Genomic DNA, 71,674 nt, shown 5'->3' with positions numbered 1-71,674 from the left:
AAACAGTGGTATAATCATTCAAAACAATGATGGATTTCCTCTGCTATTGACAACTGAAAAATGTTGGCGATTCCCAGCAGCCCTGTCTTTTATTCCGAGTACGCTCTTTTGTTACAAGGCCAAGCTCCTTTGTCCGATTTCGGGCACCCCAGCTTTGTGTATAAAGCCAACGTCTCTGGGCTTCGGGCACCCTGGCACGGAGTGGTTAATGAACAGTCCATGCAAGAAAAATGTTGACTCATAAATGTAGGCAGCTACAAATGAACCATGCTTTGAAGCTATTCAACTGCTTTGGACCTTTTGGCATGCACAGCCAGTAGAAAAGGCTGACTCCGCTGAATGCTCAAAGAACGAATGGGGTCCAACTTCAGTACAGTAACAAGAGACAGAAAGATCCAATGTGCTAACAGGTTTCACGTTGTGCCCAACGTCACCTGCAGATGCACCTAAGGGAATTTTACAGAGCTGCCAAGGACAGGAATTTGCTAAGCATGGAAAATTTGCTTAGCAGAAACAGGTTATTGGCCTAAGTGTTGTGCAAGGCATATCACCTGGGACCAGTTTTCTGCCCATGTATATTTATCACAAAAATCAACTGAGCAATGTTTTCTGCCTAGGAGCTTCATGTAATCGGGCCCTGTAGCCTCGACAGAGGCCACGTTAAGTGGACTGTGCTATATTACTGAATGGTCAGCAAACCTATTTACCAGTCTGCCTAACAGAGTTTAAAGCAAGGTAAAATATTCATTCTGGGAACCTGAGAGTGGAAATGAAGGCAATGAAATAAAATTTTAGCAGAAATGAACACTTGTGCAAGCTGATGAAATAATGAAAAATTTACAACTAAATGTTCTTAATGTTTTAAGCCACATTTATAACATAAGATAAGATAGATTCGGGGAACATGACTGAAAATGGTCGCCTGTGAATAAGGTATATTCCAGGAGGTGCAAACTTACAGGTGCATTATGGCTGTATGGAGGCACTGTGACCAAGATCATTTCAAACAATTTGGGCATTCTCAGTAGTAATCTTCCTGTCCTCTCTCCACCTCCAATGGTGGCAACTTGGTTACCGTGTCGACAAACTTCAGCAGGTCTTCCAGACGGTCCACCAGATCCTCCGCGTCCAACTTGTTGTTCTGCACATCGGTGAGGAGCGCCGTGGTCTTGGCCAGGCACTCTACTGGGATGCCGTTGCCCAGCATGGGGTCAAGGAAGTGGGTTCGGGCCTGCAGGAGGTTGGTCCTGGCGTTGGTACCTGGGCACTCCATGTTCTTGGCACATCTTATACCTGGATGGCAAAGTAGAGCAGCGAGGAGATCAGCTCCAATTCCTCTTGACTGATTGCAAAAGGGGTCAATTTTATAGAGCTAAGCTAGGCACCCAAGTCTGCTAAACAAAGAAAATATCTGCTCAGCAACAATGGGTTGCTACACAGCAATGCCACACATTTTCCAGCTTATCAGCTGTGTGAACTTTGGCCCTGGGGTTAGCACAGTAATAATAAAGAATCCTGGGCAATATACCTGGCTTCTGGCTTGAAGCATTTGAATTGTTGGTGAGTTTACATGGTAGGGTGACCTAATAGTATTAGTACAGGTGTAGGTCAACAATCTTAATATTCACTGGCTAAGGTTTTAATGAGCTAGTGAGATACTACAAAACATTCCCAAGGCATTCTTGCAAGGAACCTTTTTGAATCATTAACAAAATAGTCTTAGCATTGCCAGGAATTAATGTCATATTCTTTGTACTTCAGCATTTGAGGAGCATCCAGCCCTATGTACAGTAATGGTGGTGGGATCTACCTTTTCTCAATCCTACAAAATCCTCCAAAATCTCCTGGTGGATTTTGAAGGATTTGGGAGGGTTCGGTGTAGTGCTATGTGAGTTTCATTTTTGTGTGAGATAGTTTCAAGTTTGTTGAATTCGCTTTTTTCCAAATGTTTAACACAAAAATGTTCTGAGGTTAGTACTTTGTATCAAGGGAAACAATGAACTGGCGTATTTATATTGCAGCTAAATAAGCGGGACATTTGCAGGGAAGTGTGGAGATACACGCTGCAAAGCAAACATTTGTGTGGCAGTCAGGCAACATTAAATCCTAACAGTCAACCTTGTCAACTAGGTAACCAAAAGTTGGGGCTCACCAGGCATTCTGATCTTGATTTGCACTGGGGTTACATTTGAACGCAGCTTAGAGCAAGGCAAATAACCTATATACATTATACAAACATTCTGAGAATGTTTGCGAAAATTAACGTGAACTCTTCAGGGAAACGATGGCTCACTAAGATTAGGGCAGGGGTCAAAGGTCTGGGTAGGGTGGCGATTCAGTTTTTTGGCATGAGCATTAACCTGCCCTCTCTCCATCTCAATAAAAGAGAGTACAAATGGGTCAGTCAAACGTAACTCTCTGACCTGAACTTTCCTAGGCCCTTCAAATCCACAAGGGGTTTGGCATATTTTGCAGGAAGGTTAGTCCAGCCACCATTACTTCACATAAAGCTTCAGGATTCTTAAAATGCCCTGTGCAAAGAGTGTGCCACTCACGTTCTGATGATCAGGAGATTTGGGCATATTTGAAACGTGCCCTACACTAATACCCAGAGACGCGGTATTCTCTCACCATAAGGCATGTTGTTAATGAGGCACTTCATGTCTTTGTTGCAAGCTGGCTCTTTGCTGTTGAGTCCGTCCACATCGGCGATCTTCAGCTGGCCACCGACGAACACAAACTGTTCGTCCCTCCAGTCAGTGATGGCCACGCTGCCCATGGGAGAGTCAGCCAGGTACTGTAGGAGCCTGGCCAGGTCAAGACAGACCTGACAAGATGGCAGGAAGGGCGGTAAAAATGTTGCTTTATGGGCTACGTGCACCAGTAGAGGAGTACTCATACTCGTGGTAAACTAATTACACTCACGGTGACGTACCCCTACTCACAGTGAAGTACTCAAACTCACGGTGTAGAAGTTATACTGATGGGGAAATTCTCATACATATGGAAATTGCATGAACTACAACGCTGTGCAGTGATTGCTGAGGGCACTATATTCAGCTTACAGCCAATTGTGGACACTTGTAGGTTGTGATGAATTCCAAATGATTTATTCTAAATGCAACGCCCAAGTACAGCATACACAAAGATGACATAAGCATGTTTTTATCATTAGTAAGACGCATTTATTCTCCCTGTTGGTGGGACAGACGTTCCCTATACCGCGGTTTGGGTACTAGCGCGGTGACATTCATTCATTCATCCCTTCATTTCTTAAATCCATTATTTTTTACGTCAACTTGTACTGCCCCATTGATCATTTTTATGGAAACGGTGCATTATAAATTTTCCATTACTATTATTATTATCGTTTATGACGTATGCTCATTTACTGATTAGATTTTTGGCATATTGGCTTTGTTAACAATCGTTTTCAGAATACAGGCACAGATATGCAAATAACCGTACAAAATCCGTATTAAAGTTTGTGTTCTCAGTGGGTTGGTACACAAACACGGATGCACCCGGCAGGTTTCACTTTGAACGATTTGGCATTCTAGTCATTTCATATAGCGCTAGGGCTCTTACTTCTATCTTGGCTCTGAAGTCCATGTCAGTCAGATCGCGGAGGAATACCGGGGAGCCAAGCTCCTCGATGACAGTGACTCCTCTCTCATGAATGATGGGACTGCTGTTCTCGCTGCGCACACAGAGGCCGAGCAGTCTGACGATGTTTGGATGCTGTAGCTGCTTCAACATCATGGCTTCCTTCAGGACCTGTGGAATGAGGACTTAGTGTGGATTTATTGTGGAATGACAGAATGAAAACCACTACAAAATTTCTAACCCCCGCCCGGCAAGCATTTCCGCTTGATACCTTTCAGAATCGTCCAAAATTCACCACTTACAGGAACCAATGGCACATTCTTTGTATTCTGTTAAGGGATATTTAGCCCTATGCACAGTCACGGAGGCTGAATTCTAACCACCTTGATTCAGGAACAAAATTCACTGCAGATTTTGAGGGAACTTGCAGCACTAGAGTTAAACTCCACTGGCAATTTTCCAAGTAACCTTTTGTTTTTGTAATCTCCAAAAACCAATTTGGGATTAAAACTGAGATATCAAGGCTGAAAAATGACATATGCTCCACTCTCTTTTCCTTGTACATCTGAATAAAAATGAACAATATGACACGTAATGAGTATCAATGGATCAAATTTATAATTTCACTTGGGAACTGGATCTTTAAACCTGACAGGAGTGACTATCCAACTTTGCCTAGGCTGACATGAAACTACACCAGAGTGACTTGATGATTGACCAGAATGAATTGACAATTGACCAAGAGTGACATGAGACTTGGCCAGAGAGACATAAGACTTGACCAGAGAGACATGAGACTTGGCCAGAGTGACTTGAAAACTGACCAGGATGACTTGACACTTGACCAAGAGCAACAAGAAACTTGAGAAGAGTGACATGGGTCACATGAGACATGCCAGAGACTCCAGAGTGACTTGAGAATTGACCAGGACGACTTGACACTTGACCAACAGCAACAAGGAACTTGAGAGGAGTGACTTGACACTTGGCTGGAGTGATTTCAGACTTCACCAAAGTGACTTGAAACTTCACCAGAGTGACGTGAGAAGTAATGACGGTGACTTGAAAATTGACCTGAATGACATGACATCCAGACTTGATTAGAGTGACTTGAGACTTGACTATATAGACTTGTGGCCTACTAGAGGCAAATCGGACTTCCCCAGCAAGAGACTTCAGAGACTTTGAACCTAACTGGAGTGGCTTGACGACTATGACAGGGTGACTTGAGACTCGGCCAGAAAGACTTGAACCTTGACCAAGGTGACTTGAGATTTGACAAGAGTGGCTTCAGACTTGACAAGAGTGGCTTGGGACTTGACCATATTGGCTTGAGATCTGACTGCAAATACTTGAGACTTGAACACAGAGAGTAGAGATACAACTGAGGTTATTTGACTTGCAGAACCCCTATTATATGTAGATTCATGAACACATACCTGATAGGTCCCAAGGATGAAACAGTCTTCTTTTTTCTTGTATGTCCCACCCTGCACACAATCTTTCACAATCTTCACGTCGTAGCTGGTGCTCTTCACGGCATAGTGTTTGTCCCCTAGTTTGCCCTCCTGGACGACCTTGCTGTGACCTTGAGCGACCTGCTGTGTGATCTGGATCCTGTCGATGGCCTGACAGTCCAGGAACTTCTCCTCGGAGGGGCCGCCATTCGGGAGCGAGGCTCCGGTGGCCGGTGCCCGGCTCCGCTTGACGATGACCTTCTTGTACTTCTGTAGCGTCTCCATCAGGTCCTTCTCTAGGTCCTTTTCCTCGGCAAGCTGCTTCTGCAGCTCCACCACGGCCTCTTCCAGCTGCTGCACCCTGTCATTGGAAACTCTGTCTGCCGCTGCCTCCTCGTCGGGAGCAGAGACCGCCATCGACCGCAGAAGAAGGAAGAACGGTAGGAAGGCCAAAGCTCCCAGCACCAACCAGCGTAGGTTGGGGTTGAAATAAAATGTTCTCATGTCGGACCTTGTGGTACAGTACAGCCCCTTTCGCTTCCACTATTGGTATCACATTAACGCTGACAAATACAGCTGCCAATATTTGTTGACCAGAGGATGCATGATTCTGTTGGTAGAACAAATTGCAGAACAAAGATAAAACTGATCAATACTGCACTTCTGGGTTTTAAATGTAACAAGAGTCTTGTGGATATAGATTACTACAGCCTGTGGGTCAGGATTTCAAAAAGTTTAATTTTTTCAAATGTCATTGCCAAGCATCTTCATTCCATTTTGGAAAATCTTACTGCACATACCCTTTCATCAAACACCGCCTCAAGGATGGTCAGTCAGAGGCAGTGTACGTGTACGTGTTACGTTAAACAAAACAAGGTGGGGAAGACAGAATGAAAAATATGTTGACACAACTGAAATCCAAAAACATATGACAAGAAAATACTTTCTTTCCATCATCTGTTATAATAAAACAATGAATGACTCATGAAATGAGCGCGACTATACACTGAATAAAACTTAGACAATTTTTTTCTCAAGTAATATGTCAAAGTCAAACAGGACTATAAGTACTGAAGCTGCAGGTGGCTTGACCAGGCTACATTTCATGCCCCTATCCATCGGGCCCACAGATAAACCTTTTCTGACATTTTCATTGCATCATGGGACTCGATGTCAAGAAAGTCATGAATTTTATGCATGAATCTATGGGAAGTGAACCAGTCTAAAATCAATGCATTTTCGTCAGAATATTTCTTGAAGCACCTGCTCATCAAGAAGGAAACAGCCAGTGAGTAGCAAGATGGAGCAGGTGTCTACCACCTCTACAGGGCCATCCTACCAACACAACTTCACTGAATTTACACTCTAAATCCAGTACGTCCAAGATGTACAATTTCTATTTCTGGTAAGCTTCATTTTATTATGAACAAGTTTATATCAACTCTTTGATGCTACATGAAAAGAGGACAGCTTGATTTCAAGTACTTGACAAGGTGGTGATGATTTCTTTCTTTTTTTACAGGCAGGCCTAACATCTTTCTGCACAAGACCATAGAGTGCCTTATAGTTGCCAGGTTCCCTATGTGGCCACTTACTGTGAAAACCAATCAGACTTTACAACAGGTGATGAAATTAAGGACCTGGCGACTACGTGTATACGGTCACCAGTCACAGACGTTATACTTCTAACACAGCCTGGACTGGGAATTAAATACACTAAAACAAATTAGCTGTTCGTCATCCAATCCCATGATGCACTGCAACGGTCAAACATACTACAGACCCCCTGCAGCTGGTACAAAGGAATGGTACATTGAGAAAAATGTGAAGAACTAGGCCTATTCTTCAATTCCTAATCCACATGATCTCAATCCAGCATGGGTGCAGGCATGTCCGAATTCCACGGTCCAATAAAGGGGATTGTATATTTGGGAACCCCCAGTTTTTGTCATTTTTATCTTGTAAAACTGATCAGCCCCTAGAAAAACAAAGGCAATCTTCGTTTCTTGCACCGATCCTATATTTTGGAAATTTTTCTATGTAAATTGTGAGAAAATGTGACCTTACTGACAAACCAGCCGCGCAACTTTGAGTCCACCACGTGTCATGTGTTAAAACAGTTTCCCCTCATAATTTCCCTTGAAACTCAAAACCCTGCTCTCTTCTCACAACATCAAATTTAGTTACTGAGCACCACTCAGTTCTGAGTGATGCTCACTTAGAAGTTAGCGTTTTTCAGAGTATTTATCCAGATTGAACATGTCAATTGTTATCTACCAACGTGACCAAGGTGTATCCAAAAGTTAAAATGTAGGTCTCCTGTCTATTGTTGGAACGGGTTTTTTCAGTTTCCTTGCGCTAACGTTCTGCAAGGGCCACGTCATGTTTGTTCATGCTGTTCTTTGCTCTATCAATTATCATTTAGTAAGCATGACGAGCCATGCAAGCCCAGGCATTGCCAGGCCTGTCAAAGTGCCAATCTACGCACAAGCAAAACTGTAAAATACATGAAGAAGAACCAAATGTTATCTTACAGAACAATTCCACGTAACCTACTTTGAAATTTTGACAAAACCTTTACAAAGAGATGCAATTAGGACTGAAGAACCAGGTTTGTTGGAAAGTTTACACCAAAACAATTCTTGCTGACAGCGCGTTAAGGTACAATTAACGAACAACCTTGATATCAGGGTACGATGGCAGTCAGCGCAAGAGTTGATACATTGCTTACTCGGTAGGTACCTGAGAACGAGTTGACAAATTACAGACAGGCACCTCCACAATAATTGCAGTGCTCATGTGGCCAGTCTAGGTTCAAGACACACTCACCAAATTATTGGCCCATTTCTATTTGCGATGCCGTTTGTGAGTGCCTGTGGGTTATCCATGCATCTTTTACAATAATGAATGCGCCACCAACTTTCGAGTCTTTTATTCTCTACGAAGGTGATAAAAAGTAAGTAAATGCAACGTTAGTTCTTACCCTAATCACTTTTTCACCAAGATTTACACTAGTGCAAATCATTTTAATTTAAGTGGAATGGTGAACATGGTGAAGCGCTCCGGCATGTCCAGCTGTTCGCTCTGAGCGGAACAAAAGAGGGCGCGTGTCTTTTGTTTTGGTAGGCCTACCCCGTGTACTCTCGAATAGGTGCGCCATCATTGTTTTCCCATTCAAATCGAAAATGCTGTTGTTTACGAGCTCGAAGACGCCATCTTTCCTCAAATAGCGATTTGAGCTTCATATTGATGTGTTGACAACGTTACAGTTTCTCCCTTCCACGTGTTGACTGTTGCTCCATTCATGTGGTTCGTGTTTATCAGATTGTGCATGCGTCGAACCCACCAATGACCGCACTTGCTCCGCATCTTGGCTCGACTATTTTCGGTGGCAGGAGATGACATCTTGTGTTATATTTGTCCCAGCTATACACAGCGCAGTGCATGTCGTGCATCTGGCCCGATGTGTTTGTAGGTCACAGCATTGGCAAAAAATGAGGTTTTTTCTACCATCCTTCACATCCTTCAACGATCCGCACACATCTGCATTCTCTGTGGTGGTACGTCACGTGACAGAAACAGGCGCAGCGTATTCGCGTAACGAACGTTAATGATGCTTTGGATACCAGTCCCCATAATTCCAACTACTCCCGCTAAGATTATGTGAAATGTCTGGGAAATGGGTTTTGTCCTACCCCCTAGAGCTGTGAGGTCCAACGTCCACCCTGCTCCCAAGAACCCCACAGAAAACTAGCCTTTTTCGTCATAGGCTTTATCAGCTTTACAGTCACTTCACCCCATCCCCACTTCGCCCCATCTCCACTTCACCCTACATGTACTTCCTGAACAGTAAGGCACTACTTCGTAGGCCTTACTTTGTAGGCCTTACTCCATAGGCCTTACTGGGTCCATCTGTTTGATGGTTCTGTACGCTATGGCATTTTGAAAAGTGCCCTGCAATCATACCAGAGAAAACCTCCGTTTGCACTTTCTGAAGCAAATTTTCCCCTAAAGACCCTATAATAGCTAACCTATTTGGAACTACCGGGCACGAGTGTATTTTGTGGTATTTTAACCTATTGGCCAAAAATGAGGCTTTTTCTACCGTCCTCACCTTTTATCCCTTGACGATCCTTCTTGGTGAAGTTATATGCCAGATGGGGAGGTTTATTCACCACATATCCTCATTAAAATGATGAAATTTTTGAGCACTTTGCCCATCCACACGACAGAAAATCAGCAGCATGTACTCTCAATGGCTGTCAGCTGTGTGATAGCTTGACCAATCGCAACACAGCTCCTATCTGTTCCTTTTTTCCCCGTTACCCACAGAAAAAAGCCGCACTGTGATTGGTCCAGTTTGCTTCCATTCCAATGACCAATCATAGCTCAGTCAGCTTTCATTTGGATGGGGTCAGGAAAACAAAGCTTTCAATATATTTTCCAATGAAATTTATATCAAAAATTTGACATTCAAGTAAAAATATTAATAGATTTCAGTAATTTGACTTCCACTACATAAACAACAAAGACAAATTGCCTAGTTTATGAAATTGCAACTCAAGAGCCACACAGATTTACCTATCAATCATAATAAATCTTTGGGTATTAATCCCCTCTCCCAATCAATGACATTGAACTGTACTTAGAAAATCCTTGTGAGATTATGGTGTTTACAAGCCAACAGCAATGCAGGTTTCAGATCAGCAATTTTTAGTAACAAAAAGATCCCATGACTTCAACCTGTATGTTGGAGCAGAGAGCTGGAGAGGGACTCACAGCATCTTTGGCTCTGGAGTTTCACTGACATAAGATGTTACTCATAAAGCACCAAATATAAGCAGTTGAGCTATGTTTGAGATGAAATGTCGGTCCAAAAGGGACTCTAGCCATTTTGGCTGCCTTGAAGGAAAGAGGACAGGGTTGCGGAGTGTGCTGCGTGCCTTTTGGCTGGTCACTGTTTTCTGCTGTTTCTTCAGGAATGACAGTTCCGGCATCAGGTGTTTTTCCTTGCTGCATTGCAACATGTGAGTTGCAGCCAATCTCATTTTCAAATAATCAAATGAAACCAGCACTAAATGAATGAGACATTTATGCTAGGAAGCTAAACCAACTATAATGACCTGAGATATGTGACAAATGGACAAGGTATTTTGTTTTTGAAGTTAGATTTTTGCTCCTCTTAATTTTGACCAAGTGCATCTGTGAAGTACAGTTGCTTATGCTGGCACTGCAGTAAAGTGAACTCGTTTGTTGCAGAATCACCATTGAAAAGGACACCAAGGTTCCTAATGCAGCGATATTCCATGTGAACAAGGAGGACCACACTCTGGGCAACATGCTCCGGCAGTAAGTTTAACCTAGCTGAGCATCCATGTCCCAGAACCTTAGCAAAATTGATATCCCCTGCATTCTATGTACACACAGTTTGTTACGTTCTGCTCTGTTGAGAGCCTTTCTGTGCTGTGTGCCGCTGATTAAACAAAGATTAGGCTGATGAAACTGCTCGTCGTTGTATCACATGGAAACATGCAGAACGAATCACATTCACTCCTCCGCCCATGTTTGAAGCCAAGAATGGAAGAAGAAATACACCCAACGTGAAACTGAGCAGCTGTGAATGTGTTGTGAGTGGCACTTTGCAACTGCGCAATATTCCAATTTGTCCCACAGCATTCATAAAGTTCCTTGACCTCACACTGAATCCAGCACCCTTCTGTCCATGCAGGCAACTCTTGAAGGACCCCCAGGTTCTGTTTGCCGGTTACAAGGTGCCCCATCCCTTGGAGAACAAGTTTGTGCTGCGAGTGCAGACCACGCCCGACTACAGCCCGCAGGAGGCCTTCACAAACGCTATCACAGATCTAATCAGCGAGATCTCACTACTGGAGGAGAGATTCAAGGTAAACCACAAAAAGCCCCCAAAACATCAGTTTTGTTATTCTCTTAAAACAGTGTCTCTCACTCGGAGTTCGGTGCTTGACTATTTTTTGACTACTTTATTAGGTCACCCAGGGCCAGTTTCATGGAAATGCTAACTTATGGAGCATTGCCAAGTTTGCCAAGATGTATTTTTGCATTGGGGAGATGTTCTTGAAAATAGTTCGCGGTACCTGCTGCTTCACCTGACTCGGACCGGCCAGCTGACCCCGGCAAGCTCGGTGGTCGAGTGGTTAAGACGTCTGCACTAGTAAGCAGGAGGTCGTGGGTTTGAGTCCCACCCGAGTAAGCTTGTGACTTTTTACGCAAGCTCTCGGACATGCACTGAACATACAGTGTTTATTAATATATACGTTGGGTAAGGGCAAAACCCGTTATATAAATTAACATCTCCCCAACGCAAAAAAAATACATCTTGAAAATAGACTGATTGCGCCCGCTAAATCATGTATAGTGGGTATTAAAAATCAGCAAATGTGGTGTTTCTTAAGCAGAGTGTTTCATAAGTATCATTTACCATAAATAAAGCCAACGGTAGATACACTACTCAGACTACTGATGTGCTGAGTACTATACCGTAACTTTGCTGTATTGTTTGTAAACGACACTCAAAACACACTTTGCTATGGGGTTGATACCCACTATCCGCTCCGAGCAGAACAAAAGAGGGCATGTTTTTTTGGTACTCACTGCATTGGCATGCCATGAGGCGCGCAAGTACATGCGCGTTTGATGCGGAGCACGCTGAGTACATGTAAGTAATTTATTCCGGCATGTATGGTCTTTGTGAACATGCAGAAAGCATGCAAAAACCTGCTTGTAAACCACCTGCCTTTCTTTCGCTGATTGGGGTGCACTTCAGCTCGGGGCGGATAGGTCACGTGATTTACCAGACACTGTCAGTCCATTAGTTGAGCAAAAGCAAAAGCACCATCCTAAATGCTGCGTGGTAATGGTGTACTGGACCTGGTTACTTGATGCTTCTAAGTGACAGGATACTTAGCGTTTAGATTTGCCACAAAATATTTTCTGCTTAGAAGCTGCATTTAGTTGGGTCTTGTTGGCCTGCCAAACGTGTACAGGTCACGTGTAAAAGCCCCATTTGAATGACGGTGACAGTTTGAAGAAAGCGGCGAGTTTCTAAACACGCAATTGTGTTTTCGGCAGACATGCCACGTAAGAAGGGACCTTGCATCTCCTCAGACCCTCTGCTTATTGTGCAGGCCTGAAAGAGTCACTTTTTGTTTGTGTTGTTTGAGCTTCTGGTTAAGTGCCCTGCTCAGGAACATAATTACCTTTACTCAACCACATTCTGAATATCAAACTGAAGTTGATCAGTTTTCTTTGTTTTTGCAGGTTGCTGTCAGAGAAAAACAGGAAGACTGAGAGGACAGAAGAGTACTAATCTAAAACTTGTTTGTACATAACAACCAAAGATATCCTTACATTGACCTGTGTGAAGAAAAATTGACCCAAGACAAGTGCCAACAGACGACCATTTATGTATGTGGCAGCTGCATTTATGTTGGACAGACAGGTCTGTGAAGCTCAGAATGAGACTCAAGTCCAAAATGGAAGGATGCCCTGATGTGAAACACCTTTTTGCAGAAGTTTTGTGCGTGTTCATCGGGAAGCTAGACAAAGATGACCACACAGTAGATTGGCCCTGGGAATAAACTTGGGAACACTTTGAAGAGTGCTTTATACAAGAGAATGAAAACATTTGCTATAATTGAAAATGTTTGATTCTTCGATTCCCTAAAATGCCGGACTTCTGGTGAGTGTGTACACCATGGCCAATGGAGTACAACACCTTTTTAACAAAATTTCTTCAAAGATGAGAGTCAAGATAATGTTCTGCATATCATCTGAAGCCTTCAAACCTTAAAAAGAAACTTAACGATTTTTCTAATATTAGTGTGCATTGTGTATATCTCAGTAGTACACAATTCGTCAATAAACTGCTTTCTCTCCCACACTGTAAATAAGGACTTGCTGGAATGTGACATTTTCCTATTTACCCAAAACAAGTTCTCGTATTAAGTCATATCCTGACAACATAGTTTGAATCATAAGACGACTAGTCATTTTAAATTTGAATGAGAGTCAATTCAATCAGTTTGAATCCCAACTTTGTCCTTCTTGCATTCTGAATACTAGTTAAAGGGATGGCAAAGATGTGGGCTGGTAAGATCCTGAAGTGGAACACTGTAGCTGGAGAAATGACAGGAAGCTTTGGGGGCAAATTTTAATTGACTTATTTCCCCTGGCAGTTGTAATAAAAAAGTTCCAGAGAAACCGGGGAAACATTGCTTTATTCACTTCACATCGAGACTTGTTTCTAATGGTCATTCCAACTTATGTGATATCGTGTAATAAAAGAGTGTTTTGTTTATAGAACTAATTGCCATTGTCAACGGTGTATTCTTGGAAGTGTCCGTATTTCAGGAAGGCCCAGTTTGTATCGAGTACTTACTTAACTTCAACCACTTACAGACTCCAGAGGAAAGTGCATCATTTATGAAGTACCAAATTTCATGAATAGGTTTGGGCTTGTGCAGAATTGAAAAGCAAAATGTAAGTGGGATCTACTTTTTAATTGTTTTTCAGAGAATTGGTATCATAACTCTCCCCATTTTAATCGGGAGAATAAAAGCTGATGAATGAAGGCCAAATGAAAAATGACGTGACTTTATACCAGTTTTATTGCCAAGGCTACAGGTGACTCTTGAGTGTATTTGGAAAGGGATCGATATTTTAACTAGAAGCAGAATGAAACCTGGATCTTTTTCAGCAATGACAGATTCCACACCACCAGCAATCCAACTCATCATTAATGCGGACGACTTTGGGCATTGTTCAGGGAGGAACCGCGGCATCATAGAATGCTACCGCGCCGGTCTGATCAGCAGCGCTACACTGATGGTCAATGCAAGGGAAGTAGAAGCAGCCGTGAGTCACGCCAAGGAGTATAACATCCCACTTGGTATGAAGTCAAGACCAGTTCTTATATTCCAGTTTTTAAAAGCATTACACGTTCCTCATTTTCATGTAAAATAGGACTGTATGAAATCATTACAAAATCTAACATAAGATTTTCATTTTCAGAACTATGAAAGTTCCACAGCTGGACTTATCTTTAAGCTTCACAGTTGAGTAACTTTAATACCCAAACCAATGAGATACACATTTGAAATTAAAGGTAATCCTTCTGGGAAGAAGGTGGAAGGGAAGGTGGGGGTAAGTTGTTCTACTTGGGACATGTTGCCTAATTATTTTGTGGTGGGAATCTAAAGCACCAGCACTTAAGAAATGGTACTAGGACCTTGCTTTGGAGGGGAGGGTTTTTATTTTTATGGATGAAAAAACATTGACATTTGTTTCAGAACAGAAACAAAACAATTTGCCCCCAATCAGAACCTGGGCGTCACTAGAGGGGGATGTCACCCCGGTTAGTTTTGTCGGCAAAATCATGGTCTGTCGGCAAAATAAAAAAAAAATAAAGAACAGAAATGAAGATGAAAGGAAGAGGGATACAGGACACTCATTTTCCGTGACGGTCCGCCGGCAAATTTCATGTGGCACCCCCCCCATGATCGAGCAACACCCATGCCTGAACATGACACTATTTGAAGCAACCCTTAAGCTCCGAACCCTACCCGACTCATGAAACCATTTTTAAGTACGGGAGAGAATTAATTCCACACTTGGAATAACAATTCAACAACTTCTTGTACCTCTTTTCCTCAACAAGGCCTCCATCTGAATCTCACTGAAGGGCATGTGACCAACAGAGGGCGCTGTTGTAGTTTAGTGGCCAGTACCTCAGGAGTTCTCCGAGGAAAGTTTGGCTTTCGGAAGGCTCTTGCATCTGGAAGTATTAAAGGAGACGAGGTAGATATGAAGATAAAAGGAAATTTAGGATTTGATAATTTTTCGAAAGTTATGAAATATGTGAATAACTCACTGATCTTGATGAACTGTAGAAACAGTTTCCAGGAAATTTTCAGAAGCTGATAAAAACTGTCCATTTTTGTTGATGGAACTTGTCTTGACTGTTTTGGCTGAAAACCTGTATGTTCCGATGTGTTCCTCGACCTAACCCTTAGCTAGTCTAGAATGTAGTTACTGATTCACCAGGTGAGGATTTTCTTCGCTTGTTTTTTATCAGCTCAGAGAAGAGATCCGTGCACAGTTTCATCGCTTTCAAGAGCTAACGGGTCACTCGCCAACACATGTGGATGGTCACCAGCATGTGCATGTCCTACCAGGTGACAAGTCAGTGGTTGAAAATGCGCGAAGAATGGCATTTAGAGAGTACATGTACATCAAAGTGTGTCATTTCAAACATTCAGTTAAATGAGAATGTCACTGGCCAAACCTTGTGCTGCTGTGAACCTGCTAACTTTCTCTCCCCCCAAATCGGTTTGACTGCAATTTGCAAATGCAGCCTGGATTTCTTCAGTCATTCTTTTCAGTGTTGACATAACATTTGAGTGGAATAGGCTGTCAGTACTGTCTTGATTATGTAGGTTTTCTTCAGGAATTCTTCGATTTTTTTGCGTTCCATACAAAAAAGACACTTCTTTTCCTTTTTTCCTCCAAATGATTCTTGGCTGCGTTGCTGGATATTGAAATGAAGTTAACTCTCGATGTGCCTTGGTTTCTTATAGTAAAATTGTCCCTGCCTGTCCATCATAAGCCATCTGGTCTTAAGCCAATCACAAGTACTGCCAACTAATAAACCTCTGCATTGAAGATACCATGGTGTCAAGGCCTATGTGAGTGCTTGCCTTTGGTGCTCGGTGGACTGTACGCCCCCCCTCGGCTCCATGGGAAAGTGCACGTGTAAATGAAGTGTAACTTTTCAGTACAGAGGCTTATTGTGACAGACACATTCCTTTGTCATTGCTCGCCCTGAAACGTGTGACTGGACTTGTGATGGACTATGATTATGGCCTTGCCATGGAGAAGAAATCACATACTACACACAGTTGATAGATAGCCCGCAACAAATGCCTCTCTCAACAGGCGTTCGTGAGATACTCGCCAACACTGCCAAGGAGTATGGCATCCTTGCTGTCCGGATACCCATCCAACATGGCTTGGAGGAATGCCACTGGCTACCATCGGCTAGCCTGGAGTTCTTTCGTGATGTCATTCAGGAATCTGCAATAGCCAAGGATTTGTTCCTCAAGACTGGCTTGAGGTGCGGTCAGTCTCTTACTGGTTCTGGGCTCCAGTTTACAGCAAAGAGGAGTTAAGGAATCGGATCCAAGGTGTACTAACTGGGATTCCTGCAGTCTTGGTTCAAGGAGCATTTTTGTTTGGAAACTGTTCAATTTCTTTCATGAGACTGCATTTACAAGTCTTTTTTCCAGTCAGTTACTACTTATGTTTAAATTAAAGAATGGACTCCTTACTAATTTTGTCTTTTTGAGTGATTGCACCATACTTGAATCCTTGAAATGTTAACTGGTAACAACTTGGACAAACATCTTGGACAGAGACTAGCACTTCAGATTTACACCTAACTCTTACAATGATTTTTCCATAAACTTTGATTTTGTAATGGGGTAACTTGGAGGTCGCAGTGCTTCTTAACCTGCTGCTCAAACTCCCAAACCCTTGGACATGCAAGGCCAAAAAATCCCCTCCTCAGAGCCTCATATCTTAAGCCTTAGTAACTTGAAAGTTGGTAGAAATTGCATGTTGCATTTGCTCTCTGTGTTCTCTTAAAGAACCACCGAAGGATTCTTTGGCTTGAGCACCATGGGCTCCAACATGACCTTGCCCACCTTGAAATCGGCCCTAGACACAGCCCTCCGTCACAGCCCCACCAAGAGTTCCAGGGCTGACCCTGCCTCACCCCTGACCTATGAACTGATGGTGCACCCTGGCTACCCCTGCCAACCGGGCTGTGGTGTGGAAGGGGAGGATTTCTACTGCTTCGAGGACAGGGCCCACGAGATGAGGCTCCTGGCAGAGGGGGAATGGAAGAAGACAATGTCAGAAGCTGGGATGAAACTTTGTTCCTTCCAGAACATCATCTAGAGACTGGAGTGAAGTCTTCTATTATCAAAAGCAATCATTTTGCAGAAACACATTGCAGTTCCTATTTATGCATAAATTACTTTCAATCTCTGCATTTGCTTTCTGTGTGGAGGCCATCTCGTGGAGAACATTTGGAGTTGGTTGGTTCAGACACACAGCTCCCCTCATCTTCCTTAAAACATACTGAAGGTTAAAACTTAAATTCTGGAAGGCATGATTTTTGATTTGCATAAGAATAAAATATTCAATTGAGCCCCAATTATTCTCTGGAAATATCACTGAGGTTTTTGTTGGTAGTTATTTTGGTTCAGCTAAACAACCTGATAGACAGTTTTACGAAAATCAGACGAAATGCAACCTTAAGCGACAGTGACAGATATACTTTGGCCTTTTTTTAGAACCTTCACCTGAAAGCCTTATTATGAAGTGGCTGTTATAAACGTTGCCAAATTGGATATCCATCATCAACAGATCTGATTAAATTGCATATCCAGCAAGAGTTTCCAAAAATCTTGTACTGAAGAAACTATTAAAAAACTTTATTACGTTTTGAGTTCTCTGTACAAACAGTAGTCTTTTTTCCTCATAACGAAAACATGATGAAAAACAAGTTGTTGCATTATGTGTTCTCTGACAGATTTAAAATACGATTCCATTAAAGCGATGGCAGTTGATAATGTAACTATCTCTAAAGAAACTCACGACTCTGTTGCGAAATTATTTTCAAATTCCATTGATCTTTTGCATTCCGTAACTGTTTAAAATGCTCCGTTTATAAGCAACTAAAGTGATACCAGGGGAGTCATTTTTGGCGTTGGCAATCCGTCTTTAAAAATCAGCGGCGTGAAGCTGGAGCCAAGGCGGTCAGACGACACGGAGCGCACATCAAAAAGGCCGAATCGCGTCGGATCACTTTGGGTGTTAACCGCGGCGTGCGAGACACCTGCTGTCTGTTTAGAAAGTTCCGAGGACCCAGGAACTAGCGGACTAAACGGCAGTTGTGTGTAGGGGACGCAGACACAAAATGCCGGCGGTGTTGGTGGGATTTCTTTTTGGTTGAGACTTTCTGCCTTGCGTGGCAGGGGGAAAAGTTCCCCCCAGGGTCATTGGTGGATTGTTTGCTCAGATAATAACGACTGGGAGGGCCAAGGTAGTGTGGTTTGAGGACATGCAACATGTTAATACCGGCACGAAGAGGAATACGCAAAAGAAGTACATGGAAATTCCAGGACATGACATGGGAGTTGTGGCAGAAAAAATGACGGGAATGAGACAGGGAAAGGGTAATCATTTTTATGGGGATGATGGAACACAAGGACGACACGAGACAGGGAGTCAAAAAGATAAGGATGAGGCTTAGAAAAGAAGAGGTTGGGTAGGGACGAGTGAGGCAATGGAAAGGTTGCACAAGGAAGAGACTGAGGTATATATTTACGACAGGCATTGTGCATGATTGCAAAAAGAGAAAATCGAGATCAGAAAGGGGTGAAGATATTTGGCTCAGGTAGGAAGGGGTGAGGAAGGAAGGCAAAAATTTTTAAAGTAAGAAATATGAAAACAGAGAAGAAGGTACCGTAAGGTGGGGAAAGGGGGATGTCTGGAGGTGTAGGTTAGAAGGGGTAGCTTAAGACAATGTAACTCACAGGGCAAAGATACCTGTGGAATTTTGCGTATGTCTGATGTGAGTTTAATAAATATAATTGTTTATGCTTGTGGTTACCTTTCATGGGCAGTATTTATACAAGCACTGAGTCTGCAGTGTAATCTGAAAGTTTATAGCAAAGACCTCGTTATCTTACTATACGGTAAATCCCACGACATGCATTCTACACTGGTATGTAAATGGTGTAAAAGTAAGACGTGCAAGTAGAGCGGGAAAAGACGAAAAAATTGGAGGAGCTGACGAGGCCTAGGTGTGGCTTGAGATGAGACAGGAACAGGGTGAAGGGGTTGGTTGAGGAAGACTGTCACTATAACCCATCAGTGATACCCATGCCGCCATTCACCTGTTCATTCAGTAATGAAGTGGGTCCTTATCAAGTGTCATGACACTTTCCTTTCCCACTGTACTTTGAAATGAAAGCAAAACACGAGATTCTTAAGTAGCTGAGCCAGAGATGCTAACGAAAACCGCGGCCCACCGTTGGTGGCTGCAATCGCCGGATATGTAAAAGGCTAGAAAGCAATTGGTACCTTAAAGTACGAATGCCAAGAAAGGACTTTAAATGACCTTATTCCGCCGTGTGAAGTTGCCAGAGTTCTGAAGTCCATGGCTGAGTCTTGCTAAGATATTAGCTCCAGTGATGGAGAGGAAACAATGCCAAGGAAATAAGATCACTGCTTAGATTGGTGGGAATAAGCGTCATAAATAGCTTCTTAACACTGCACCAGTCGCACACCGTGCCCATAGCTAAACCTTGGAAGCTATCGACACGCTCTGCTCAGCTGCCAAACTTCAGAGACATCCTTTGCCAAATTGTCAATGTGGCACTCTCCCCAGAGAAAACGAAGCCGTGAAAAGATACATTCACCGCTATCTCGACTGACTTCGTGCCGCTTTCGCGGGACCATGAAAAGGCACCGGAATCCGGTAAAGCGAGCGCGTGTGCGAGCGATCGATGGTCTGACTAGGATTTCTGCCGTGCAGATTTTTTTTTCCAGGGGGGAACTGTTTGCCGAGCGGGTGTCAAGCCGGGTGCTTTTGGCCGTTGATGATGGGAGAGCGCCTTTTGTCGGTGCATTCTGAAGGTCTAGGCCACGCCGGTGTGCAAGGCACGGTTCCGCATCATTCGACAGCGGCCTCCCGCACTCGCTGATAAATGTCCTAGCGTCGTACTTTTTTGGTACCGGAGCGCTGAGAAGAGGGGAAATCGTTTAACACCAAACGAAGACCCGGCCGAGGTCGGCTGTACTGTGGTGGTGATAAGTCAAGTTTTGTAGTCACCACAGATGACCATTATGACAGATCTCAGGGCTACGGGAACCATTAACCCTGCCCCTGTGCGCAGATCAAGAGTTGAACCTACTTTCGTTACAAAACTCAAACATTTTTTTAAATAAAATATGTACACTATCCAACTTTCATTTTATTGTTATAGTTCTTACGAGATATCGGTTTTGAAATAATTCATTTATATTTTATTTATTTATTTTAAAATAATTCCATTTAATTTTTGTCAGGAGGTGGAGCATCAGAAATAATTTTTACAACAAATGCGCATTCTTATTCACTGAAAATCTGTCTTTTACCTTGACCCTTCGAAAGTGAGTATTCATTTTCATTTGCTGTAATTTAAAATCGCAAAATATACATTCGATTTGATTAGAATATACAAGGTTACACAAATCATGACGCCACTTTGAAAATAAATGCCATGTTACTCATTAAAAGTGTTTTTGTTATTCAAACTTTAAACAAATTCAAATTTCTGATTGAAACGCAACACAAGAAGGAAGGTTCCCTCAGCGCCGGTGCTTATAGGTTTCCTACAAGAGTCGCTAGTTTCCAATGACAACATGAATGGTTTGTTTCATGAATATTCAAACATTTAACCAATCAACTAAACACTTCTAAGAATATAACTTCTGTTGGCACACAAATGAATTCTAATTCTTGAGTAGGCATAGTTACGTTAAATAACACTTATCGCGAAATCGCCTACACATTTTCCGAAATAGACTGAGTTCAAATTAAGATGAACGCTGGATGGCAGAGGTACAATTTCGCGCCAAAATGAATGTCAACATACTAAAGTAGAGCAATATCGGGAAACTGAAAGCTGACTCTTTACGGCTGAATGCACCCTCGTTGAAATAGAATTGTTATTTGTTAAATAGAAACGGGGATTTGAATGTTCGTTCTATTTTGCTCGAATTCATTTACACATCTCCCGAAATTAGCCGGGAAAACCTATATAATTGTTGTAAACAAGAAGTTGATCTTTGTATGGACAGGCACCGTACTAGTACACAGTGTCATTTGAGAAGCAACGCAAAAAGTACAGTTTTCCACTTTCACGTTAAATGAGGTTTGTTATAAGCATGCCCCATTTCTAATTTACCCCAGATGAGCGTAGTAAGGAGTCTCAAGGAACGGCACTCTTTCCATGATTATGTAGCAGGAACAAAGGTTGTGATGGATGTGCGGTTCAGTTTTTAAAAAATTAATGCTGTTTCCAAGATAAAACGATGAATCTTATGCTGGCTTGTCTTCAGCTATCGTCAGTTTCTCCCTCAATACCCGACATAAGAAATTATTTCTTCTGAATGACCAGGCCCGTTGCCTGACCAGAGACAGGGGGGGGAGGGTCGTCAAAACAGCATTAAAAAGTTGCATGTCTGTCGCGAACCAAAGCTTGCATGTAAGACTTGTACACTGTAGTTTTCAATATTGAATAAACTTAACAAAAATACATTAATTTCAAACCCTTTGAAACACCTGAAATGTGGATAATTGCTCAAACTTCCTGACGGGACATATGACTGGAGATTGACTCATTAATATGCAGAGTCGTGGTCACCTTGAGCTTGAGAATCAACGTATAAGCCGTGGCTTGTATGCCCAATATTACGGTCTATTTAAAATATTCAGTGCACAAAAAAGACCAACTAGCTGAACTCAGAATTGAGGGGGGGGGGCTCGTTCGAACCCGTCGAACCCCCTCCCCCCAGCCTAAGGGCCTGATGACAGCATGTCAAATGTGATCAATGATTCTGTGAGTTTCTGGAGGATATTTATCCGGTTTTATAATACCCTAAAGAAGATTTTGAGGTGGATATTTTAAATGAACGATATTTTGACACTGCATAATGTTAAATTAACGGCTTCAAGTGTTGGAATCAATAATTGCTTTTAATTAAGAGGTGGGGCCTGTGTGCACTGAAAAACGTTGGCGTCTTTAGTGCGTGCCTGCTGTGATGAATTCAAGTCTTTAACTTTAATTGACATTGTGCTTGGGTGTATTTGTGGGCGTGAGTATGGGGGACATGCCCCCCCCCGTCAACGGCCGACCGGCGCAAGTTGTTGCTGGACACTCACCCCCTCCATGCTTGATGCAATCTACTGTAGATGACAGCGAAACATACACCAGGCTGTAATGACCGAAATGTCGCTCCAGTGAGTGCAGTATTACACCACATGACCGTAATTCCGACACTCGTGCGGCGAGGGAGGGGGGGGCAGGTGATTTAGCGGACGGCACCCACGAGCTAGCCTCCTCGACCACTGTAGCGCGTGAACTCCCCAAAGTACAACCAAATTCAAGTGTATGAAGTTTAAGTCCCACTCTCCAGTGTCAATAAGACCATACACACATTGTGTCATTATGCGTTCAGTGCAGCTGGGACAGACTGTATAGTCGGACCCCCTCCCATCTAAAAAAAAAACAACTGAAAATAATCAACAATTTCTTCTTTTCAGACACAAAACAATATCATTGCCCCAAGACGTTGGTGCCTCCTCCTTTGTGATTTACCAGTGCTCCGGGATGGGTGATCTCTCTCTCTCCAGGTTGGACTTATTTTAATCGAACGATCCAGTGTAAAGCAACGGGGAATAGGAGTCATCACAGGGGACGGTTGACAGTGTCGCGTGTGCCACAAGCAAGAACCTGAAAGGAACTCTGGTTGGTGGTTTGGAGTGAACGGCTGTTTGGAGAATTAAAACATCTGCAACGATCCATACTGTTCAGATCTGAGAGAAGGTTTTGTGCACAAAAGGTGTGTTAATGACTGCCAATGATGATGCAAAGTGCATGGACGTCTTAACTAGATGACCAGTTTTGAGTATCCACGGAAAGACGGTTTATTTTGAGTCCATGATACGTAAAATGGATAATGGTGACAGATAAAGATACAGGTGGTAATTATAAATTGGTTTAAGTTCCTTTGCAAAATGGGATGTTGCTGTTTGAAGCCGTGTTGATCAACGAGACCCACACAGTACACTTGGAATCTGTGCTGAGACTCAAATCAAATGGCAGTTGAAACAGCCGTCGCGCCAGACAACTTCGTTTTGCGCCAGGTGCGACGCATACTTTGTCACACTGACAAATCCTGCAAGCGGGGCATGCAGCGCGTGGACCTACCCCAGTAGAACGGCCGCGCGACAGCGGCGGGAATGCCCCCAAGGGAATCAATGGTCGGCCAGCAGAAATCATTACAGCATGCACCTGCGTCCAGCGCGGCTTAACGCCGCTACCATGTCTCTCTGCCTGGGGACATACTGTGAGACATTGGAGCAAGGCCCGATTGTGCCGATTGTCACGACACGACTGACATACGTGGAGACGTATTAACACCCTTAAGATATGTCATGTTAACTACAGTAAGAAAAGAGATGAAGGCCTCCCGACGTCTATCCTTGAATTTCGAGGTGTCTCATCTCGACCGTGCGTAAGATATCGTGCGATCCTGCGCTTTGCAGCTAAAACCCGATTCTAATAATGTAGTAGTGTTACCTACACTAACCATGCTCTCTCCATGCCTAAACATTACTTCTTTCATTTTGTCGATACATGGAGTTTGGGTTTCAAAAGCCGATGGAGCTTGTCTTCCCAGTGTACGTGCAAAGAGCCACTGTCTTATGGAGCATGTGCTAAGAAGGCTTTCAAAATATGGCGCCTGCTGGCACGTTTGAAAGCGCCACCAAGTGATACATTCTTGACATCGAAACGACCAACGGGTGTTTTAAACAGTTTGAATAGGTATCTGACCATGGAGACATACCTCCATGATCTGACTAAGGCTGACACAGTAAAAACAAATTCAACAGAAGCCTTACCCTCACACAAAACTGTAAATGTTGTTAATGCAAAAAAAAGGGATATTCAGGGTAAAAATACCCCTGGTTATTCTATTATTTAACAATAAAGGGTACACCCAGCACGTTAGACATCTCACCCCGTTTTCTTCAAACGGGCCAAATCTAAGAACAACCACACACCAACAAGACTTTGGTGACGGTGTGTGTGTGTGTGTGCTGAACGCGATGACCTTTGTCAAGACCCCCTCGTAACCCAACCATGCCACCATGCTCAGACAAGCTTGACATGAAACACACAAAGAAGCCGGTCCTCGGTTCAGGGAGGTTTGGCGCGCAAACGGAATGCGACAAAAAAGTGTCAGACAACCTCGTCCACCAGCTGAGAATTTTCATGCCCGTCATATCAAAGTGCCGGCTCCAAGCTTCGTGAATCTTATTAAAGGTAGTTGCTGTGAAGTTGGAGAAGAAGGCGGCGAGACGGATTCTCTACAATCCAATTAATTAATAATACAAGTATCCATCTTTGATCGAAATCGATTTTGATTTTATGTACCATAAGTAGAACCAAGTTGAATTTCTCTTTTTGACACAGATTAAAGTTAGTGTGGAAAATCTAAAGATTTTTTTTGTGAAGCATGCCCCTTCATGCACTGGCTAAGGGTTGGTTTGATCTAGTGCTTTTCTTCAGTGGATTTTAATTATGCACCAGACAGTAAGTTTTCATTTCATTAAAATTTATTTGTTAAGATCAGGATGGCCGTCAATGACCCTAGGCTTCGTGATACGGAAGTAGGTGCCAGCGGAGACGAGGCAGTCGAAGAACGAGGCGGCACAGCGATATCCTTGTATCATGCATGCATGGTATTTACCCGTCGTAGTTCTTTGCCTCTGAGCTCCTTACCGGTTGGAACATGTAACAGGGCTTACCGTTGTGACGTGGAGAGGCTCGGGGCTGGCATACTGACCTATCCAGTGGCCCCGGCCCCTCACCATCTTATGGAGGAGGTTTTTTCTTTTTTTTCTCTCTTTTTTGGGGTGTGTTTTAGGCTAATCAAGGCGTTTGTAGTCCCCTCAAAAATGGGTGAAATGACGAGTGTATGTCCCCACAACTACAAACAAGTATATATACATGTACATGTGGGGTGGGGGTGCATTCGTCTTCAAGCAGTGTAGGATGCTTAGTGCCAAGCGGTTCATCGTCCGGATAAGGCTGGGATGTACCCTCCTCGACCTTCCATCGAGAGTATCTTCCCCCTAACGCAGACTGAAGCTCCAAGGCCGATGCGGCATTGGCGAGCGGAAACAATAAACGAGAGATGTCGCCAAGGTTACCGCTGGGGAAAGAAGTCGCGTGGCAGGCGTGCCCGAGCTGACAGCGCCCCCCGCTGCGAGGCCTATTGTCACGGGGACGGGTCGAGACGATTCTCGCTGTTATTACAACATCCTCCCGGCATCTCCCACGGTTCTTCCCTGGGCTGAAATTGCAGGAGTCACGCGCTCTAGGGCAGGCTGCGGGCAGGGAAGTTATTAAAACGCCAGGTTGGAGGCGCTTGAGACCCAAGGTCTGCTAGACTGAACAACCTCTTGAGAAAATGTCCAAAGGACTCAAGACCAACCGGACACACTGCCTCGGTCATATTTCTGACCAGTGACAAAAGCTGTTATGCATTCTCGAGATTTTCTAGCCACACGAGAAATGACATTTCAGGTATTGTTGACGATTCAATTATCGGAAGACTGGTGCATGCAAAATAAATAACACAAATACTCGAGATTTTGCTTACGAGAACCGGGAAAAGGTTATACTGTTAAAAAAGTCCTCTTTTTATACACAGTTCAACCTCACGGTCCATTAACGAGTAATGAGCAAGTATGCAGCGGGGCGAATATGACATAAAAACACTTGCCACATGCAGACATTCACGCTAAGTTTTCTAGAAATTAACATCCACAAGAGCCACGACCCAAACTCTTGACAAGACTGGCTCAGTGGCGTAGCTAGGATCTTACTAGTGGGGGCCACAGGGGGGCACCAGCATCTTATGGGGGGCATCAACTTTCATTGGTGTGTTTTTTTGGGGGCAAGCTTTTGTTAGCCATCTTCATTATCCATTCATCCGGGTTTTTTTTTTTAGTGAGGGGGCACCTGGGGGCACCAGGAATTGCCCCCCCCCTGGCTATGCCATTGGACTGGCTGCGCAAGGTTAAGCCTACACATGGTAGTAAGGGGGAGATTAACATGTACGATATAGAATTGAGCTCAAACTGCGACTCCAAAGGTTGACTAGCATCAGAATTTCCACAGAGATTGAGTTTTTAGCTGATGCCGTGGTTGCTGATCAATTTTTCTGTCTCAGTTTGTCCTCTCTTGCCAGCCATTGGATTGGTAGCCTAACTCCGGCCAACTTAACTTCAGGAAGGTACTTGGAGGAGGATCATTTTGTGTGAAAGTGCACAGTTGATAGGCCATATTACAACCAATGGAGAAGTTCGATTTCTTTCGATTTTTATCTGGGATAGAAATCAACCCCCAGCCCCGCCTATACGCCAATTCAGAAACTGGGTCGGTTCACCCAATTGTGTATACGCAGACGCCACGATGACACGTGCTGTGCAGCGAGCTATCATGACCACCCGAACAGACGCGTCATCACAGGCATGTCTGAGTGATAACACGCAGCGGTGGTGCATGGTGGGGACCGGTTTGGGCGTGCAGAGCAAACGGCACTTCAGAAAAGATAAACACTCTTAAATGTTAACAGCTATTGAAAATAACCGACCCAAGACATATTTATGGAAGTGGTGGTCATAATTAGTGTGAGCGAGAAGACATACACGCTCTACAGACTTCCAGCCTGTTTAAAATCGCAAGAATTTTCCACATTTTTATATTCAGTGTCTTCCATTAACTTTATCATGGGAATGGCCTTCAAAGTGGCTCACATATTTCATTAAATGTCCGGACACAATGGAAAACTACGTTTAATTATAGAGAACCACTACAAAAAGTTAGGTGATTAAACGCCCATTGTTGGTCTGAATATCATCCGCCCAACTTTCTGTGAGAAAGTGCATGACAGTTGACATGTGAAATACTGTATCGTATTTTTTGACCAGCACTGATATACACAGCGTCATCCGGACTGAAATTGCCAAATCGTAGTCGGCGCGGATGGAGAAGTTTCGCACGAGGCCCCAAAATTCCACAAATGTTAAAACATTAACCACAGAGTCGGATTTCACATGGCGCCAAAACATAATTGTAGGTTTGTGTTCACCTAAAACCACACTATTGACAAAGGGGCTTAAGAGATGAAGATTTAAAGCGAAGGATACAGACGCAGGAATTTTCTTATCGCGAATTTCAGCGGGGAAATGAGAAAAAAAAGTGACGATGCAACAATGCAAATGTGGTTGTGATTCAAGGGTAAACATTTCTTGTGTAGCACAATGTTCATTCATCATACGTCGATTATTTGTACCTGTCGCTTTAAAAGAAACGTAACCAAAAGCTGCGCCATGTTGATTTTCTTTTGGCGGCAAACTTCAATAACCGTGACGCAAAATGTAAACATCCCGGAAAGACAAGCAGGTGTTTGTGACGAACCAAAATGCAAACTACGCAAACATGTCACTTTGAAATATGCCAATGATTTTGAGGGAGACGCAAACATAATTTATGGAGGAACACACTTTTTCTTACTGTGGTAAACTTGGATCCAGATTTTCGGATATTTTTAGGGTATGGCAGCTGCTGTACAGTATGAAGATAAAGATGAGTCGTTAAACTAGCTGATTATATCAACTAACTACAAGGGAAATATGTCAAAATTGTCAAGGTAAATAAACCACTTTTAAATTGAACATGAAAAATTCATCTTTGCGGTATTTGATTTGAACCAGGGAGTTCAGGAAATCTGACACACAAATTCGATGTACATGTACTTTGTATTGCCAAATTAAAACATGTACCTTTCAGTCCCACATAAGCTGCAGATGATTCATTCCAACCATCTCTACTTGTTTTCGTCGGAACTGAAAATCTAAAACAAATTTCTGGAAATGGAAACTCAGTATAAGTATATAATCCTCAAACAGCTGAAACTCAAACTGCTAGATTCCCTGTTCCGAAAATAACTGTACATTTTTACGCCCTCGATTCAAATGAAGCAAAGTGTATGTCTGGGATTTAATGAAAGTACCAACTCTCAGTGGCTCTTTTTTCATGCGAGCAAAATGACTCACAACAAAAGCAAACTAATGGACGAATGCCTATTTTCGGCCTCCCAGCTCAGCGTCAACTTATAGCAGCGGCAGACACCCCGACAACGCTATACCGAGAAACACTGTGCTCCTGCGGCCCGGGCTCATGACCGAATTTCTGCGCACAAGTTTCCCCGAGGAATTGGCCACGGACCTCCCCAAAATCAGGGCTCTGTAAACAGGAGCGGAGGGGAGGAAACCCCACCAGCTGAAAAATCACAACCTTTATAGATATGTTTAGATTAAATTTGGCCCCCAATGCGTGTTTGTTGGCTGCCGATAATGCGCTTGGCCATATAGAATTCATTGTGCTAATGCAGAGGGTTGAAATATAGGCTGCGTATGTTGGGAGAGAGCTTGTGCCAGTTGACTCTATCGAATCCAATTTGTCTAAAAAGCGGCCACCGCAATGTTTTCTTTAAAGTAGACGATCTGAAAAAAAATACGGATGCCAGTGGTCGACGCGCAATACGGTGCGACTTTTGCCAATACGTTTAGATGAAAATATTCACATTTTCCACCACAAAATCAGGGATGACCGTGAAAAGCGTTGTCAGAACTTTTATTGAGCCACTTACATAATTCATGACTAACTCTATAGACAGAACTCCATAACGTCAGAATCGAACTAGATAAAAACTGGTCCTTGCAGTTACAGATGGCAAAATTATTCATGTACTTTGTAGGGAGCGATATGGATTCGCGTCGGCCTGCTCACTGTGAATAGCGCCCTCTAAATTGTTTTCATTGGCCATCTGACGAGCATGATCATCCCTTGTCTGTACCCCACAGCCTACTGTTACAGTAGTGGTATTTGGAATTACCTTAGTTTGTGTAGGGACATTCCTGGCTCAAATGCATCCCGAGGTACTTGCATCTCATTTATTATCTACACCGTTTTAAGAACACACCAGACTGATCTTCAGGAGGAGACTTAATTGTACCATGGTATTTGCCAAATCGTGGCGTTAAGTACTTGGGGTCAACCAGACAAGGGAAATTGCAGGTGATGCAACCATTCACACCCTGCATTTATCAACACCTGCACACTTTCATTACAATGTTTAACAAACTAGAATCCTGCCAGTGGACCGTAAGGAACTTCATATGGGCTGAAGTATCGGTACCGAAAGGCCCATACATGGTACAGATAGCGTTCTTGTAATTCGGCGGTAACTATGGTTCGTTTAATGTCACATTCAGAAAATGGCTTCACGCAGTCGAAGTGTGAGCATGGAGGGTGTTTTTATGTCTCCGTGGTGTGCGAGGGCTAATTCATACATATGTCTGCAACTACCCACCTTCCAACAGCTCCACGTCTGCATGCCTTGTAGAGCTATCTGCCAATCCCATGACATGACGACGACAAACGCTACCTCTAGCCACTGTTTTCTTCGTCCAGGATTTACACCAGGCTCGGCCGATTATTACTGCCAACAGGTTGTAGTTCTGCGCCTCCTCCCATGTAGTTTGCTATTAAAATTCTCCAAATGAAGTGAGTCTGACTGCATCTCTATTACCCATCGTAAGCTTGCATGCACCCAGCTTCCCCGTGTTGTAACCTAAGCCGTATCCAAATGACTTGACTATGGCCAGCAGTTACTTGTGTTACTCACTATGAGACACGGCTACGGCCACTGCTAGCAGCTTCCATACGTGTATATACATTCATACATTCCACAGACATTGCCAATTCCGTTAAAAAACGAAACGCAACCCTCCAAAGGCATTCGTTCTATTTAAGGCATCTGGAAAAGCTACTCTGTCCCTATTCACCTGTTGTAATGGAAATTACAAGGGCCCATGCGGAAAACAAAGGTTTTAATGTAATCTTCAAATGACGATCAAAGACAAGCGAAAACTGGGCTGTCTTGTATAAATTATTTCACGTCATACGGCAGGCCCTCGTTTGTTGCCGTGAACACACCAGCAAAGTGAGCGGCTTGCAGATTGGATGTATGCTACCTTGAAGAAGTTTTCAGTTAATAAATGTTTTCTGTCCCAGCTTAGCTTCGGAGTAGGCCTACGGATACTAACGCTGTCGTCACGTGATGAAGGTTAACTCGGGTCAGTAGAGAGAACGACATAAACCACGAGACGAGCAATTAATGGAGAAGAACAGAAAATATCAGGCCATTTTGAATTTTACTTGACATAAATAGTACATTTTATTATCTTGCACCAGTGGCCACAAATATACAAGTATTCCGTCCCACCTAGCAAAGACAGACCAAATTATTTTCATAGTTTACACTGACATCCAATTACAAGTCACCCTTTTAAGCACGTGACACTTCTGCCAGCTGAGCGTCATTCACAAACAATAACCACCAATCAGATTTCTAAGCTGAGGGATTACAGCCGTCTGATTGACAAAATCAAACTTGACGCGTGAAGTGAAACATGTTGATTGGCTGACATAAATCTCGTGACTTTTGCTACATGCTATATAACACTGACGGTGGAACATTGACCAGAAAAAATAGGTTCTCTCATACATTACAATGTTTACATTGTGTAAAACTCTTTTTACTGTACCACAGACGTTGAAACTCATACAAGAATGAATGCAGACTTATGAAAAGTACTGAGAAACAGAAATCCACGTCATCGTCTTCACATAAGATGTCGGATGAACCATCCTATCAAATCAAACTAGTACTGAGATTTATAGCAATCTTCACAAGGAATGGTAACAAAATAATGGACAAGAAGTAGCGAAATAGCTCGACAATAATGATTTATCATAACTTTGAACAGCAAGTCGAATAAAACAAGATGCTGATCTCTATCTTTTGGTCCATTTTTAAGGGAATTTTTGGTGATTTGCGTCAAGATCGCATGGTGTTTTTTGATGAATGGTCACACACAACCCATATGTTGCTCCGCCAGTTAAGCAACTTTGCTGTCAGCAAACGTTCCGAGTAGTAGTAGGAGTTATTGATCACATTAAAAGATGTTTGCTTAAAAATTACAGGGAAAAAATTAACATCTAAACCCACAGGAAATGTCCAAATGTTGAAAGTAGCATCCCTTGCATTAACAAGGCGGGAGGTGATATCATAATTTGGTAAACTCGAATCATGATCTTTTTGCTGTTGGTTGAAAAATGTTAAACTTCCCTTTCTCGTGCTCAATAATTTAACCCACAAAATAATTAGCGATATAAAATGGAAACTTCAGAAACGTCTCATGATTGAGTGTTGAGAAGGCCTTGTCCCAAGTGCATTGTTGTCTGCGGCTAAAGCTGTAGCGCGTTAACGGCAGAAACTAAAGACGTAGCCACGAGACAGCATGATTTGAAAGCGGCCAAACATACGCAAGACAAGCACAACGTGAGGTACTGTATTATGAGGCCTCATTACGGGAACCTCTTAACCAATCCCAACTTATTTTGAATGCAGTTCTGGCGTCTGGCTTTCCCCAAAATCTGTCGAACAACTCGCCCCAAGTGTTGGTTGTCCGAGCCAATGTTTGACAGGCAGACAAAACCTCCTATGGCTGAGGTCCACAAATGAGTGAGGCTACGCAAGGTGCCATTACGCCATGGAAGAAACTATAAAAAGTCTGTTTCTGATGTGCAGATGCCTATCCTAGCCTCTAACCTCATGGTTGATACCACATATTCCTCATGGCTCGGTCTGATGCATTAGTCTATTTTCCAGCTACGACACCAACACAAAATCTCATGATCCAGTCAAGGCTAAGAGGTAATTGAGTCACATTGTGATGTGGTGGTCTGCATCTGCTACATTGGTACGTGCACCCAGTGGCCTGATTGGACTGTCTATTTATGGTTTGCGTGAAGTTGTGCTATAGTCTCGTGTCTGAGGGTCACCACACCTCACCAACAAGTTCTTGCGTGACACCCCTGCCGTACCCGTTGAGGGGCCCTCCCTGAGGCAGGCCGGCCCTCGTGACGATGAACCGGCTGTCACCTTGTCGGTACCCGTCCCCGCTGTGCCCGATCGACATCGGAGGCTCCGGGCTCGGACTCAGTTCCTTGTGGGGGATGCCGAACTGCTGTGCTCCTTCCGGAGGGAGGCCACCCATGTTGGGATGCAACGGCTGTTCCAGGCTGGTCAGGGGGTTGTGCTGGGAGACCGGAGTGCCCATGTAGGCGAGCGGCTCTCCCTGGTGGTCCGGGGGAGGCTGGTGACCAGGGAAGAAGTCGTAGTAACCCTGTGGATAGTAATCACCAGGCGCTCCATCTAAATGCAAACACACCGAGAAGAAGAGTGAAGAATAATAATATTATTATTCATTATTATGATCCAGTACTTGGAATCTGGGGATCAATCTCGTTAAGAGCATGACATGCTGATCATGAGTTTTAAAGACAGTTTCCAGTTCTTCAAAATAAATCATTTTCACAAAAGACGGTCACGCATGTTACCCACAACAAGGGGTTAAAAAAATCTCCTAACGTTCAAGCTTTTGATCTTGTCTTCAACATCTTTACTTCACCTTCTTGTAGAATCCACAGCTCTTTCATTTCATTTTCCATAGTGTTATATAAATTACTATGGGACGTTCTTTGGGCCAAACATCTCTCGGGCATTTAGACCAATACAGTATTCATGCATGGAATTGCTTTTTAAGTTTGTTTTGTGTTCATTACTGGCTGCACCACTACTGCGCAAACAGTCACGTTGTTTCCAACTTTAATGCGGGGATTAGTGAAGCTATCCCCACACGGCATTTTCCCATGGATGGCGGTTTCCAGTCGCATTTTATTTTCTTGGCTATACATGTATTTTTAGCGGGTCACAGATGGAGCCCCGCGAAAAGCGAGCGGCAACTCGGTAGAGCATAACGGGGGAGATCTCGCGTGCGCACGGTTGTCTTCTCACCCAGCATCCCCCTCGGGAGCAGCGGTATCCCCGGCGTGGAGCATTAGTCCACGGCTGCATGCACGCATGGAGGCCCACGCATCCCAAGCTGACCCTCTGGGGACTCCAGTGGCACGAACTGAAGGGGGGCCTGGCATGGACGCAGCCACCCATGGTCCATTCAAGGGGAGAGGATCCTGGCAGGCTCTCCCCCGTCCCCCGTCCCCCCTCTCGTTTTCATTCTCCTCAACTTGCGTCAGCATCCCCCTGGGACGTTCAGTGCGTTGGGTTAACACTTTTCTAGGCACAGCGCAGTCCACGAGGCAGATGCCGCCGAAAGGCCCACACTACGAACTACGCGGATCTGCCGACGGTGACTGCCAGGCCGTGACGGGGAAAACGGCGCGGATGCACGGCCTGGAATTTGATGTATTCTTCCGGTCTCTGCCAGATACATCAATCAAACGCCGGAATGATGGGTGCCTTGGATATTCGAGTTGACAGAACAAGACTACGGGCTCTGTCGACTGCGGGGAAGGGGAATTGAGATTTGAATGTCTAAATCAAACGGTGAACCGCCCCAAATGAAACGACCTCTTTTGATCGACAGAATTTTTCTTTCTCATCTGACATGAATTTTGTACGACAGTCTCCAAACACTTTTGCAGAAAAAAGTATAAAACAGGTATTAACGTTAATCAATGTAATTGCCCTGAAACAATACTCATGAAATAAAACTTTGAAGGCTCTATGCTTTTACGTTCGAAAGGTACAGTTTAGAAAACACTTTTTTTATTAAAACTATTTTTCAGTATTGCACTGCATTATAATGCATTTTTTGTTGCGTTTTTGACATGACAGAGTGATACTTTTTTCAAGATGGTACAGGTGAGTTACAGGTTATCCAATGGTGATTCATCATTCGTCGATCACACCTCTAAAAAACAAGCCAGTCGCATTCCTCTCCATTTTCTTATCAAACAACTTCGAACTGAACCCATGCACGAGTAGGCTCGTTCACGCGAATCGCATACTTTTTTGCCAGACGGTGTGAAAAGAATGTGTGAAATACTTAGGATACAAAGTGCGTCGGAGTGTGTAAGCGCTGGGGAGGGGGCGAAGTGGCCGAAGTGGCGGCTTGAATTTTGAAATGCAGTCTGAGAAAAAAACAAAAGGCCAGGGGTATGTGCGTGTTGAGCTCGAAGGCTTCAAGCGGTGTCAGAATGCTTTCAGGTTAGCGATACAGGAGGGCTTGTGAATTATGTCGAGTGGCCAACGACTTTGCCAGCTGCGTCGATGTGGAAATGACGACAAGAAACGGGCACGCACGGAACCACCGACGCCATTAGGCCGAACAGGGTACCGTATGCTGAAAAATACACCACATTTCTGGGGAGGGGGGGGGTGTTCCCGGCACGTCAGCTTGACGCAGTGGCACGCATTTTGTAAAGCCTATTCAGGCTTTGCCGGGAATTCATTGGGTCCTCGTGTCATTTTTTTTAGTGGAATATTACATGACGACAGCTGCTGAACCAAGTTTTATTCTTGCGTTAAGAAATCTCTCCAGAGGACAGAACACAACGGGAGCAAAGGATATTTCCTTGTCCTCAGTGGTTAGTCTATTGTCCTCGGTGCGAAGTACCTGTGCTGGGTCTATGGGACAGTGTGTACAGAACTTACATACCAAGTGTGGACCCGTGAACAAAAGACGTCCGCATAATGTGGGTTGTTTGAACCTTGTGTGGACTAAGCCAGTCCACACAGAGTTCCAACCATTTCTGCAAAACAGGTTAAGAGGCATGTTGGGGTTGTAAAATGACCTGGGAACAGTGAAGGAAATCATCCTTAAACATCTAGCACAAAATCTCTAGTGTTCACAGTTTCAAAAAACAATGAATATTTTCACCGAGTTTTGTGTATAATGTGGGAGGCCAGTGTGTTTTAGAAGATAACACTGAACATTGGAATGAACTGGTCGTGCTATTGGTGCCTGTAAAAATCGTATGGAGAGAATACTCGGGTATTCACTGGTACGTGGCACGCTGGCAGGTGCACTACAATCCTGCCCAACATGCCCAACGATCAAACGCACATCCAGTATACCGTACACGTACACCCATGTGGGATGAGTTATACACCAACGCGAAATAAGACGATCATGTCGTTTTTGTGGATTTGTATGCGGACGCACGCGACTTTTCTGCCCATTTCCATGTCAGTCACAAAAACAAGCGTCGTAAGCCCTATCATCATTAGCATAAGGAACATTCTCTAAATAGTAATCTTTTTCAGTAAAATTCATTTTTTAATTTCACAAGAGAAAAAACAAAAGGCAAAATCCCAAAAGAGGCCAAGTATAGCAGAAAGTTAAATATGTCTTGACCCGGAACTAGCCCTGCTCCGGACAACGATTTTACCCTGTAATGAGGACTGATTTCTCACATTACACCGCAAAATTTATCAGGTGTCGTTCATAATATCGATCCCGCGTCATAGACGCCGAGCCACGGCCGACAGTACCCACAGGGCATCTGCGAATTATTTTTCTAGTTGCAACCCGTTACGGTGGAGATAAACTGGCCGGATTTGCCCGATTCGTGCGGGCTTTTAATCAACCATGATGTTTTCTAGCCCCAGGGATAGAGGGGCACAAAAAGGCGGCAAAATGTCGTCGTAGAAATCGAAGACCCCCCCCCCAAAAAATTTGATTAAAATATGACTTTTTGCATGAAAAAGTCACATCATGTGGTAATGTAATTTTTATTCTCGTCCTAATGCGGATGGATTAGATGCCATCTGTTGCTCGTAAAGACAATTGTCCCCCAACAATAAAAGACATCCAGATTTTGTTGGCAACAACTGATGTGAACAAAGCCAGCGGATCGTTAATAAGACTTTGTCTTCCATTTGCACCTGGCGAATTCCCTTGGAAAAATGACGATGCAGAACGTGATCACTGTTGCGTTCCGTTTCACATCCAAAATGCGTGGAATACTGGCGACGATAAAACCAACGGAACAATGTGATAATTGACATTAAAACACGTGGAAGCAGTCGATTTTATGGCTTAGTTGGGAAAAACGCGGAGGAAACAACTTAGTCGAGGGATTATCTACGCTGCGCGGTTTTTCAGGAATATTCGACAGACCATAGCGATTCGAAATGACACAAAGAAGGTAACGGTTCAGGCGCTGCATTGCTGCCCCTAAATTAGCCGATGACATGTAAATGTTTAATGTCACGTTATTTAACATTACACCGAGCGGGTGTGCATACACGCATCGTGTGGACGCTGCCAGGGTGTCACGGCGCCGTGTTTGATGAGGGATTTCGCCGCGGAACGGAGGTAAAGAATTGCCTGATTGGTAAAGAATTAACCATCAGCCAAGGAATTATGAAAGGAAGGTGGGTTGAAAATGGGTAATAAAGGGGGAAATTCGGGTGAGAGGAGAACTTTGTTTGTCAGCACACCTTCTTCTGTCCGGTAGATGGGAGAAATTTAGCCAGCCAACATCTAACTCAAAATGAGTTGCATGTGAGAAAATAGCCTGAATTGGTTTTTCCTTGTGCCACTTTCCCTCCAAATCAACTATCATGCATATCAAGGGGGAAAAAGCAAATACACAGCTCAACCGATTGAAAGACAGGATAGAAATTGGAGTAAAGAATTAAAGACACGTTGTGATAAGGAAAAATATAAAGGAGTGAATTAAACACAGCAAATTAGCAGCCGATATACCTGATATGACGACATTCAATCTTTATGGAATTTTGGTAAAATCTATTTTTGATACTTACGGCGCGCAATAGGTTTTTGTGATCCCACAGGACTAGCACAAACGGGAACCGCCAGGTTAAGCACCGCCCACTATGTAACGCGACAAGGACCAGCGGGACCTGCACCACGGCGGCGCATCAAAGGATTGCAAGGTTGGGGGCGCGCTAACCTCCATAACCCCCATTGGAGACACAAGAGCCAATGATTCTACCATCGGCTTTATGGGTGCATGTGGTGCGACGGCTGTTTCTTGAATGAATAATTATTTACGCCCAATATCTTTTCAGTCTCTTCATTAAAAGGCAATGTGACCAAGTGAGGGAAAACAATACACACATGGGAATTGTATACATGTGCTACATGTAATTTGACAGACACTCTGTGTGTTCCAGTTAGATACAGAGAGGTGAAAGGAAGTGTGGAAAATGTATCATTGTTTATCGGTGAGCTCTGGGTCGCAGTGGACACCAACCACAAAGTTTTCTTTATTTTCCGTGGGTGCAGCGTGCACTTTTCCGTGTTGATCGCACTTCAAGCTTGAAACAAGACTAACAATGGGTGCATTGATGCAGCTCTTGGCCGGGTTTTGTTCGCCGGATTTCAGCGCACAAAAGTGCAGTGGGTACGGGGGCCCACAGCAGGCGAGCCTCGGGGACAGACTGTCATCTCTGCCGAAGAATGATTGATCGAGAATTTAAGAAAGTTTTCACGGACTGTTGCACCGATTCAGAAGTCCCCCAAACGTACAGAGAAAGCACATTATTATCCACAGGTGTTTTGAGGAAAAAAGGCTTTAGGTGTTTTTCAAAACAAGTGAACTAGCGGGGAAAACGCCTCCAACGTTCAAACTGGATTCAAGCAGTAGATACACATGCATTATGTAAACTAAACTCCAGTTGTTTCGTCTGTATTACACACTTCAACCAGTTGACGACAGCTCCTATTTGTTTTTTGTAAACGTTTTCCAAGGGAGGCATACGTCCAGTGCATGTTACAACGTTCTCAGAAACAGGAAGTTTTCCAGTTTGGAGCATAATATGCGTCCACAAAAGAATATTCACCACTTTCTGTTAAGTTAGATCGAAGTGGGATAAAGACAAACGCAAGAGGTGACTACATTTTGTTGAGTCCAGCTTTTCTCCCCCCACCCTTGACTTGGGAATGAAAAACCTATTGCTGCGTTTTTTTGTGCATGATCAATGGACCTTGGCTGCCTTCCCTGTAGTGTACTCAGTAGCCATTGCTGAGTCGTGCATTAGGCTCGTGATAAGCCCGCTTCCACCTTGCAGCAGAATAACGCTATATATGAAATCCTCGGCCATGTCCGCATCACGCAGATGTTTGGAACGCGCACAGACTACACAATACCTGCATTTCTTCCCCAAGGACGTTGCAGAATGGCATCAACCCCCACAATTTTCGTTTACACCTCAAAACAGTCTGAACAAAGTATATTTTATCTCACTAACTGTTCAATCATATACAATCATCATTTTTTCTCCCCCGTCCAGTTTGCTTTCGGCCCCCAGGCCTAGGATTTGTTATTTTTTATCCTGTTTTTGATCTCTTTTCGGCACTTTATGGTAGCGCAATTGTCCGGGGGATCGAGAAGCGATCGAGCGTGGCTTTTAACGGGAGAACAGAAGCCAACTTTTCGTCAGCCTCACACATGGCTTACGCTCATTATGGCGCGATACGCTTTCTATATCTCAGCAAGTGTTTCGGCTTTTTCACCCAACAAAGCCCGCCTGTCCATAAATCACAAGTCAACCCCGTCCGAGTTATGCTACCATGCTCAAACAAGCCAGAAATTACAAGGCCTTTTTTTCTGAACGTGCATTTGTCAAATTTTTGTTCATTGAATTCGAATCTTTTCACAGTATTACCGCTGCGTAGATTTGAATGGTCAAACTTTTTTGGTTCTATGGGCTTTTGAGTGGCACACTTTCGAGTGTATAAATACGGCATTTCTTTTGAAAACTGAATCTGTGTCCTAGCTCTAAGTTACCCCACTATTCCCGCCTTTTTGTGACACAATGCCCCATCCAGGTATAATGTGTGACAGCATGGTCGCTCTTCACAAGGCTCGGCTGTACAAGGTTGACGAACTCCTAGCCTGCATAATGAGCAGCCAAGGTGTGAAAGTCCCAAGGATCGCTCGTCATTATGCTCGAATGTACGAGGTGGTGACTCTAGCTCTTTGCACCGCATACAGCGTCGAACTGGCACACGCCTGACTTGCGGCGGAAAATGGCGTCGCGCGGGCGACTGTCCCTGGGGTAAAGGTGGTTGTGTTAAGAGCAAGGGTGTCGCCCGACGCAGGGTGTTAAATGAACTTTGGAGGCAGCCAAACGTGGATCTCTGGAGATTAGCACTATTCAACTTGAAATAGTTTGAAGCTCACATGTATCACAATCTATGGTAGCAGATGCTGCAGACTTGCTCCCATCTAGGCTAAAGTGTACAGTTTTCAAACCAAAACAGCTAGGCTGAGTACAAACACGAAAAATGCCCCTGAAGAATGTGAGTTCAATTTGTAACAGGCAAATCTTTTGGACTGTGTTTCCAAATAAAATATAATACCGATCCTCTCTTTTTCCGTACATACATATTGATTTTTCAGTACCAAGTGGTTCAACTACTGCGCGTCTGTATAGAGAATTCATGCAAACCCGCATATAGACCACTCTCATTTTGCCTAGAACTTGAATGGGTGGCCAAAGTTTGCAGAAATATCACCTTTTGGTTGGTTTTGGATTCTACCTCCAGTACGTTCGAAATGGATTTTGTTTCGTTGATTTTAAATAGTGTTACAGGTGTATTTCATTTGGTATTTAGTAACACGTGTATTATTATCTGGTGTTGTGAAAGTTGCGTGGGATTTTTCAATAATTTATAAATTATTCTTTTACTTTTGTCCCGACGGCCAACCATAGTTTTAGCAGCCATTTGTACGAAAAACGAGACTGTGACGTAAACAGAGCAGACCCTATAAAGGAGGAAACGTTATTTCGATGTATGGTACCCCACAATGACGTAACTGGCACTTTTGTCCAGAAAGAATTTTAAACAATTATAACAGTCGCAATTGCCAATCTCACTTCAAACTTCAATTTTTAAAAATTTCACCGCTGAACAACTGCAACCCTTTCCTTTCAGTATTATTCAAATGATCAGAATTTCAGTACACTATAACCCAGCTCCGCACACACGCCTTCACGACGTTAAACGACTGGCCTTTTCTCCCCAGTGACAAATGACTGTATATGTATACGCCGAATAAATCTAAACACGTCTGCACTAGACGGGCTCCTTGAATAATACATAAACATTAGACAGTCGTCGGCAAATTAATATGCAATGAAGGAGCATTAACCGAGATTTCTTTCCTTCCTTACGATCAATTTCCAACTGTATGTAGTTTTGATTAATCGGTGCTCCTTAGCTCAATGGTGAGACGGCGTGTTAAAGAAGCAAGAGTGCTCGTCATGTCTGCTGCCTCAGTCAGTCATGAAATCGGTGGACTTGCTTTTACAGGAAGCATTCACTATCGTAAGCAGTGAATAACTCATATTTTCCCGTAATTTTATTTTGATGTGATCTCTAATGGCGGTGAGGATTATAACTATGAGACCAATTCTTCAACAAGAGCTCACCTTGAAGTTTTCATCATGTTCAACAGGAAATAGTTTTGTGTGCAGTATTTTGGATGAACAGTGCACGCGCAAGGTTTTGTCAAGGTCGAGACAATAGGGCACTAAAACCGATCGTTTGACTGGACTGAACATACTCGATTAGGCCTATCCCCTCGATTAGCTGGAAACAACGTGGCTGTGGCAAATTTAGAGGCGAATTGGCAATCAACAACGCAAATATTAAATTTCATTAAAACTGTGCAAATCGCTTTCCATTTCTTACCGTGGTCATAATTGAATGGCGGGCTACCCATGACATCCGGGTTGTTTTCTACGTCATAAGGCCCTCTAAGTGGGCGCATGCGCCTTGGGTTTCGAAAGAAGTGGTGTCGTCTCGCTCCCAGGGCACTGAGTTGTTTCATACGCCTCTCCTTTGACCTACGGTTCTGAAACCAAACCTGTAGAAAAATGGGAACAGATTGCACTATTTGTGAATTCGAAATGCGGAAAGCCTGAAAAAAAAATGACAGTCAGTTCCATGTTAAGTGTAATGGCCTACGATTACCTTCGATTCAATCCCACAGCCTTTTCTTTCTTTGTGTATACAATGCTCGATTGATGAGTTCAAAAGGTTTGGATCCCCTTATGTCAGATTCGACCCCAAGAATCTGAAAGGAGTCACAACAGGCCTTATTCAGACAGTCCCACTGCGCAAACATCGTGATGCAATCTCTCGACTGCGCATGTTCTGTATTGACTTGGACTGAAAAAGGATCACGGGAGCTACATTGCAGAGTGAGACCGAGCGCCCTCACAGTTTAGCCTCGATCTCACTTAGTTGTTAATGGCTAATTACAGATGAGAGGTCTCGTAGCGCTAACGAAGATCTTTAGCCACAGGAAAGTATGGAGACCCGATTTGGTTTCTTTAATGCACCTGCTTTACAAAAACTGAAAGAATTTGTGACTTAGAAAAGCTAAGGTTATGTTTAAATTTGACCGGTACGGTACGCGCGCGAGGCCGCTATTTTCACTAAGAAGAAATGTTTTCGTATTTGATTTCAGCTACAATAAATGACGGTGCCACCCGAGCCAAACCCCAGGCGACTTAATGGCTGTCAGCAGGCTGAACACAAAGAGAGAAACCGCCAGAATCGACCACAAGGAAAAAAAAACGAAGAAAGAAAGTCTGCCGACTCAGGGCGACAATGACAATCGCATCTGTCCGTGTAGCAGGCTAGTAGGCTGGCAGGCGAGCGAGCCTACTCCCCCCAAGTCCTACCAATCGCCAATCCGTCTGGGCTAGGGCTGTGTCGTACATCAAGAAACATGCCCAGTGAAAAGGGGTTGCGAACACTTGACCGGAGCTCGGCTTGGTGTCGAGAGATTCCGGGAGTTTTTTTTTTTTTGAGTTGAAACCACACGCACGATCATTCGGACATTTCCCGTAGCGGTCTGTTGTGAAACTATGATGGGATAAACTGTAAGTTTACAAGTGAAATAGCCAGCAACATGTACTCTTTTGAGTACAATGGGCATATGACGCGTGTCGTTCAGTGTGGCCTCCTTTTCTATCTACCCTTATGGAACTTCAAAATATGCAGAAATATAGACCTTTTCACTAATAAGTTCATAATTATGCACGCATGCGCACAAATAGCCTTGGCGGCAAAGGCCATTGAAGATGTACAGGGGTGCGATTTTGATAATTTTCTCTCAGGTTTTCAGGCTTTGTTCATTTTTTTTCCAGAAATCCCACTAAATCGTTTTTGCTATTAGTTTTTAATCTAAGCAGGATTTTTCCCGCTTAATCTCGTGCGAACAGGAAAAATCACGATCGTTAAGTCTTTTTACAGAGCACTAAAAGAAAAAAAAATGGCGAACAAAGCCAGAAAACCTGAGAGAAAATGATCAAAATCGCACCCATGTACATTTTCAATTGCCCTTGCCGCCAAGGCCATTAGTGCGCATGCCTGCATAACTGTGAATTAATTAGTGAAAGGGTCTATTGCGGCATCTTTCCACCGCGTCGTGAATGATGCATAACATCCAGTCGGGTAACGACAAGCTCTCAAAAGTACCGTTCCTAACCAGGCAACCAGCCAGGCCAGCACAAACATTTCGAAAGCAATTAACCAGGCATAAACACGCGAGGAGCAGAAAACAAGTCCAAGCCGTCGTTGGCACTTGCATTAATAACCGGCCGATGCATTTTCCTCCCACGTTACCATATCAATACCTTCTCTCCCTCTCTCCCCCAGTGCCGTGGCCCCAAGGGTCGGGAACATGGAGTAGGCATGCCCGGTTGCAACCCCAACGGGGCCCGGTCACCCTTTACACCCCTGTGGGGGTCACCCTTACACCCCACCGGGAGTGGCTGGCCCGATGAGTGACGGACGGCGGGGGATCAAAGGGAACACGGGCGGCATACCCGGGTCCAAGCACATGCTATGGCGAGAGCCAGTCACCTTTGGTTGGATATATACGTACAGGGCTAGCAACATGCGGTAGTGGTGTTACACAATTTGGGGGATTTCTGTAGAGTGCAAAGGAATGAGCCGACAACAGGTTTAGCTATGACTAAGGTCCTGTTTGTTTCACGTGGATCTGAGTTGCGATCAGTGATCTGACGTTGCTTCACTGAACTCACAGCGGAACCCACATAATGGATAAAGTGAACCAGCTTTGGGATCACCAATCGAGATCCAGATCCATGCGAAACAAACGGGCTCTCCGGTGCCTATATGACGGCCCATTTGAAAACCAAAGTACCCGTCTGAGAACGAGAGTCCCATTTGAGAACTGCAGTATCAACGGGCGATTTAAGAACTTAAATGTGTTACTAGAAAATTGAAGTGCCATTCAACTTATCAAGAGCTAAAAGGCATTTTGTGGTTTAGGACTTCAGGCAATGTTTGTCATTTTTTAGCAAAATGGTAGGCCCTATATAGGTTGTATTAAGAACTAAAGAACAGTTTCACTACTTTCTGAAATAACAAGTTTTGTTTATGCATGCCATAAATTGAGGACGGATGATCAAGCAAAATAAATTGAAAATAGGCCTACTGGAGACCGCGATTCTAATAAAACGTGTAGGGCCAATTTTATAGCGGGGATAAAAACATCTGTTGGCTTTGTTTTCACAAAACCACGTCACCTTCCCTCGCATTACGAAAGGCCGTCCAAGTTCTATTTTTGTGGACTAATTTCGTCTCTTTTATGTAGATCATGCAGGATGCACACATCGGCCCTCAAAATAACTATACCGTCACCTGCTAGCCAAGAACCAGATCACACAGTCCTCCTATTAACACCCGCCTCATCAACCACTTTTTTGCTCAGGACTCCCTTCAAGTCTCCCCCCCCCCAATACTCCACAACACCGGAAGACGGTCATCGACGCCGCTCGGTCGCAGCGTCCGTCCACGAGTCACAACGAGAATCGGGAGGCCAACGGGGGTGCGCGCCTGGATCGGAGCGCAATTCACGGCGCGCGCTATAGATCATCGCCCGCGGCCCGCGCCGGGCCAGTCTACCGTAGGCTAACGCTATTCAGCGGGCGAGACGGTGGCGAGCGGGGTGCTCCCCGCTCTGCAAGCGGGGAATTCATTGATTTTTGACGGGGCAAAACACCTGTCCATGACGGTGCGCGTTTCACGGGGGGACGAGCAGACATGTATCTTGTCCACTAGCTACAAGCTAGCACCGGGGCACGGAGGTTTGTGTAACATAAATTATCAGCCGACCGATACTGAATATAGGAGCGACAATAACTCCAAGACCGAAAGTTCCTCTTAGGATTTTTTTTGCATTTTTAGTTGTCGTCAACAGTACTTGGGACACGGCGATAAAATATCAAGTACTTTTAAGCATATCGCATCTTAAAAAAGAGCTCAGTGAATTATACATTTATAAGAAAGCAAGTTGATATGATTATTAAAGGTATGACCAAGACAATACAAACTTTATATTGTAACTTGAATAAAAGCAACCTTTTTCACAGCCGAATTATTTTCAAAATCTGCTGCCTCTCCATTAACTTTCTTTCATCTTTAAACCAAGGGCTCTATTTCTTTGATAGAAGATAACATACAGTCAAACGCCAGGTCATTGACACGAAACTAATGAAATCAATTCATCATTCCCAGAGTTGGCATGCAGACTTTAACCTCAAGTTCAAATACATCAAAATATTGTCTCCCCCCCTCCGCAGATCCATTCTTGATCTAACCGAAGCGGAGGGCAGAGTTAAAATGAGGTGATTTACAGCCGTCCTCTGGAGAGGAACATAAACATGTAATCACCGCACTAATAATCGAATCAAAGAATCCGATCCTCGCATGGAGGGAGATAGGCAGAGCGCCACCTGAAGGCTAATGACCGGCGCAGCAGCGTTTCCAATTTTGGGGACTGCACTAGGGGGATGAGTATAATACCGACAACGGTGCATAGTTCAGGCACGGCGGACCGTATTGTGCCCAGGTACACCGTCAGGGCGCACAGCGGCTGCGTCGGCGCCGTTTGAGGCCTGTTGTGCCCCCGCCGTCGTAAGTCCGTCGTCTCCGGTGCTCAAACGGCCCCCGATCGTCCCGCTGCAATTTATGGCTCCGGACCAAGCCGCAGTAGAGGGTACAAATAAGAGACTAATCTCTCCCCAAGGTACCGTAACCGGGACGGGTCTCTTTTTTTTGGAGAACATGTGCCGCGGCCAAGGAAGGTCAAGCACTCACGGTACTCCGGCACAGTTCACCGCCAATCTACAATCGCTCCGCTGTTGTGTTGGGTCGCTCTTAAAACTTCTCTAACAACACACCGACTTGGTGTTTGGAAAAAAAAGTTATAAATAGATGTTTTAGGCAGCGAGAAACCGAGCGACAACACTTTGCTGAAGAGGTGAGGTCGAGCCTATGGGTCGAGTGTGGTCGGTTCAGAGTTATCGGTTAAACATCTGGCCAGGCTCGGGGCGAATTATAGGGATTTTATTGGTCGTGCTCGGTCGTGATTGGGACCTAAGTGGTATATAAACGCACTTATTAGGGGCTCTTAATTTATGGCTTTGAAAGAAAGAACAAAAATATATGGACTGCGAGCCACCGTTTATTTGAAAATGTCAGAAGTATGACTTATGCACTGGTTTTTTGTCCACTGGTGTTAAGTGACTACATCGGCGGAACTCGATCAAAAAACAGAATGATGGGCCTATGCTACATGCAACGACTAAATGAAGACTATAAACCATGGCGTTCGTCGGCGTGTCGGAATTGGGCTCCAACTAGGCTCCAACTTAGGAAATTGGAACTCAGCTCATTTTTTTAAGCACAGGAACAACACATATTATGTGGGAATAAAGGAAAAATGGACACCTTTCCCTTCAGTCGTCTGAACACTTTAAGACTAGGCCTACACATGGCCTACATGCTCCGAGTGAGAGATGGGTACCAAGCCGAGTTTGAAAGGTTACTGAACCCCCAACTCAAATGTCAGATACTATTTGACAGGTGAAAAAACATAACACACACAAACAAACAAACTAACAAAAAAAACCTTTCTTACACATTCACGTCTAGACACTATATGCAATAACGTACATGTATAGTCTGGTAAACGGTAAGTATAGTTACTCATAATGGAGGGCACACGTACAGAGACAGGAGTACTAGACATCACCACCCCCACAGTCAAAATCTGGTGACATGCCCCCCAACCTCCAGCCTCGTCTTCACCGTCGTGTATATGGTGACATTCCGGGAGCACATATGGTCATGCACAAACATGGCAAGTACAGTATTTTCCGTGAAAGTTAAGGCCTATGGAATGTCCCGTGGGAGCACGCGGTAAAGAAATGAAAGAATACATCCCAAGATCATCCGACATGGGCTGGATTGTCACTCACAAGATTAATGTTTGTTCATTTTATTCGCGACGTGGTTATACTTCGGGACATGCACGCCTCACCACATCAGTTCACAAGGCAGTTTTACTACATTCAGACATTGAAAGAAAAAGTACATTGTCCTTCCTTTCTGGGGTCAAACGATAGGGGGCGCGGGTCACCAAGCATTGGTACGACTTTGTTTTCACAGCTAGCTCCGCCGATCGATAAAAAAAGTAAAATGACGACCGTGTGGGGCTGATGTTACAACTTCTCGGAGAATGTTGACTTTGTCCACAACGACGGCGAGCCTGCCAAGCTGTTATGGTAGGGATTTTATACGGCGGTCACGCGAGAATGGCGACGCGGCACGCTTGGAACTTCAGTCTTCCCGGAAAAAAAAATTCCACGGTTCAGACATGATGTAGCACTTTAGGTCTGTGAATGTTTAGCCGATGTTGGTAGATACCGGTAAATTTCAGAAAAGAGTGGGAAAAGGCCGTAGATTAAGGATAATTGTAAAGATGACAATAGTCTTAATCACGATGCTTGACACGATTTATCCATGGCTATAAGTTTTGTGTGTTTGTGATCTAAATTTCGATTGGTTCATGTTTGCAGAATATCCCCATGTGCAAACTTACACGACATTCAGGTTTCTTAGTTTGCTTAGTTAGTTTACAACAGAAGTTAAAATGTCCCAAATTTAGAAAAATATATATATAATTTGGTGTTAGTTCATAAACTAGAAGCAGCCGTATCATATTTCCAAAATTTGGTGAACCTGCTGTAAAAAAAACCTTTCCCATTCCGGCTCAGATTATCTTGAAATTTGTTCCCAAAAGGGAGATCTGAAATCGAGCCAAATTCTGGGCCCGGATTACAAATGTTTCTTTCTCCAGTTAGAAAAGGCGCTCCCGTCTTTTGTTACAAGTCGCCCGGTCATATGCCCCGATTGTTGGCGAAACCGTAACGCTATACTTAAATCCTAAATGCAAACACTACCCCAAAAATACTCGGCACCGAGCGTATAAATTCAGGCCCACCGCATGCTCTTCTCTCACTCTCCATTTTTTGCCACAAAAATTCAATTCTTCTCGACCTGAACAGATTGTGCGTTCAAGGGTGCACGATGTAGGCCCTTCGTATTTCGCCTCGGGGCAATGCGACTGTGTTCGGGCCGGGGGTGTTACTGTACTGTTGATACTATACTAAGACAAGCTTTTGAAACATTTGTGCATTTTGTTTTCTTTCTTACACCATAATACTTGGTGCAGTTGGCAGACTAAATCGGTTATTAAACTCATAATCACATGCACCACAGTCACTGATAAACAATCCATTTATAGGTCTAGACATACTCTTTCTGGACTCAGTGCAGTATTTTGGCATGGTTTCTATCCAAAGACTGTGTAGCGATCCCACATAAAAAACATGACATTCAAATCTATACACTCAAATTTGATGCAGTTTGCGACTAACATGATACACGGGCTAGCGGGCAAGTGTCTTCCGTCTAAAATAATGCGCATACTAATTACCATACTTTACAATGTTTTATTGATAGGGTGCAGGCTTAGCAAACAAAATCACAGTGCTTAGTTCCCGTTGTCTACGACTGTTGCATGAAATGGTCTGTGAAAATTCGGTCAAGCAGGCAGTACTTATGCTACTGCAGATTTAATAGCAGGATTTGAAACGACGTTTCTCGTGTGTGGTCAAAGGAGCATATAAAGTTTTCATAATGTGCGAAACTGAAAGCCTATTTCTATCTTTTTTGAAACATTATCACTAAATTCAATTGCAAGCACTTTTCTTTGAGGACTAAAGATAACACACAAACAGCGATCGGCAAAAATGAAGAGACACTTAGAATTTTTTGGAACTAATACAGTCTTACACAATGTACATAAAAATGACTTAGTGAAAGAAAAAAATCTCCGTGAGATAGCTCACTTTCTGAAATACTGAGACAACCAACATTCCTCTCTCTTTTCACTCCACAGAAAACAGCAGTCACGATGTCAGCGGCCATCACCCGCCGCGCCTCGTCACGAAACGCTAGCCACATCCGCGAGTGTCGACACGGTATGGTTCCCCAGGGAACGCTAAATCTCGGCGTATGGTTTAAATGAAGGCAGCCAAAAAATCTCAACTCGCAGCATCTGAATCAAACACAGAAATATCATGCAAGGTGAATATGCGCGTGCATAGAATCAAAGGTGACCGGCTCTACCTCAAAGGGAAAAAAGGTTGCTAAGGAGGGACGCCACGTTGGAAAGCCAAAAAAAAGAGATGGATATAGCATCCGGAAATCAGTGTTGGGTTTTGCCAGCTTCTGAAAGTGAAATGGAGTGCGTGATGGGAATTCGATTGTTTCCTTTAACACTCGATTTGCTTGACGGGAGCAATAATATTATGATGAAAGAACAAGTAGACTATCGGAACTAAACATGTTTTTCACAATTATTTTGAGAATGAAACCATTTGCCTGAAATGCTGGGACAGTTTTCCTACAAAGAAAGGAAATCATAACTGTACTTTGTTTAAACAAAAGCAACGAATTTCAAAAAGGACATGGTTATTGGGGAGTTTATGGAAGAACCGCTCGGAGGATGTGTACTTTGCAGTCAGCAAAGGCGAGACTTGCCTCGAGTCGCTCGACTGCAATGTTGTCGACCAAAGTTTCATTCTACATTATCACGGAACCACAAAGAAACGGCCTGCTGATCCGGACATCCGCTGCACACCTGAGTAAAGTCTACGCGACTTTCACCTCCCCCTACACAGCCCTACATTCCGGGCCCGGCACCGTGTCAGCTGCACTTTTTTAGCGAGCCGGCACCAGGTGTGTTTACCGGGCCCAGATTCGTTCTGACAGGCCCGGGTACCGCGCGCAGCTTGCTCACCACGACTGGCAGCAGACCCGGGGCTGCAGGGGGAAGGGGTCGTCCAGAGGTCGCACCCCACGCGGCCCTCTGAGAATAAAACAAAACAAAAGTGGAGGAAGACAAGCGAGAAACTTGGAAATCAAGAACCCAAACCGGCGGACAAGGGGTATTTTTTACAGTCACAGGGTTGGATGTCTCTTCTTAGAACACGTTTAAAGTTAAATGAAGAGAAATGAAGAAAAAATTCAAGCCGATTCCCGTTATTATTTTTTTTTATTTACCTGAAATGAAGGGTGACTTCCAACAAACGGTAACAGAAGGGATCTTAGGGGTTATAAGGGATCGCAAATCCGCTGTCTCAACTTCAACATACATCACTCGTGAGTTTAATTTTTAAGACGCTGAAAGTACAGCTCTTGTCTCGGAGCACGGGGCACTAAGGCCTCTCCCTGCAAGGTAAAAAAATATCCAGCCACGCTCGCGGGTGTTGGTATGTTTGTTTGTATTACACACGAGTGCCTCCACAGAGGGGTCCTCGCTCCGCACGGTGCATCCATTACTCAACGTCACCACACGCACCCGTACATACAGTGGCCACTCATGGTTCATCTTTGCACAAGAGCTGACATGAAAATAAATACACTTGAAACCTTTGATGGTATCACGAGACAAATTTTCGGGAGGAAAAAAATAACTGAAGGTGATGAGGATGAAATATGCACCTAGGCTCCGCGTTTCAGGTACAAACCTGGAGGTGAACGCACATAGGAAGTGCTGCGAGAGGGGGCGAAAAAGTAAGAGGCATTTTTCATTTTGGCCAACACGACGTGACATCGCCACGTCATTGTGTTTGTTGTGGTTATTTGTTTTCATAATATCTTAGGGCCAATTTGAGTCATTTTTCTTTTTCTTCTTTATTTTCAAAGAACATGCCCGAGGAAAGTCGAGGTTTTTGTTCAGAAAACACCTACGGGAAATAGAAATGCATTGTTTGCATGTAAAACAAATTGTGAATGCACCAACTTAAAATGACTCTTTCATTAAATTTCATTGAAATACTTAAATACTGCAGGTGCATACCGAATATTTGTGTAAAACAAACTGAAGTGGTAAAATGCACCGATACGAGTACTCTTTCCAAAACTAGGATTTTTTCCCCAAATATGCTTGTATTTTCAATTTTTATGGACACATTTCATAAATATTTTATTTCATAAAATCGTAAACCTAACCAATTGTGGCAACCTTGTCAGCTGGTTACAAGACAGTGCAAAAATTCTCTCAGCATATGGCAAGCAGTTGTCCCGAATGACCCCTCATTTTTTTTCCTTCCCCAATAGAAGAAAGTGAAAAAGGGGCAAAGTCACCTCTTGTAGCCTCTGATGACAACCATCGCGACTGCGGTGCGCGGCGGTCGTAAGTTCGGATAAGAGCGCAGCGTCGCGCCCCAGTGAGACGTCCTGGGGATCAGGACGGGATCAAAACGGTTCGGCAAGCCCAGCGAACCGCGGGACGCCCGCTCCCTTGAAAGAAAGAAAAAAGCCCAGCACAAAAGCTGGGGTAAAAGGTGAGCACATGAACCTGGGTTGTGCTGGTCGATAATGTCCCGTTTTAAGTGACTCGCGATAAAAACTTGCTTCCCATTATTTGTCATAAATTCCTTCACATTTTAACTAGTAAATTAAATGTTACAGGCGAATTAATAAACTTCAAATTTATCCGAGTTTAAAGTCCTATCTGGAATAACTTTAATATTTCATAAGAGCATTTTTTCATTTACTTAAGAAAAAAAAATTAAAAGAAATTATTGGTTCACTTTTTAGACGATAGTTACTTTCCCTTTGGCACTTTATATAAAAAGCATGAGGACCTCAGACGTTGGCAATAATGCCAATAACGTGATCTTCTTGCTCTAAATACACTTTCATTTTGCCATTCATTTCTATCAAACACCGATGTGTTGTGGCTGTAACACCAGTTCTGTCTACGACACCTGACTGTTGTAGGGTTCCTTTTCAAATTTCTCTCCAATCCTTTTCTTTAGTTGTAACAAATCCTGGCCCCCGACTGGGGGAACACGATCCGTCGTGTCGAGAGTCAAAAGCCAACAATAGCTGTTGACCTCTACAGTCAGCAGAGCTGCCTGTGCGGGTGAATTGCACGACCCAAGCCGAACACGACGAGCTCAAGAAAATTAGCCACGGAAGAAAGGGCCGGCCCACCAGAAGCTCGACTTTGTTTTGATCGAATTTTTCCCCATCAAAAAACGTAAGCCTTGACCTCAATAAATTGACGGAGTGACAAGTCAGCTCTATCACGGACAAATGACTTGGTGCATACAGATGCCATTTTTGTAATGACGGTCGAGTCAATAATCCGGAGACTTTCCTCCTTTTTTTGTCCGGTCCGGTGCAAAAATGAAATATGGCGTTGTATTGTGTTTTTGGAGTTGAGCACAAATTATGAGGGGCGTGTTAGTGTATCACATCGAGCAGCGGGCTGAATGGCGAGCGGGTTGGATTGGGCTTTTGTGCCCCTGCCGGCCACGCATGCACGGCCGCTGGAGGAAGTGACCGGAAACAATTCGGCTTTTCATTTGCACAAAAACAAGAGTTTTTTTCCGGGCGAGAAAAGTTTTGATTTATGGGCGGTCACAAAAAAACAAAGTGTGGGTTTTGATAGGGACTGAATATTCCGCGTCAACTCCCCGGCAGTGTTGCCGGACAAAGGGGAATCTTGGATCTGGGCCGGAGTGCTTTGTCGAGCCGCTTGCTTGCCTAAATGCCCGAAAATCGTGTTTTAAGCCGGGACATAATGACCTGTATTTGTTACAGCTGAAGAGACGGTGCGCATATCGGGCAGTGCGTAATTAATTTTGCATACAGAAGACATCACACGCAGATATCAAAATACGCGTACATATACATTATCATTCCCTTATAGTTTCGTGACATCCCGGAAATTTAAATAAGGCGAGACCTTGTCGGAAGTGCCCGCGGAATGCCTCATTAAACAAAATTAACGAGCCTCACCCTATACACTTTTTAATGTAAACAGTCACGACAACATTAGACTTTTTTAACAGGCACAGACCTAGAGAGAGGATGGACATGCACCGCGTACATTAGGATGCAACTTGACATGCACTGAACATTACTTACGAGTCCACAGACTTCCGTACAGCTACTGTAACCGTCCCCTCCTTCCTCCATGCTCTGACACACAGCTCACAATCATCTCGTACACTTTTTACGCCCTCTAGTAGGCCTATTTCACATATTTCGAATAGTTACTTTTTTCACCCGCCACACCGAGTCTCTCTCTCAGACGACATACCACGTTTCCCCCCACTTTAAATAAGCTTGAAAAAAGCAGCTTTTATGAAGCAAGCCTATTCAATTTGTTTTAGAAATATTTCTCACATTAGTTGCTTTATTGTCAGATCGTGAACCAAGAGTTGTAAAGTGTTTTCCAAACAAAAAAGTCTACCGATCTGGACAGGAACTGTCAAAACTTATTCCGGAGGTAAAACGTAAAAAACTCCCACCTCCAGAGAAACCAGGGTACTGTTTTAAGGCCCCAGGCGTTGTTGGACACGGAGCTGCGGACTTCGAGTGTGATAATGGGCCAGAGCTTTACTGACGGGAGCCATGGTAGGGGGACCGCACGGATAGGAAGACGGGTTCGATACCCATGGAAGCCCTCCCGTGGACTTTGGGGTCGCAAAAGACCAAAAAAGCCGATGTTTTTGTTTCAATTTGCTGTGATCAAGGCTGAAAAGTGGCAGCCCCCGATAAAATGAAGCCGGTATGAACTTTCATAAGGGGAAAAAAGCCGATCGCTGTGTTCAGTTTCAGGGTGTGCATTTTTGGTAACTGTTGGTGTCCTGACATATATTTTTCCTGGCCAAGATGTGAGCTGTTTCACGATGCCGAACATTTTATGGCTCACAAAATGTACATGTATTGCTTTTCGTGCGCTATTCACCCGTAAAACGCTCTTACGGTACGCCCGAACGACACGTGGTAGCATATGATTACGGTAAGAAGCCAAGCGCAAAAGTGGGAAAAAGGCTTTCTACGGACGATTAACCACTTCTTAGTCCCTTTCACCACAATCAACGGGAAAAAATTACACCGAAAGTTTTCACAACAAATTTGGGAATCAGCGGGGATAATATTGTGTTATGTGACCTTACAAACAAAGCAAGTAACCCGCGTACTTAGCGGCTCGGCCGGCGTGTCACACCCGTACCATGCAGCGCGGCTCCGGCAGTGCGAACGAAGGCGTACGTGCGGCTGACTTGTATGGGCTTCGGCCAAGTTATCGCCTGCCGAGACTGCCAGGTTTTTTTTTTCATTCGCCCCAAGCGATCCAGGAACAGAAATAAAAAAGAGAAACCGAAAAAAAGTACAAGCGCACCGGGAGTATTACGAAACACATGAGCCCCGGGTGCGATGCGCGCAGCTCGAGACACAAACGCCGCGAGGTAGTTGAGACATTACGGAGACAGGATGGAAAGAGGAAAATCTCGCTGCGGGCGCTTACATACTAAAACTATAAGGATACCGAAAAGACAACCGGTGTTTCTGTGATAATATTCAGGGAAAAAAACGGTGGATTCAAAGACTGTTGTGATTTTAGGCTCGAGGGTAGTTCTGGGGTCACTGGTACATATCGCTTCTAACACCCCAGCTAATTTATAGTGTATACGGCGGCCGATTCAGGACGTGCAATGCTGCTATGCTCCAGGCATGGAAATATATACATGTACAAGAATTGAATCTGCTTGCCCTGACGAAGGTACCCAGTTACCGAAATCTCGGCAATAAGATAATTCCAAGCACTGATTGTATAATTGGAGATACATTTAGCTCGGTTCAGCTTCAGTTTTTTCCCAAACGAGGAGTTATCATAACAGAGCACTACCTTGCCTAACCTGACAGCAGAGGGAGAAAAGAGAAATGACGTGTAAAGATACAAGAGAAACAGACACCGTTGATCTTGGCGATGACGATATGGGCATATTCGTGGGGGGGGGGAGCGCACGCGCCGAGCAACACACCACCCTAGGCATACGGACTCGCCTTCTCTCGTTGCAACATCCGGAAACCACGTTAACAACCACGAGAACGACACAGGGACGCGCCTCCATGACGCACAACGGAGATTTGTGGGCGAGACCTGCTTTTCTCTGCAGACAATGTTTTTAATTTCCCCCAATTTCCTCTCATTTTCATGCCCCCCTTTCGCGAAAAGTGCAGGCATTGTGAGCCATGACGCTGTTTGCACGCTGTTCGGATGAGGATCGGCACCAACACATCCAAGAGTTTCCCATTTGGAAATGCTTCCCAACAGCACTGGCCCAGGTTCGACTGCAATTGATAAGACTTGAAGCTTTGCATGGGAGAGATAGATAAAAGTGAGAGCTTGCGATGGGGTTAATCTTTTTTTTGGGGGGGGGTGGGATGTGGTTCGGATGAGAACCATATGTCTTCTAAAAGAGATCTATCAACATGGCGTTACCGCAAGCCTTCTCTTTAATGCAAGGATTGATTGGTAACATTGTACCTCCAATAAACAACGCATTCAAAAGTCGTGTACATTTCATACAAAGGTGGGAGATAAAAGACAGTCAAAATGTTGACGTGATCATGATGTTGCCAATTTATTTGGGTGAGTTTATGGGGTATTTCTTTTGTGAAGTGAAATAGCTAGAACTAAAGCACACAACTGTACAGCAGGAATAAGACAGACCCGCTTACACCCATTATGTATGTATCCACTGGTAAGATCGTTCGCGGATGGCTGAACGAAAAGTGCCCAATGACGATCCACCATGCAGCTCTGTGGAGGTGAGAGACAAATTGAAATGCAAATACAAGTAATGACTGGTCCATTTTATGTACGCGAATGGTCTCGCAGTGATGAAAATTAGTCAGTAGTTGACAGTTAAATAATGACATGCCATTTCCGCGAAACACGGAACAGCCGTCGACTGGCTCAAAACTTCCAATTCCCTTCATGCAGATTTTGGAGGGAGAAAAGTCCAGTCCTATGCCTTTTTGATATCTTCGTGAGTTCCATCTGCTGAGGAAATTAGCCCGTGATGGCACGCGGCCCGATCGATTGTACGCTCCCCGTGCGTGGCTCAAGAGAGGCGCGCTGGTCCAGCTGCCCCGGACTTTGTGACACATGGGCTTTCATTTCCCTCAATATCTGATCTCATTTCGCCTTTGGTTTGGTGCTTCTTCTAAAAACACACGATGAAGAACGGTCTAGATACAAGCATTCACACTTCATGTTTATAGTGTATATACCCGAACAAAATGGTACGATTTGGGGAAGTTCTGAGAGATACCGCGCTTTAATTTCAGAAGATACAGCCCCGAAATGGCAAAATTATAGCAAGGCAACACTAAATCGTCAGGTACTAATCAACTAATCAGCATCACAAGGAAAGAAAGGACACGTTCTTGTGTCTTGCTTGCTTCTGTCATAACAGCATGCAATGTCACGAGCCTGGTCGTGCCTGAGCCGACGCGGTCATGTATTCTTCGACAGGATAATGCGAGAGAAGAAATTGTCGACCAGCGGTAGAACTGTCAAGCTGCACAGAGAATTGCCGTATTTCTTAGTTTCGGAGGCAACCGAAATGTATGCAGGCGCACGATCACGCCCAATCGTAATGCAGAATTGACTAGCAAAGCAATGAAATATCTAACAATCTCTAATCAATCAAGTGACAGAGAAAAGATAATGGTGGATAAAAATGAACGGTAAAGATACGAAATAATAATGGAGTGCCGACATTTCCAGCTCTGAGGGAAAGCCCAACCAAGTTTCCGCTAAATTTCCCGTTCACTTTTGAAAAAAAAAAGTGTTGGCTATATCCAGTAATCATGTCGCCATACGCAAAGTCTCATCTGGTCACTGCGCCATTAAGGTTGTCGAACTCGCAAAGGACACGCGGTGCTTTCCCTCTCATCATGCGACGCAATTCGCAAAGAGGGGATCGGAGCAGACTCGGATTAAGACGGCGAACAGATCTTGAAAGGTAATCGAATTCATTCCCGTCAAACAGCCCGTTGCTAATCATCTTTGTTTGGCTTTCTCCAAACCGTAGCCTCATTTAGCCTCTATTAGGTCACAACAGCGTACCCCAGCCCTCCCATTATTCTGCCCCAATCAGTCGGTTTCTTTCACCTCTTTTGCATAGGGGGGGCCTACGCCTCTCGAATCAGCAAGCCCGCCTTAACTCCAGCCCCAAATAATTGGCCAATTACTTTTAATTTTGCTCCCGTCATTTCAGGAAAAAAAAAATAGCCGGCTGGAGTCTAACAATAGCCCCCGGAGGTTTGCGGCGGACGCAACCAAAGGCGGAACATATCAATAATTGAGTGATAACTATAGGTTTTTTGGGGATGGAAGCGGCGATCCTCAAAGACCACAAGAGGACCAAGCTGGAGCGTGTTTTGTTAAGAGAGACACCCGTCGAAATGCCGAACAAAAACCGACAACTGTATCTCTTCGATCCAGTCGCTTGTTTCCCTAGCTGGGTACAGTTGCGGCTCACGGCGGATTACTTCGATCGGGGTGGAAGGTGTTATAAGTCTACCGTATCACCGCGCGTCTTGGTTTTTTTTTTACTAGGCACTGTATTTCTTAAGTAACTAGACAGCATAGAAAGGCCGGGCTAACAATGAATTCCAAACCAGTTCTTTCTGGAGCTGTATGAAGGGAGGCTTCGTGAGGTCAAAGAAACACCGAGAACGAAAGTCTGACAAGGCCGGGCGAATTTTCCAGGGAAGATGAAAAGGTCTGGGGGTATCTATTTAATTAAAGTTTAAAAGAGGCTTTTGTGAGTGGCAGGCCGTGTTGTGAAAAGACGGCCAACTTCTTGGCGTAAACGGTTTGCCTTTGAAACTTCAAGCTCAGCCGCCGAGTCATGGGTTATGCAAGATCTTTACTGTCTCGTGACGAGAGTTCACGCCATATCGGGGAGCCATCTAGAGGGGGCACGCAGACATCATGCCACTTTGCCAGACGCGCTGTCTGAAACCCAAATCTGAGCCAAATGGTCTTTTAATCAAGACGAAATTTTAAAGGTATTGTGGGAAAACAACGAGGTGGACGTTATACGCAGGTAAATACATGTACATGTACCTGCCTTGAAATTAAAAAAAAACCGACTGATTATATATTAATGCGTGACAGATTATAAGTGGCTGTCGTGCAAAGCATCTATGTTTAACCAAGAGTACGGAAATAACAAAGCACTGTAAAGATAAAGTACAGTGACAGTTTGAATATTCCACGCTCCAAATCGGCCTGTGAAACGCGTGATCGCACCATGTGCTATCTTCAGTAGAGTTGGCAATCACGCGCAGGGAGCACCGTCCCTGCGCGCTGGCGATGCGACGTCCAGATGGCAGGTCTAAGACAACCTTTTGAATATTTAATCCCGGTTGCTCAAATATTAATGATAGCGGTTCGGCCCGGCATTTTGGGTCCATGACATATTCATGTCCGGCCGGGAGTCACGGCGCTCTTTATATAGGCCCCGTTAATTCGGATTTCCAGTTTGCGAATGGGCCTACACACTTTTGGATGTCGGTTGGTCCCTATAAAAGTGTGTACAAAATTTCAGGGTACATTTTTGTCTTAAAAGGTTTCACATGACCTCATGAACTGTAAGTTGTGCGCGGCAAACAGCTCAACTGGGGCAACACTGGATGTCCCCGCTGCGGATCACTAATGATTCATTTCACGCTGGGCTACACCTCTAATGTGCCATTCGTCCCTCCTTTGGCAAGGGGACAATGGGCCCCACCCAATACCCTCGAACAGCAGGTCTCATAGGCCTAATCGCCCCGTCCCCCGGTGTCGATGGCCGGCTCTCACAGGAGAGAGGGAGATTAAAAAAAACCTGGTCTCATTTTGAGAGAGATTAGCGATACGCACGCCCTTTCATTGATTGGGTAACAGGATAATATGGGATAAGTAAACGACTGGATGATTCCGACAAAGGCCCTCGGCACTGCGCTGGGCAAGTGATCATTCTCGAGGGATAAGGAGCATGATTCTTAAAAGAGCGGGACAGTTCATGATAAGCCTAAAAATGGCAAATTGTTACAGAATCGATGAGATACAAAAAGGTGTCAGCCAAAGAATTTTGGTCACATTTGAATTTACATGTTTTAAATAATGGACATATCTGGTGTAAACCCTGATTTTAAGAAACTAATTCTATCCTTAATTTATATGATTGGGGCTTTCGACATTCAAACAGGACTTTGGACTTTCTGCTCTTTAAGGTCTGAGCCGTGTACAAGTAGATGATTACAAAAAAATCTGTGGGCAAGTAAGGACAGTAATTTGTGAGAACATCTGTGAAGTTTCGATGCAGTCGGGCACTAGATTCCGTTGTAATAGGCATTACAATGCACATGTAGACTTTCGCACGTGTTGGGCGACCTCTCCCTGCCACAGAAAACCAATATCTCGTCAGACTGGTAGGTCCGATTTTTTTTATAAAGCTGTATCACCATTACACCAGCGGAGAAACAAGTCGCAAAGACTTGGTAGCCAAACCAATGCATCATCGTGACATGGGAGAAAATGGCACCCCGGCCTTTTGCAAGATGGTAATCTTTTTCAGCATGACGGTATTTGGGGGGGGGGGGGAAACATGGATTCCCCTAAACGTCTGGTTTTTTAAACTCGAGGTCAAAGACTGGTAAAACATTTACACAAAGGACAGAGCTGGCTCAATGAGAAAACTGCGAGGCTCATTCAACTGGAGCCTGTAACATCTCGTTCCAAAACGGATCCATCATCGGCAATGCACGAGCGACACTGCCTGAAAAGGCGTTTAGAAAATTCAAAAGGCCACTCGGCACAACCTCTGACCCCACACTGTCCTCGAACCCAGGTGTCCCGCGAGCGAAGCGGTTTTCCATAAAGGCGGAGGCCCGTCGCTTGCCACGCACCTCGCCAAAAAGTCACGTCAAAACAGAATCGTAAAAAAAAAAACAGACAGGACGCTGGAAGGAGAAAGGTGAAGTCATGCTGGCGGTCATCTACCCCTGCACGAAGGGTTGAAGTATAGATTGCCGAAGAATGAAAAAAATGCATGAACTCAGCGAAGATCGTCAACTAAATTGAATTAATATTCACCATCCGCCAGCGCAGGCGGTGACATTGGATTGAGTTGGCGGTCGCAGACATGCACGATTATTGACTAAATCGTAAGGAATTGCAATTATTCTACGATCGCAACGCTGTACGACAAGCCTCGGTACCGTACTGCCACAGCTGCGACCAAAAGGTTTAATTTTGGCAGTGTCGGTTGAGGTATCCATCAAAAGTCGCCCACTTTGACTACGCGCTTGTGTGAACTACGTCGATAAGATTATATTACTTATCGTCCTCATGTGTTCACAGTCTTCACGACATAAATTCCTTAATTTGTTGGTCACATCCATGGGTACAATTTGTGCATACACATTGGTTCACAAAGTTATTGTAATAACTGAAAGCCCTGATTCAGCATAACAGATTGGTGCCACCGATTAGCAAGTATGCAGATGCGAAAAAGTATAGGAACCGGTCGGTATGCAAAACTAGGAACAGTTAACCGCATTTACTTTGTATCATGTTGCTTTATCAACACCGCCCCCAATCGTTACGCAACTATTTATTTAGTTTTCTGGAAAGCTGTCAGGAAAGAGGAGTTTCTGTCTTTCCCCCCTGTCAAACCAGCAGGAAGGCCGAGACCTACCGGTAGGTGCTTTTTTTCCCCCCGGTCGGAGCGGGCTGCTTTCAATTTTACCTCACGCTACACCGCGCGTAACCTCCCCACGAGCAACAGCCGCACCGAACGCGGTTCACGCAACCAGACGGCAGACAGAAGAAACACAGATGTTGCAGGCTGCAGTTATGTGCTTTTTGTTTTTGCAAAAGTTAGGAGAGAAAAAAAAAAGTTTGCCGCGGAAAGTCAGCAGGCTTCGAGCGGTGTGGAACTCGACAAGTTTAGTTTGGTACAGCAGCTGGGCCCGGATGATTATTTTTCCCTTTTCCCCCCTCCCAAAGTGCCTGAAAGCTGGACTAGAATCCCCTGCCCACGGGTAGGACGCGCACTACTTGCGGGTAGGAATGCCTCAGCGCGTAGAGGGACAACCCTTATCGCTTTGAAGTTTTACCGGGACCCAAGGGAAGACGAGAGTTTGAGCCCGCTCGAGCTGGCTCGCGGGGACGATGCATTATAAAAAAATCCCCAGAAGGAACTCAGACGAAACTGTCGTCTGTGACTTGGAGGCTATTTGGGCCCGCTCCATTCATGCATCTCGTGATCTGGTCGGCTTATAGCGCCGGCGAGGTCAGCTTGTTGGACAGGCCCGCGCGGACCCAGGGCGAAGGGATGAAAGATTTGGCGGGGATCTCACGGCGATAAACTTGAAATATTCGGCGCGCCGTGTGGGGAGGTGTTGAGAGGCAGTAAATCCTCGCTTAAAACCGTGTGTATATTTTAAATATTTTGCCAAGGCGAAAAGAGCTTGATACTTAAAAACAAAACAAAAATAGAAACCTCATGCGAAAGCCGTTCCAATGTTTAATGAAGATTAATTACAAGCATTTTGTTCCTTGCACATGTCTGCCCCTTTTCACTTCAAGAGCAGTGACATCTAGAATGCGCTCATATGAAGTGCAGAGGAACAGTTTTTTGTTAACTTCTTTACAGAAACGAACACGGCCCGTTCGAGAATGGGTAATGTGTTGGGCATACATGTAATGACACCTGCCTATTTTATGAGGCTGTTATCCCTGAGACTTCGTGTGGCTCTGCTGTTTATCCACTCAAATCTTCCTCTGTTCATGGTCGTCGGTGATTTTTTTTCCCGACCGTAAACGAACCTCACCTGCGCAATTAAACTTCAATCTCTGGGGGTGACAAAAAAAGCGATCCAGGGTGTTCGACCACGCAGTGACATGAGTGAAATTCTACATGTGCTGACCGAAACCCAGAAGGCGCATGTGCGCGCAGGCACAGCTTTGAAAACCTGATCGTATGCGCATGCGCACGTTGCGTAGAAGGTAATGCCAACACTGGGTAGATTTTACATGCTACAGCTGAATCCTCTGCACTTGGATTTCTGTGGCGCGGATCTGTCGTGCCTTGGTATTGTGGTAAGCATTGGAGCGTTCAGAGTGCTTGGCGAGCGATGTTTTGATAACCACATCTTGGGTAACAACACCCGTGATAGAGTTGGTCCCCCTTGGCCTGAGATCGCTCTTAAGTGGGGGTTGATTGAATGCTGAGGTCCTTGTTTGAAGTAATATAATTGTGGACGCCTATAGTCAGGTGCGATCGCGCTAAATCACGACAATGGCGATATGCGAGATACATGCATGTTTATGAAACACAGTTACTGCTGGATTTTGTTTTCCTAGAAGTGTTGTACGATGACTGAATATCCTCACAAATAGAAGAAAAAATATATTTCTATCCCCGAACCAGAGTGATTGTACATAAAATGTTGTGTTTCTTTAAGATCAAGGATCCCTCATAAGTCCGTGATATCTATAAACTTAAAAAATGTACGCGTTATGAACTTGGGGTATATCAAAACAGATTCCGTACAAGTTCCCTTTTGACGATACAAGTTCCCTTTTTAGATACAACCAATCTGTCTCCGGGGTTGACTGAACTCCACTGTATGAAACTGGCAGATTTGATAATTTTCAAACACATTCAAACACAATAGACACTTCTACACAATGACTAGTGCATTATACACTCTGGAAAGAGCCGGCTATTAGTTTCATGAGTCCAACAAATACTCGGTTTGCAAAAGATCGATTTCTCACCTGAATGACCCGCATGTTCAGGCCCGTCTCCTGGGCGAGCTGCTCCCGTATGTGTCTGGTGGGCTTGGGCGTGGCCGCAAAGGCCGCCTTGAGTGTCTCCAGCTGCTTGGCTTTGATCGTCGTCCGCGGCCCCCTCCTCTTGGCCCCCGACACGCCCCCGGTTGAGCCGCCTGTGCCCCCTTCACTGTCCCGGTCTCTCTCAATCTTGATGCCGCTGTCGTTATTGTTCGTCTCTTTGGTCCTCTCACCGTCGTCCGTCAGCGGGTTGGACGGCGCCGGCGAGGGCTCGGGCATGTCGGCGTCCATCAGGTCCTCGCTGCCGGAGATGTCACCGGTCGACCCGTCGTCTTGACTCCCAGTCAAGCTCGTATCGCACGGTGTCAGCCCGCCGTATGAGTCCATTATATCCGGCACTGGCCCCTTGGCTGTAAACAAAATATTAAAAAAAATGCAAGGAGTCAAATTCTGTTCAAAACCCCAAAACAAGTAAGCCTCACTTGTTGATAAAGTAGGCCTACATGAGAAAATAAAAATAAAATAGGGACAGATTTTGAATGTCGTTTCCTGACTTTCACGAGCGTGAACTTTTTCTGGTTTATATCTCGGTCTGGCGCTATGACGTGTGACTCCGACTTTTAGTACAATTCGATGTTTCAACTAACTTACACCATAAAAGGTACGGTACTGCAGAACCGCAAGTAACATGTGAGTACTTTTCTTGTGAATAGTAATTGAATTCCCAGAATGGACCGCGTGTAAATGTCTCGCAGCAGATCACAATCGAAACCGACAAGAGTAGGTTGCTCAGTTAGATCTACACCACTGGCACAGTAGCAGTCTGTGCAACCATGGCGAAACACGGGGACCTTTTGATATGCTTCAAAACGTTCGTTAATTCATTTGATTAAACGTTCACATTCGCTTAATTAAATTCTCCCCCCTAACCGCCGGGTTGTTTAAAGCACGACGGTTTAATAATAACATTCTCCACACATGTTCGGTGTCGCTACATGTATAAATAATTGACGAAGTGGTTGGGAGAATTTGCCGAATTGAATCAAAATAACGTTTGATGGGAAACCTTTCCGACGCGCCGTGAGCAAAAAACAAAAAAAATCTCTAAAGTTTTACAACTGAAAATAAAGAGCAAGAAGGAGAGGGGGGAGAGACTCGCCAATTTCCATCCTAAATTACGAGGGACACCCTTCGGCAAATTTCGAGGGGTAAAAAAAATCCCTTCGCGTCACAAAAAGAGAGAGGAAGCAATTCGCATGCGAACAACGTGAAATGGGAAACAGTGTTGGTAATCGAAGGGAAATTACATTTTATTCAACAACCCTAATCTATTTTGGCGGGTTAAGTGTGGAGCACAGTGCTGTTGATTGTGTTAACTTAACGCGGCGGCGTACGTGGGCCGTGGCGCTCGGCCCGCGACGCGTGCACTCGCTCGGCGGCTAGCGGGGATCTCGCCACACAAAATCAGATGTCCAAGCAAAACAACCGTGCTATATATCAGGAGTCCTCCAGCGCAAATACCTTGAGCTTGGCTGGTTTGTACTTTTTTTTCTGGACCCAGGGATGGAAGCAGCATAGTGCAATGGCTCTTACTCTTACCATCCGACAAGCATTTTGTCGCCAAAACCGCACGACTTGCCTTTGATAAGTTTCGAGATGTCAATTTGATTCTACTTCAAGGAATAAACATGTTTTTCACAGCAAGGAAATTAAAGATGTTCAGACCGTACATTTGGAGTTCTTTGTTCAATAAATTCACCCTGATGGAACAAAAATACTTTTGAATGAAAAAAAAAATTCAAAGAAAGAAACAAGAACCACTAAGATGAAGCAAAATTCACATGATTTTTTTCCCACAGTCAATCAAAGTGAACAGTTTCCCAAGACGTAGAGAGAAATCTTCCAGCGGCCGACGATATTCAACATCTTTACATCGAAGTGGAAATAATTTTTGTGGGCTCGAGTTTCAACAACGATGACTCGTTTTTTTTCTTGCAGTCTTAAAGGTACATTCAAACCAAACACGAGGACAAAGTCGCTCAAAAATATTCTCATCAACCACGTAGGGCGAGCTAGCCAAAAAAGGCGAAAGCGCCCTCTCACGAATTAGTGGCAGTCGTGATGGAATGTTTTTCAGCTGACAGAGGAAAATATGAACCTCTATCACCTAGAGCTGGTTTATCCATGATAAATCGAATATTGCCCTCCCTGTAATTTCTGTGCAAGCTGTGAACAACTCAACACATTGCCTACTTTTCACAACTCGCCGCGGAAAAAAGTATTTCAAACCAATTTCTGACATCTTCATTGATTTGGTAAGTGATCGTGGAAACGCCTTCCATTAAAAAATAACGATAACACCCTCTACAACCAAAATGTTAGGCTCGCAAAGAGATGGGCGATGCTTAAACGTTGACGGTGAACAAACAAGACGAGAGATATTAAGTTTTACCCTGTGGTGCAGCGTGGCCTTCGCACGTTATGAATTACTCCCACGTGTGATCTTTTCAATGCTTTTCCAAAAGCCAGGGTAGTATTTTAGGCAGTGTGCGGGTGATTCGTGTTTGCCATCTTTGCTGGTAGAGTACTGGTTATTCCGGAGCGGTTGGTTTTGTAGAAGTTTGTGTAATCCTTGATGTGTGTTGTGGCATCATTAGAATAACAATAACCATAGATGACTGTTGGTATTTAGAGTTCTTTGGGAGGGAAAATTAATCAAAATCCCCTTCATTTATAATTGGCGCTAAACATTTCTCCATGTGCCATTTATAATCGCTCAGGTACTTGTTAGTCAAACAACAAAAAAATCAACGACTTCGCACTGCAAAAAGGGTACACAAATCTGTGCCCAAGTAACGTCGTCATATTTGGCGCTTTTCATCAGGCAGGATAAACGGGTAGGGGGGCATATCCATTGCACACCAAAGAGGAGGAGCATGGAGAATTTTATATATCAAATGCGTTGACAGACAGAACAAAACTGTTCAAATTACCAAATTTGTTTAAAGAATTGAGATAAAGAATGCCAAGCACCTTTTCAGAGGTTTGGGTTGAATCCGGACGGTGACGTTCTCAAGCTGAAAAATATCTGATCACGTAACCCACAGTGAGATAATGACGATGTTCAGTTTAATCTGTATCACGCTGAACAAAGACATTGACTTTAGCGCGACTGGAACCCGCGACCTTCCGGATCGCCGTAACAGCGCACTAACAACTGAGCCATATAGCTATGGACGGGCATAGATCTACCAGTGTCACCAAAGTGTCGGTAAAGGTGCACTCGTCAGAAGCAATATACTGCGCCCAGTCAAAACGGTGTAGCCCCCCCCCCGCTCTGAAATAAGGAGTCCACAGAGGACGAAAAAATTGGTTTTTCCCCTCTCAGTGTTTCTATATAGCAGATGGAAATGACCTAACTTTACTACAACTACTGAACGAAGATTCGACATTTTGTTTTGAAACAATTGCATCTTGGTTCAGTGCCACTGCACGCCAAAATAAAACTGAAATTGATAAATTTAATTTATTTCAATGGATGGCAAACTCTCACAATTGAACGCTATACTGGAGTGCACAGAGCAAGCAATTATACGTGCCACGAATACAGAGGCGCGCATGGCTTCATTGTACCGGTAAAAAATTCCACCCTTGCTGCGTTAGTAACAATAAAAAATGCCTTATTAACTCCTAATTCGACTGGTCCAACATAAAAGTGAAAAAATTAATTAACTCTGCGGCGGCTATGCAAAACTACCAGGAACTTTCCAGTGTCGCTAACCGGTATCGCCGATCGAGGGTTCCCCATCAAAAAATGTACACAAGACACGGTCCTTGAAAAGTGAAGACTCCTGATCTATGCAGATTTTTGGAGCGAGAGTGTAATTTTTGAAAGGCCAATGACTGAGATCAATGCACGACCAAGCTGTTTGATCTGTACAGCGTGTTCTGAGCTCACTATTAATATTTCTTTTTGGGAAAATCTCTCAGCTGCAGCAGCACAAAAGAAATCCTGAAGAAAGTGGCTCCCGGCTGCAGTTTGAATAACCTGAAAAACATCATCGCCCGTGTAACAACGAAAACAATGCATTTTCCAGCAGAACCTGCCGTTAAAGCTTCGTTCACATTACTTGTGTTTGCACTCTACCTTTCATTGCTTCTTATGGCTTACACACTCAGGCTAAATCTTGAACACACCGGGTGTGCCGTTCTTTTTAATGCGTCAAACACCCCCCCCCCAACTGCACATCCCAAGGCACGACCACTTAATTATGATAGATTTTGAGCGATCAACTTTCTTATCAAGCAACCGTTGCGGAAGCGCTGGCGGCAGTGTCAAGCTTTGGGTCATTCGCTGTTGTTTCAACTTTGTGTTAACAAGACATGAGGCACGCCCCGACCGAACAAGCTGGATGCGTGGTATAGACAGCTATTTTCGATATTGGCACTTCAGTTCTCTCCCCCCATTTTTAAATGAATAAAAAGAAATCCAAACGCAGTTGCATTCTGCAATTAGTTCCTCTTGCAATAAAATTCTGTTTCATTTATCAAAAAAGAGGAGAAAAAGTAAAAAAATTGAAAAAAAAATTCCTATATTTTTAAAGAGACTGCTGTCAGTAGGTTTCCGTTCACACCTTCCCCAAAGGACTTCCGGAACGACGAAATCATGAGATCTCTGTTTTCTAAAACATCCAAAAGAGCTTAATACAACCCCCGCGAAGAAACTGCGATGGTTGATAAGTGACCTGCTGAATTATTCAGCCAGCGTGCCCGGACTAAGAAATATCGTTAAACCTTCCGTCTTGGCTTTGTCGTGGTCGGAGGGTGAAACGGGACGGCGGACAATTTGCATCGTGAGTAACGAACCCAGAGCGCGTGAAAACTCTATTTTGCAGGAATGCAAATGAGGCTGCTAACCGAAAAACGATGCGGCATCTCTGTGTGGTTCCCGACAGAGTGTCCGCAGGAGACGCTCCATGTATTGGCACTTAACAATTAGCAAAGATTCATTCATCTTCCAGATACACTTGACTTGCAAAGCCAAGTACTAACATCACTGTGATGCAGCGAAGCACAAACTATCAGCCAATCACATAAAATGCTCGAGTTTTTTTTTAAAGTAACACAGGATTACCAACGCAAATGTGTTTTGCATGGGACTGGTTTTGTGGCCGTTTTTTCAACACATTACTTTCCGCGGTAAAACTTCCAGCTCAAGGTCACTGCGAGTCTCCAACTATGCGAAACTGTCTTTAAACTGCACAAAATTGCTTTTAAAAATGGCCCCTTAAAACCGTGCCGGTCGGTCACACCATGGCAAGTTCCATGCAGTTGCCACTCGTGAAATATTAGCCTCCCCAAATGAAATTCATTTCACACACCTAACACAATGTGGGGACTTACCGTAGGTTTTACTGATGTAGTCATCTTTGCATATAAACTGGTTCTCGTCCACCACGTACAATTCCTCGCCCGTCGACAATTGCTTGCGGCAGACCATGCAGGTGAAACAGTTCAGATGGAACACTTTATTCCGCGCACGACGCACCAGGTCGCTCGGCAGAATGCCCAGCGAGCACCCAGCACACTTGGTCCCGTACGTCCTGGCAGGGGAGAAACGGGGCATAAACGGGGAAGCGAAAATATGAGAAACCCTCCTTCTACAGCACTCTACATAAGGGAATGGCTCTTTGAAGGGAATTCTCAGTCCAAATCATGGGAAGGTTAATGTTTTTCATCCCTCGGTGTAAACGGCAATTTCAATATTCACGAATAGAGATAGAAACGTTGTTTGTAAGAACACATTGAGAGCGACACATAACCTCACCCTTTCTCGAAGTCCTTGCCGCTGAAAATCCAGTTTTCAGTGGCAACATTCGCAGGGAATGAAGAAACATTCATGAACTGATTCAGACACCGAGTATAGGTTCCACAAGAGTAGGCCTACCACTTGTGCGTTAATTTCACTGATACGGAAAGAGCGAATCGCCATGATTACAAAACAGATTGATAAGATTAATTGAAACAGCAACAACAAAACAATAATATGAAGAGTATAAATTGTAGGATAGTTGGAAAAGCTGTTGACAAATCTGTATAAAAAAATGAAAGTCAAAAGAGGTATCGCAATTTGTTCCAAAATATGTTCTTATCTTTTTTTTATCTTAGAGGTGAAGAAGAGAAAACAAGGAGAAACTTTTGAATACGAGCCTCGATGGATTTAAAATCATGGGGTAAGAGGCAGGCGCAGACTTTGCATTAACAATCACGTGACAGCAAGCCATACCGGTACATCACTCCAGCACGGGTGAACAATTAACCAATGACGGACCATTCCAATTAATGAGACACCTTAGCGGGCGTATCACGTGACCAGCAGGTCTCCCGTCAATAATTTGATGGCGTCGCTACTTAAATGTCACATTCGGAAAAAACAGTTCAACGAGGCTTTTTTTTCCTGAGACAGCTGAACACAGTTACCATCGAGAGGTTGTCATTTGTCCCCTCTTAAGTCTCTCTAACTAGTTTCACTGCGTCACATGTAGGGGAGATGTGCTCTTTGTTTTAAATCTAAACCTTCGCTTAGGTGCAGCGCGTGACACGTTTGTCAGCCGTTGCCAAAAATATCGGGACTTAGATTGTAAACAGGGTGTTTTTATAAAAGAAAACATCCCCTAATTAAGCTTCAGTTTCCACTCTGTATCTTTACTTGATGTGGCCACAGTAAACACCTACAACCATGACGGGGATTCCAGCCCGACATTCAAACTTATTAACAATCCATGCAGGGCAACCCGTAGCTTCGATTTCAAGTTCGAGCATATCAGTTACCATAGTACAGTGTCCCCGATATGGCTCTGGCCCTGAAATGATTGAATACTGGCCTAGGTAAATTGGCCTCCTGGCTAATGTCTTAATAGAAAAATGAATCGCTACACTTGACACAATCGCTACAATCGCCCATGTTTCCTTCGCAACATCATGCCAGACGAACAATTTCAATTTTTTTTTCAATACCATTGTGGTCTCCACTCCAGGTAGGTCTTTTCACGTTGTACGCACAGAGTTTTTTTTTCTTATAATGAGTGAAACGGCAGTAGCGTTCAGGATCCCGTGCGCTTTCTCTTCGGGGCCCTTCTGTTCAATGATTATTTTCTCTTACAAAGATAAGATCTTGAGACAGTGGTGTTCAAGGCCTGACATCTCTTCTCACTGAAGCGCTTTCTGCCATTTTGCTTGCAAATACAGAAAATCTAACAACCAACTAATACCGAAGGGAGACCCTCCTTACGATTCACATTCATTATTGCTATACATGTACAACAGGTGTAGTAAAAGCTGTTTGATTTGTCTCTTGAGATGCTCTAAGCAATCAAGAAGAAATCAGGATGTCCAAAACAGAGGCACTGGCAAATCCGAAAATTCTAAGACAGGTACAGTGTGGAATGTGTCTATTTTAGCCTATTTATTGCAGTTTAACATGTTTGGCGGTCTATATTTAAGTACTTACAGTTTGTAAGCTGGCAGCGATAAAAAGAATTTGAAAAAAATTAAAGGAATTGAAATCTGGGGCCTTTTTCCATGAATATAAAGTAACAGAATTAAAGAAATCAGAAGACAAATACCAGCATCAAAGCAGCAACATGCACATTTAGCCTACATACCTTTTAAAGTTCAATAAAAATGTTCTACAACTGAACTTATGGAAAGAGTTATATTCGAAGTTCCCGAACATCATTAACACCCTGTGTACAACACAAACTTAAAAGACTAACCTGCAAAATTCTAAGTGTATTCAAAGTTTGTGGTTCAACATTTTCAGTGCTAAATGTGACTTTTAAAGAAGTCTTATCGCTCTCTGATGGCAAATGAACTACTGGAAGGGAAAACTAGTTATGTCCGTATATGGAAGTCTTAAAAAATGACACTCTAATCAAGGTCATTGCGTAACAACTCCTTGGTCAATGTGTCAGTCTCTTTCTTCGATCCTGGTATTTTGTCTCTTGTGCTTACCTAAAGAAGTCGGCTTTGCAGAAAAGTTTCCCGTCCCTGGAGAAACACTTCTCAGATAGCCTGGATTTACAGTGGCAACACTGGACACACTTGACATGCCACGGTCGGTCCAGCACGTTCAACAGGAAACGGTCCAAGATAGGGCCCTTGCAGCCGGCGCACATCTGAACCATACTGGCGGCCGTGCTGCGCGACGCTTGAGCCGGCGGGGCCGTTGTCAACTCGCGGTGCGGTTCTCTCGTGGTGACGGTACCGCGTCCACGGCTGCTGCTGTTGTCAGCACCTTCTGTTCTGTTGCGCTTCGCCGTCTTGGAAAGCAGAGAACCACCAAAACTAGGCCCGCGGATTTCAGACACACTGTGTTGATGGGCAGGCTCCTTGCTCCGATCTCAACAGCAACACAAAATCTGAAGTTGTTATCAGATATTTGGCGGAGGTTCAGTTGATAGCCACGGCGAGGTAGCTGCTACCACGAACAGTGGTGAGACATTCCAACACGGCGGTAATCTTGTTACATGTACACCTGGGTCTGCCGGCTTGTTCTAAACCCCGTGCAGTCGTCACAGGCCAGTTGTGGTTAGTTCAGTTACCGGAACAATACGCATTGTGTTTGCACCTTTCCTAGACAGAGGGGCTGCTTTCCCTAAGAAAAAGACACCCAGCTTTACCAACAATTTACAACTCCTGCAGGCTGTTTTTGTCGAAACAGTTACCGGCGAAACCCAGCCTAAGGATGTAAATGGGTGATAGTTTTTAAATTAATGATTCGCATTCCAGTATTTGTTCAGAGTTGATTAAAACTAATACAGTCGGTCAAAGCTGACTGTTGCAGACCTCACAAACTGTGAGGTCTTAAAAACCGGTCTGCGGTATATCCAAATTCTATCCAACAGGACGAGTCATGTACATGTAGTTGGAAAGCAATCACTGTTGGTCCACGGTCTTGTAAATCACGCAGCCACTTAATCTTGACGTCTGCGCACGTGTGTTTACTTCACGGGCTCTTTACTACCACACGCTGGTCGAGAGTTCGCGATGTCGACAAGTAAATCGTGGGGCTCACAGAAACTGTCTGGCTCTAGATAACTCCGAGAAAAAAGCAAGCCACTGTGGTCAATATTTTGTTAGCGACCATGGGTTTGTGGTGGTAGTGACGGTGGCTGGATGCATGTGTGTTTACGACGGAGAAAATGTTCACCACCGGCAGACAGTTCACGGATATCACGCACACACCAAAGCGGAGTGGCTTTGATTCTCTCCTGCTTGGCCGGGCTCCATGTTACCCCTTTTCTTTCACTACCTTTCCCTCACACAGCTGAGCGAACTTATGAATGCCGACATACGTCACTGACAGCCAACGCCGCGGTGGCCAATCAGATAGCGCGCTCGCCACCGGTCCCCGTCGGCAAGCATGCCCCTACGCACTAAGGCAAGGACAAGTGGTTAAGCCAATCAACGTTGATTGTCAAAGTCGGCTCCGCCTTTTATGCTAATTGCCATAGTGAAAGTGTTACATTAGAGGTCGGCGGTGTGTGATATCTCTGTGTGAGAGCGCCCATATAACCAGGCCCAAGTTGAGCCCTATCGAAAAAGCCTTCAGGTTAGAATCAGTGAATGAAACGTATACTTGACATCTTTCGTAGGAACAGCGTTCAACAAGTTGAAAAACGGTGTATGCATTCTGCA

The 71,674-nt window shown here is 44.2% G+C and overlaps 3 protein-coding genes across 9 annotated transcripts in view; 1 reads left to right on the top strand and 2 right to left on the bottom strand.

The window, feature by feature from the left end:
* Positions 1-8,174, bottom strand: part of LOC110984852 (extracellular tyrosine-protein kinase PKDCC-like) — a 9,475-nt gene extending 1,301 nt beyond the window's left edge. Inside the window, exons 1-5 of one of the 4 annotated variants that reach the window (XM_022245422.2) lie at positions 8,047-8,174; positions 5,046-5,673; positions 3,589-3,777; positions 2,632-2,827; positions 1-1,293 (exon numbers count right to left, since the gene is read on the bottom strand). The exon at positions 1-1,293 is cut by the window's left edge and continues 1,301 nt beyond it. In XM_022245422.2, coding sequence (XP_022101114.1) covers positions 1,022-1,293; positions 2,632-2,827; positions 3,589-3,777; positions 5,046-5,567 — 1,179 coding nt within the window. In that variant the 5' untranslated portion in view covers positions 5,568-5,673; positions 8,047-8,174 and the 3' untranslated portion in view covers positions 1-1,021. Of the gene's footprint in view, positions 1,294-2,631; positions 2,828-3,588; positions 3,778-5,045; positions 5,674-5,863; positions 7,575-7,597; positions 7,759-8,046 lie in introns of those variants that run through there. The other 3 variants (XM_022245420.2, XM_022245421.2, XM_022245423.2) reach the window with 3 other exon arrangements.
* Positions 7,874-17,754, top strand: LOC110984853 (DNA-directed RNA polymerase II subunit RPB11-a-like). Of its 3 annotated transcripts, none has more exons than XM_022245425.2 (6): positions 7,874-8,019; positions 13,798-13,989; positions 14,758-14,897; positions 15,175-15,274; positions 16,035-16,212; positions 16,745-17,754. In XM_022245425.2, exons 1-6 carry the CDS (start codon positions 7,971-7,973, stop codon positions 17,055-17,057), a joined length of 972 nt encoding a protein of 323 aa, XP_022101117.2. In that variant the 5' UTR covers positions 7,874-7,970; the 3' UTR covers positions 17,058-17,754. The 3 variants fall into 3 exon arrangements, with proteins under 3 accessions (XP_022101117.2, XP_022101116.2, XP_086997236.1); XM_022245424.2 differs by having other exon boundaries at positions 13,775-13,989; XM_087141110.1 differs by lacking the exons at positions 13,798-13,989; positions 14,758-14,897; positions 15,175-15,274; positions 16,035-16,212; positions 16,745-17,754 and adding exons at positions 10,043-10,090; positions 10,323-10,412; positions 10,792-10,966; positions 12,360-13,407 and having other exon boundaries at positions 7,882-8,019.
* Positions 17,755-30,219: 12,465 nt separating this feature from the next.
* Positions 30,220-71,324, bottom strand: LOC110984855 (LIM/homeobox protein Lhx5-like). 2 transcript variants are annotated; one of them, XM_022245429.2, is made up of 5 exons: positions 69,989-71,324; positions 67,379-67,578; positions 61,961-62,385; positions 40,612-40,786; positions 30,220-32,294 (listed from the first exon to the last, which is right to left on the bottom strand). In XM_022245429.2, the coding sequence occupies exons 1-5, from the start codon at positions 70,159-70,161 to the stop codon at positions 31,918-31,920; spliced, it is 1,350 nt and encodes a 449-aa protein (XP_022101121.1). In that variant the 5' UTR covers positions 70,162-71,324; the 3' UTR covers positions 30,220-31,917. The 2 variants fall into 2 exon arrangements, with proteins under 2 accessions (XP_022101121.1, XP_022101122.1); XM_022245430.2 differs by lacking the exon at positions 69,989-71,324 and adding an exon at positions 67,803-68,165.
* Positions 71,325-71,674: the final 350 nt, after the last annotated feature.

Source organism: Acanthaster planci, linkage group LG09 (genome assembly GCF_054643075.1).
Source record: "Acanthaster planci isolate LZ-2023a linkage group LG09, COTS_SCS, whole genome shotgun sequence".
Lineage (NCBI taxonomy): Eukaryota > Metazoa > Echinodermata > Asteroidea > Valvatida > Acanthasteridae > Acanthaster > Acanthaster planci.
Note: the sequence above shows the minus strand (reverse complement) of the source record. Positions and strands in the feature narration are given on the sequence as shown.

Bases quoted from the DNA above. Each gene is read 5' to 3' on its own strand.
- LOC110984853 (XM_022245424.2), top strand. From the start codon at position 7,967: ATGAATGCGCCACCAACTTTCGAGTCTTTTATTCTCTACGAAGGTGAT. The intron at 8,020-13,774 runs GTAAGTAAATGC...AACTAGAAGCAG, and splicing joins CTCTACGAAGGTGATAAAAA to AATGAAACCTGGATCTTTTT. The intron at 14,898-15,174 runs GTAGATATGAAG...GTTTTTTATCAG, and splicing joins GAAGTATTAAAGGAGACGAG to CTCAGAGAAGAGATCCGTGC.
- LOC110984855 (XM_022245429.2), bottom strand. From the start codon at position 70,161: ATGGTTCAGATGTGCGCCGGCTGCAAGGGCCCTATCTTGGACCGTTTC. The intron at 62,386-67,378 runs GTAAGTCCCCAC...TTTTGTTTACAG, and splicing joins CTACATCAGTAAAACCTACG to CCAAGGGGCCAGTGCCGGAT. The intron at 40,787-61,960 runs GTGAGAAATCGA...ATTTTTCTACAG, and splicing joins TGAACATGCGGGTCATTCAG to GTTTGGTTTCAGAACCGTAG.